Source organism: Ruditapes philippinarum, unplaced genomic scaffold, assembly GCF_026571515.1.
Source record: "Ruditapes philippinarum isolate M1 unplaced genomic scaffold, ASM2657151v2 ctg2034_1_1_1_1, whole genome shotgun sequence".
Lineage (NCBI taxonomy): Eukaryota > Metazoa > Mollusca > Bivalvia > Venerida > Veneridae > Ruditapes > Ruditapes philippinarum.
Genome location: NW_026857441.1, coordinates 47,794 through 113,856, shown reverse-complemented (window position 1 = coordinate 113,856; position 66,063 = coordinate 47,794). Strand labels below are relative to the sequence as shown.

Here is a 66,063-nt window from a genome sequence, read left to right as displayed (position 1 = left end):
ATAGATCGTAAGGAATATAAAATTACTCAATTAGCAGATGATACATCTCTTTTGTTAGATAGATCAAAAAAGTCACTTAGTACTGCATTAAAGTTATTTAACAAGTTTAATTACAGAGTTTTCAGGTTTTAAAGATAAATTTCGACGACAAAGTTATTTAGACGTATGTTCTGTTAAATATAGTAGTAGCACATTTAATACACGATGGAAACTTACATGATAGGCAAAATAAACTGTTAGGTCTTGATGTTTAAATGGAGAAAATAATAGATTTAAATTTTCATGAAAAGTGATCGTTTACTCCAATAGGAAAGTAACTGTTATAAAGTTATATTTTTTACCTTTACCTTTTTTATTCAATGTTTAAAAAGGTTACAGTCTCCAAGATCTTTATTCTAAGAAAATAACAATTTATTTAGTTGGTTCAAGGAAAGGCAAAAATTAAACCATTGGTAGCTGTTAAAACATTTAAAGAAGGCGATTAAAATATGATTGGTATCTATAGTTAGTTTAAAAATAAAAAGGTTTCTAAATATTTATTTGTCTAAAAAAACAACAACATTTTACCTACACACACAGGTTTAAAGAAGTCTAAAGTCAAAATGAAATATCTACAAAAGGACATATTTTAAAGAGATGAAAAAAATGATATATGGGTAATTGTGAGGTATTTGATTGTTTAGACTTAACTTGATAAGGAAAATAATTTTCACCCTATAACAGAAAAATTGTGAGTTTTTTAATTATGTATGTACGTCTTTTGTGTTTTTTCTTGTTTTTGCTTTTGTGTTCGTTTTTTCTCTTTTCATTTTACATAAAAATGACAGTATTTCCTTTATTGTAAAGCACGACACAAAATATTTCAATAACTTGATTATATTATTGATAGATAAATTAGTATAGTCATCATTTTATGTATACATACAGGTTAGGTATGAGGATGACAACCCTGACCTGTTACTTATTACGGGGAAATAAATGAGGCTACCCTGTTGAAGCCTCACAAAAAACACTTGTTTCTTTGCCATAATATTCAATGTTCAGTTTTACATCTGAAACTGTGCACAGAGTTCACATAGCTGTACATCACCGGACAAGTAAAAAGGTCGCTTCGTCAAACTCTCTCGGTAAGCTGATACATTACACACTGAGTAATGCTCTTCATAACACGTACATGTTTAAGAGTGTGAATTAATAGTTTTATAGTATCATATTCACTGGTTGAATTGGATTTTCCCAGTCTAAAAATAGATTGAGACTCATATTAAGTGACCGTAAATCGTAAACTGTTATTAAAGAAACAATATATCCCAAACTGTGATTTTATCGCTCAATAACATCACTGTTTGAAATTCGGATGCGAGGAATTATATCACGAGGGCGTATAGCCCGAGTGACATAATGATGCGCACAATGATGTTATCCAGCGATAAAATCACCGATTTGGATATATTATATCGATTCTAACACGACATCAACAAATAAATGCTGCCGTACCTGTTATTAAGCAAACTTGCGCCTGATTTGTTTCCGTACTTATTGTCAGCGCGTCGGATTTTATAGTGGTTACGTCACATGTATAATGATTACGTTACATGTCTAAATATAGAAGGCCAAACAGTGATTTTAAAGCATAATAACACACACTTCCGGTTCTTCTATGTTCAATAGGAATAAATGCGGGTCGTGTTAGAACAGGTACGTATATTAACATACGTACCTGGTTAGAATAAAGAATAATTGTTGCGTTCTGTTCTTTACAGCATATTTATCGATTAAAATATAATTTCTTTACTATTATAGTTAAAGGTTTTACCACAATTATGAGTATAAATTTGAATAAATTTTGGCCTAGTTTTTGCACGCCTTGCACGTGCGTCTTTTTTTCTGCCCTTCAACGAAACAGGCAAAAGTTGTAAGGCTAGCGCCTCGATATGTGATCTGCCGGTCAATATCACATTTTATTCAAAGGCACATTATTCAATAATTGTATAATAATTTATATCAATTCAGCTCAACTTGACAGCAAATAATGAGCACAATAAAGAGTATAGCCGAAATGCAATTACAAACATTGTCAAATCTAAGTCAAGTCAAGTAAGTGTTTTAGAAAATAATTATTCTTACCATAATAAATCATTATAAAATTGCTGAATTTAGAACCTTTCAAAATCGCCCAACAGGAAAGAAAAGCTTAAAACTGTCAGGGACATTTATAAGATCTTGACTTTTAGTATGGTAGATTATAACGTATAAAATAGGAAAATACGTCACAAAATCTCAGGTTTCACATAATCATGGTATGTTAAATTACACAAAGTTTTATTTAACATACCCGATATCTTTTGTTATTGTATTTAAAAGTCACATACTTAAACCAAAACGAAATGGTGTATTTTGATGTAAGATATCATACCATTTCAAATGTTTGTTATTATGGCCGCTTTATGAAGTTTAACGAGTATTTATTTCATGCTTTCCAGTGTTTTACTGTAATATATGAGATGATTATATTCTGATAAACCACTAGTGAAATTCATAAAAAGTAATTTTCACTGTGCAGAGCCGGACTAGATAAAATCTGTAGACCTTGATACGGATGAAAAGAATACCACAACTTAATGTAATAACAGGTAAAAATAAATGCCGTCATATGTAAATTTTGCCTCTTTAAGAAAAGCATGTCGATGTTAAAAACACTTAAAAAGCATGAAATAAAAAGAAAATATATTTGTTTTACATATAAGATTGAAATATATCTCATTCATGAACACCAGCTATTCTATTTTCACTCGTGGCTACGCTACTTGTGAAAATATTGCACCTGGTGCTCATTATTTTTGTCTTAATATCATATGCCTGTGCGCACGTGCGTGCGTGTATGTGTGTATGAATTATATTCCTAATGTTACTGATTTTATTATGAACACATTTCTCTGAAACACGAATACTGTTATATACTCTTTATTATATAGATTCGGTGTTTGTTTTAAGAAATATTTTCTTGAATATTTTCCGATGAAAAATTTACTATTGATGACGTAAAAGATTATTAGGCCATTTCATTAAACATTTACTTTATGTTTGTATATCTACAAATTCATTTTCCATATTATGTATTAGGGTTTCAAGGTAGCAAATTCGTAATTAACAAATGAATACAGAAGATTGTTTACATAATAAGAAGCATTCCATATTGGGCACTTTGATTTGATAAGTACATTTGTGATCAACAGCTTTTCCATATTGGAATTTTGTTATTGTCGTTTTGATATTATTTAGGTTAAAAGTATCATTTAGGCAAAAAAAAAAAAGTGTTTGTTTAGGGTAACCTTCCCAAAATTGCTAGGTAGGGTAGGTAGGGATTTTTTTTTATTTTATTTTATTTTTTTTCAAAATCTGTCGTAAGTTCAGAGTGTTTTCTTGCACATGGCAGTATTTCCTACACTACTGACATTGCCTGACTATGTATTATCATATTTTATCATATAAACAATAATTCTGATTAAAATCTGCATAGCTTTAATGCCATTTAATGTTATTTCAATATTGAATAAAGACAATATACCCAAACATGTGTTAATTTTGATGTTTGTTTGCTACAGGCACTACTTTAAAGTTTGACTCTTATCTGAACAGCAAACAGTGCAGATTCTCATTAGCTTGCATGGTTGCAATTCTGCTGATCTGAGTCTACATTGGTTGCATGGTAGGAGTTAAGCACAATAAAAGAGCTGTGATCTGGCTTTCAAAGTTTTAGTTAAAAAATCTAGACTTATTCTGTTTTTCACTATTTGATATTCGTGCATTAAATACTGCACATTTCATTGAATTAACAATTGTAGAGCCGACATCTTGAAGCTCTTACAGTATAACAAAGTTTATATTTTGACACTATGGTACAATTTAACAAAATCTATAATTTTGAATTGCACTTTTGATACACTGGTTCACATAAAAAGTGCAAACACTTCTATTTGTAAAATGACACCCTTGTCAATCAAATACTGTTTATTTTCTATCAGATACATGTATGTGAACATATCAAAGACAATAGCCAAGCTTTTTGTTGAATTGGCATTTTGTAGATGTCATTCAAAGTGTCGTCTAATAGTATCCATGGCCCATCTGAAAAAAAGCAAAGACTAGATCTCAATAACACATGGAAAATGGGATACATTTGTGACGGTATGAAACAAAATGATGCACAGTACAGAGTCAGACTCCAAGTCTGGCTAAAAATTTGTTTCAGTATGCAAAAGAGGATGAAAAATATACTGGAAAAGCTTTGCAGGTCTCCAGAATAGCTATGTACATATGACCTGTGGCTATACTTTATACTCAAGTGCACTTGATTTTCAGTGGGACTAGGGTCTCATTTGCCTCTAACTACTGTCTGAACTTGAACTGGTTTACTAAATTGTAACACTTTCAATTTTCCAATCAAGCTGAAATGTGTAACTTCAGTGTTTTGTTTCACCCTTTTCATTTTAATGTTACTGTTTTAATATTCATTTTGAAGTGTGGCACAGGACATATCAAAACAGCTTTTCAATTTTTTAAATATTAAAAGCAATAAAAAATAGTGGCATTGATTTTTCCTAAAATGTGTTTAACCTTGTTATTTATGCAATAAAATATCAATATAGACTACTAGAAAAAAAAATTCACTGACAGGTTCCAACATCCGAGTACGAAAATTATGGGTATGTTCGTTCTCGGTGTCAAAATTTTCAACCGGCAGGAATTATCGTCGGGTTTTCGCATGAATTAATACACTTGTTACTATATATAGTAACAAAATTGCCTATGATTTCAACTGATTATGAGTGCCACGTGACCTATTATGAGTTTGCGGCCCGGGGCCGAGAACTAGTTATCAGCCCGCAGAACATGTGCACGTTCACAAACTGAAACAATGACGTCATATTTTACGTCATCAAACAGTTAACTGTAAAAGTGAAAGTAGGTTGTCAGCACGAATCGCTTTATTTTAATTATGAGTTAGTACAAACACATTTTTGTTACTATTGAAATTTGAAGAAATAATACGACAAATTCGTTCCGAAAAAAAAGAGAAAATAAAACTTGCTTCTAGATTCTACTGCTTTGAACACACAAACAGTAGACTCTAAACATCTCTGTACAGAACAGTAGAAGAGTAGATTCTACTGTAGACAAGAATTTCAACGAAAGAACTTCACATATTTGTTGTTTTTTCTTTTTTAAAAAAATGCTACTATTATATCTACCAAGTGTATTAAAGACATTAATACACGTCAGAGTAGGGCCGGAAGGTGATAATCGGCCCTGAATGAATAATGGCCCTCGGCTCGGGCTAAAGCCCTCGGGTCCATTATTCATTTTGCGGGCCGGTTATCACCTTCCGGCCCTCTCCTGCCGTGTATTAACCTCTTAATCAATGCAATATTTTTCTATCAAAACTGTCTATGAACAGATCCTTATTTTCACGTAAATTACCACAGTAAAGCCAGAAAGTCAGAAATCACCCAGGTCCGAAAGATGAGACCGTCATGACATGTACATTGTAGCACGGATTTACATTACATTGTAATATAAATCCGTGATTGTAGCCTGGTATTTACGCATGAAATACTACATCAACAAAGAGATCAAGCGGGTCGAACACACATGCAAACAACTGGATTTTACATACTTTTAAATGATTTTATCCTCCACGAGTGGCACTAAGTCCTATGTGCCTGTATTCTAAGAAAAATTCTACATGTATAAGAAATTCCTAAATCGCTCCCGCAACACGTGCGTGGTTCCCCGATCCGCTCTATGTCAATGTATGTAAAACGGAAGCCGGAGAATACTTCCGGTAGGAATTCCCTTCTAAAAATATCGTCTACATGTAGAATTTTTGTTTCCGATAGCGTGATATTCATTGGACCGCAATACAGCACGAGCCAACCAAAACACGTATAACTTAAAAATGACCGTCAGATCTAAATTGTCTGACAGTTTTACGACAGCGTCTCAAGCTTTCAATTCTCATTTATCCACCCTTTGAAACTCTTTATTCGCTAACGAATTTTTTTTTGTTCAGAAACGGAAAAAAATAGTTAGGGTCGGCGCATTTTATAGGTAGGGTCGGGTTACCCGAAACAGACATATTTTTTTTTTTTAGGCCTTATTTCAGCTGTCTCAAAAAAGAAACTTTACCTATAATCCTTTTTTATTGAAACGATAACAAAGCCTGACAATATGACAGAATCAATGTGTGTTGTGGATAAAGTTGAGTTTTAGCTTTGAAAGTTAAGAAGTCTAAAGGCTATTATGGATAAAAATAATAATATAGAAAATAATAAATGTATATTCTAATGTTGATAGAACTTTATCATGTAATAAAGTCATAACAACATATTTAACGTATTGAGAGCGTATTTGATTTAGACTCTTTACTGATACAACATGATAATTGTAAATATTGTTCTCTTATGATAAAACGCATGTAAAAAGGCGTTTTATACAATGTTAAGTGTTTGAAATTATTGTTGTCCAATAGGATTGCAGTAATTCAAATGAATCGTAACACATTCACTTTGGTAAATCGGCAAACTGTTTATCAGTTTAGTAAATCGATTATTTATAAAAAAAAAATAATTTAAAACACTAACCTGTTTAAAGTTTATTAGTACGTATTTACAAAATTAAATTGGTCGTGCGGCTTTGACACGCCTTTCCACTCTCTATATACCCTTGGATGGGCATAATGTCACATTAAAGAGTTTTATAAATGGAATTGTATCATAGTTTGGAGACCTTTCTGTTGAAAATGTGTCAGGGTTAAATCGTTTACATATACATGCACAGTGCGTTAACTGGAGTGCGGGTATTAGTTACCCGCACTCCAGAACATGCCCATTGATTGGCTCATTTTTGCTGGGGTTTACATATTGTGACGGCAGTGAAAGTGAAATCGACAGAAATGTCATATTTAGATGCTCGTTCATTGGTTCATTTTTGCCGGGGTTTCATATTGTAACAACAGGGAACGTGTTTTTATGTTTGACTATGATACAAAAGAGAAAGAACACCAAAACACTCGGTAATCTGATTAATACTCGGGGGGGCTACGCCCCCTCGTACAAATCAGATAACCTCGTGTTTCGGTGCTCTTTCTATTACTAGGACTTATCGTTATTGCTGTTACAATAATACTGTCTAATATTTTGTTTGTTATTTGTTATTTATGTGTCATTAAAAATCATCTGTTGGACTCTTCTGAGGTTTTTTATACGCATTATTTTAATTTTTTACATAGTTGGATTGAATTATTTTTTAGATTTTTGAGACATTTTGTGCAAAATTTCAGATATCTTTTTCCATTTCATTCCATGGTCATAACAAGATAAGCGTTTTAAAACTGTAAACTGAAACCGTGCTAGAATTTACTAAAATAATTGATTTTCAATTAAATTCAGAGATCATGTTTTAATTTTTTTGTATATTTTACCGTTTGTACCCGAGTTGCTAGATGGAAGAATTTGAAACTTTATGTTTTAGGCTTTTGGACCTCAGTGGAGTTCCCTTAATTTTGAATTGTTATGAATATTTAGAAAGATATGTGTATTACGTATATTAACTTTGGATACTTATCCTTTGTTGTTGTTTTTTTTTTAAATATGGATATGATTTTGGTTGTTAAATCAAAAACATGTGAGATGTTAATTGTATATCAATAATAAATGTTTGTATTCCGTTTTGATTGTCATTTCTGTGTTTCTTGTGGCCAAAATGCGTGTACTTTAAAAGCCGCCCATTCATTATGTTGCGCTTCTACTTAAGTACCCGTTGTACCCTGAAACAATGCACACAGAGTGACATCTGAGGTAAAGCTGAAAAGTCCATATGACATTCTCATTGTTGGTGCGACGTAAAACACATTCAAACAAGTATCCTTCCATGAAATGTAGGTTTGTTTGTTTGTTTGTTTGTTTGTTTGTTTGTTTGTTTGGGTTTTACATCACACCTTAAAAGTAAAAATCCAAAGTCCTTGTCGGGATTCGAACCATCAGCGGTGAGGGGTGGTCTGAAGTCAACGACCATAACCATTCGACAGAGGACCCCGTGCAATGTAGGAATATTATTCTATTTACCTCCCAAAGCCTACACTCACTAAGAACTAAGACAGAACCATAAAACTTAATTTAATTTTTAAGTTGTAAAGTAAGTAATCATGAATGCGAGAAAAGTTCTACATGGAGCAAATAGTTTGTGATAAACGAACTTGCAAATAACACCCGAGTGCACAGCGTTTATTTTTTTGCGTGTGTCATTCATATAATTGTAAGGTGTTTACTTGCATGCACAATAATAATGCAAGACACAAGAAACCATATGGAAACAAAACTATAACTGTATTCATTGGATGTTGCCTTTCCTTTTAATCTGTGTAAGCATTACTAAACTGGTGGTGAAAGAAACACACGTGACTCTTCTTCAATGAATTCCAACACGTGTAGCACCCGAGATCATTCACCGATCTAAACCTGAATATGTATAGCATCCGAATAGAACCACAACCTTTCCTAATGGTAGATGATATCGTGAAAACCCTAAACGTCATTGGCGAGATTCGGACAAATATAGCAATAACTGATCGAAAGTCAAGTCATCTTCCGAACCGCTTGATAGAATATACCTTTGAAATGAAAATGCAAGACATAATACAGTCCAACCCCGTTTATTCCACAACCCTTTATTCGAATAACCGGCATTATCAGAAGTACATCGGCGGTCCCGTTTTCATCTCTAAATAGATTAATATATATATGAACGTATTATTCGAAGTGCATAATCCGAATACCTCCTATTTTCGCAGTAAAGTTTCGGTCTTGATTATACAATTATGAAAGAATTCAACACCTATTATTCGATATAAATTTTCAGTCCCCGGGCAATTCAAATAACCGAGGTTGAACTTTGTATAAAATGAATACACTTACTACCGTTTTGTAATAACAACAAATACCGGTATCAAGATAGATATGAAACAAACGAATCTATCATTTGTTTTTTACCGTATTATCAAAATCTGAGGGATAAAGAAACGATGTCCTTAACAGGATTCGGTAATCTGCCGTGAAAAATAAATTGCATACGTGCAAAGGCAATTCAAAAATGACACAACAAATGTCATGCTATCTTTTATTATTTTGGAGGAGTTCAATGTTCATGAAGCGATCTAATTTTTGGCTTGATAACAAGCAATGTTCTAGTTCGTATTAATGCAATTTTATCTAACCCGTTATCTTATCAAACTCTTACGGTGGACCAATTTCTTTTTTCCGTGCATAGCTCTGAATCTGATCATGTCAGTGTTACAAAATGTGTAAGTAAATCTGAACGGATATAATCCTGTAATAAGGGAATCGTGATGTTTGGATATGCAAAGAGCAACAACTATGCTAATATCATTCAAATTCATAAGTCGCATCACGTACTGCCTGACCACAAATATAGCGGCACAAATTTCATTTCTCTCTTACTCAAAATGAAATTACTGACATACATGTCGGATGAGATGTGAAAAACAGAGCTCCCATCCGATATGATGCTCTATACCTTGAAAACCAGTTTTGTCTCCTGTAATGAATTGTTTACTGAATCCACTGCAACATCGATCATCTCATGGGTTGCAAAGGTCTCTAAAATAAAATCACGAATCTGGTGTAATACCCCGGTCACATATTCACGGAAAACGCCCACGGAAGAGCCACGGATTAATTCCGGCATCGTCCGTAGCTACCCGTACTGGTCAGTAGCTCTCCGTATTGTAACCGTAATCAATCGTAGTAGTCCTGCTATATCCGTAGCGATCCTTGACAATTTTTGAACATGCACAAAAATTTGCTACGGAAAAATCGACCGTAGCGTATCCCTACTAGTCCGTATTAAACCGTACTGATACGTACTGGTCCGTAAGAAAACCGTAGTTAGTCCGTACTGATTCGTAGCCCCCAACTTGTCAAGGATTTCCACGGTTTGGTACGGATAACTACGTATTTGTACGGTAACCCTACGTATAAGCTACGGTTTTAATACGGATTAATACGGCATTGTCACGGAAAGCCACGATTGTAATACGATGTACTACGGAGAGGCAAGGATAAGCACGGTCTTAAACGGTTTATTGCGTTGCAAAACGAAATGGTACGGAATGGTACGGTCCAACACTGTTTAGTACGGATAAATTAAGTATCATGTATTTTTTAAAGGGTATAAATACCACCTTCTTGTTAAAAACAGACATATTTGCGTGAATATTCAATAAATGATAATTGCCATTAACTGGCTGCAATTGTATTTTGATATGGCTCAGAACGCGGATGCAGTGGTTGAGCTTCTTGATGACATGCATAGAGGTAAAAAAAATATATTAGTATTGTACTACAATTAAAAAGTAATAGAATAACATTTAATGTTACATAGTTTACAAAACATTGGATCGTGAAATTTGAGTAAATATGTACATAAAACGAAGTGTCTCATAAGCCTCTGACGCTGGCCCTTGAGTGATAATAAGATTAATTAACAAGCTTTTCACATATTCTTAAAACATAAACATCCACGATAATTAATGTAATTGTAAAATAAACAGCAAATTTTCAAATCAAAAGAGAAGCAGTATTGATCAACATTTTTCATTAATGATTACTAGTCCATATATAATCAGGTAAGAAAAGGTGAACTAGAGATGGGCTTTTACGAAGACCCCTTAATGTTTAGTATGAAGCTCTCATGGTCTAACTTGTTGAGTATCCGGTGTCGTTCAAGAAATTCACTTTAACCGGACCTGATATGTCTCGGGGATCATACGCGATGAGGCCGAATCCTCTCCGCCAAAATCATTGAACTCTGCAATTCGTTTTCTATGTGTTCTTTTCTTGTGAGGCATTTTATAAAAATGAGCATGCAAGAGGTTGTGGACAGATATAATAGGTCCGTATAGATCCGTGGCTATTCGTTCGTCTCCGTATCAATTCGTTCTTCTCCGTATCAGACCGTACTTACTCGTACTAACCCGTGCTTATACCGTAGCAGACCGTAGTGTATCCGTAGTGCGTCCGTCCTGATTCGTGTCGGTCCGTATCAAACCGTGTCAGTCCGTAACAATCCGTGTCTATCCCGGGGCTTTCGGTGGTAAATCCGTCAAACTCCGTACTCATACCGTTGTGTGTCCGTACTGGAACCGTAGCGGACTACGGAATTTCATATTTCCGTAGTAATCCGTGAACAATTAGACCGTAGCTCTTCCGTGGCATAATCCGTGAATATGTGACCGGGGCTTAAGTCGCCCATATGGTTTACGAAAGGCATACCAGATACAAGCCATTGCGACGGATTTGTACCTGGTAAATTGTGGTGTCGATCTTTTTGGTATATTGCATAATTCCGGTGACTTCATACAGTCAATGGCAAGTATTTGTCAACGATAAATAAAAAGGTTAACCTATTCAGGTTATTGCTATTGCATATGGCTATGGAAAGGGGAACAATAAAAAGACATTATAATTGCTTTATGAAAATCACAGACATGATCTTCACATGCTTCAAAACTAAGAATCATTGCAACGGTTAAGCCTAAAATACTCACCAAGGTAAGCATATGCTTTAGTCAATGTACTACAATAGTTCAAGACCAAAACTAAAAACTGATAGAGAAGATCACCTGACACTCTGTCAATGGGAGGTTACTACAATCAAAATATTTAGACTTGGGTTTACAGAATGGCATTCTTTGTTATCACATATTTGAATGTAAAAAAAGTTAATAGCAAATTATAAATGTCTTCCAAGTGTTCCAATTAAAGATTTTACCAACGTTTAGGTCAACATGAACATTAACTTAATATCTGTTAAGGCCAAAACTTATGTTGTCTTTAGCAATATGTTTTACAAATTGACCACTGAGAGCTGAAATACATGAATAAATTATACCATACTTGCCATATATCTCTACCACAGAATTTACAGCCCAGACCTATCGACAAATGACCAATTTAATATTTAAATAAAAAACTTGAAAAAGATGATATCTCAAGAGCAAGAACAACCAAAGAAAAAAGGTAAAAACTGTAAACACGGTTTCATTTACGTTGTTTATTGGAGACAATGAAAGGTGCAACAACTGTCATGCACCCTACCATCGTTTTAAAAGATATTCAAAACGACACTAAAAATATTAAAAATCTTGCTATAATCCCAAAGAAATCAGAAATATATAACAACACTGAGATTTGAAAAAATCCCAGTGAGATAAGTGTACCTTTACATAACTTTATATTCAATGTAAAAATTATGTATCATTCCCATTAAATGCAGACTTATTTAAGGTTCAATGTTTTACCAGTATGATGTTGCACTTATTCTTGAAGTTTAAAAACAGGAGTCATCGAGAACAATTGAAAGAACGATAAATAAAATTAATATATAAATTCATGGGCATGCATACAATGCATTACAACGGAGCAAAACGTACACAAGAAATGTACAGCTATTGGTGACAATGGTCAAAGGGAGGTAATTGCAATAGATATATATTTCAGCTATATACAAAATGTATATATATATAATACAATATAAAAATGATGCATAGTCATTTATATTGAAAGAATGTATGATTGCACAATAATACAAACTAAAGTAGAACTAAACAGTAATTGTATTTAATTTGTACACAAAAGTGCATCATCATACAATAAACACATACATGCATTCATATTATATAATTTATAAATCTGAAGAATGTTTGTGTTTGTAATTAAATATTTTTATATCAAATAAGATTAAACAGTATATAGATAGGATGATCAGTGTAAAACAGAATACTAAGGATTAACAATGTTCGTGAATATTTGGTTACTTATTAGTGAAAATCTTGAACATGTAGCGGCTTTAATATACTTTGCTAGAATTGTTATTACCGTATAATTTGTATTTGTTAGCCAAAATTTGTCTAAAAATAGACTGCAAACTTTTTGCAGACGACAATAAAATTGAATGATATCCTGTCATAAACGGGCACATGATAAAATCTGAGTCCAGGGCATAATTTTTTGACGCGTGCGATTTGTTAAGGAAATGGCAAGTGATTTAGAATACCAAAAAGAATGCACATTAGGCAAAATATACCCTGTATTGTTTTTTACGAAAGACTCAAGCGATAAACTCTGTAAAATACAACTGGTAAATGAAGTAAAAAAACCTGGGCGTGATCTACCTATACCTACCTACCTACCTATTTGTCTATCTATCTGGGTGCTGATCTATTTGTCTTTGCAATATACTCCTCCACTCTAGGGAATAAAGCAAGGCCGATGGCCAAGACACTTAAAGATCCTATAACTACATTTTTTATGATGTTTTATCATTAATATAATGCTCAAATGAGGATTTATCAATATTGTAAGTTACAAAAAGCATCATTTGTAAAAAAAAAAGATATTACCGAATTTACATTTTCATGGTAATAAAGGGAGGTAATTAGAAATTTATTTTGTTTTAAAAGCATAATTATATGCATATATATAATTTCACTCAAGTGTAGTAACAATTTAGCCTTAAATACAACATACAGGATCTTTAATTGATGTACAAGCTAGCGGGCAGCACGACACACTGCACGGGCTCAATCTGCTAAATGAGAGCTCCTTTGTATGCTGACCAGACACTGGGTATCTTGTATGCTGTACCTTCATTTTCATAATTATATGCATATATATAATTTCACTCAAATGTAGTAACAATTTAGCCTTAATTACAACATACTGGATCTTTAATTGATGTACAAGCTAGCGGGCAGCACGGCACTGCACGGGCTCAATCTGCTAAATGAGAGCTCCTTTGTATGCTGACCAGACACTGGGCATCTTGTATGCTGTACCTTTAAGTGGTTCAGAGTGGACCTTGGTGTTTCGTCGCAGAAACGCTAGTGTTTGATGTGTTTTTAAGCTCACATGAGCTTGCTCAGGGTGAGTTTTTAGGATCGTTGACTGTCCGTTGTCCGTCCACATAATTTTTTTCGTTAACACTCTAGGGTCCGATTTTTGCCTCAATCATCATCAAACTTTGTCAGGATGCTTGTCCAGGTAATTGTTCCGATGAGTTCGATCATGGGTTATCTCGGATGAAAAAACTAGGTCACAGGAACTAAAAATATAAAAATCTTCTTAACACTCTAGTGGCTACTATTTTGATCCAAATATCATGGAAATTGGTCTGAAAGTTTGTTTCAATAACTCCAAGGTCAAGTTTGAATATGGGTCACCTGGGGTGAAAAACTAGGTGACACCGCCCAAATAAGGAAATACCTTAATAATACTCTAGTGGTCACATTTTTGACTCCATTGTTATCAAACTTGGTCAGAATGCTTGTCTAGGTAATTGCACGGGAAAGTTCGAACATGGGTCAACTGGTCAGATGAAAAACTGGGTCACAGGAGCTAAAAATAGAGAAATCTTGTTAACACTCTATTAAGTGGCTATTGTTTTGATCCAAATATCCTGGAAATTGGTCTGAAAGTTGTTTTGATGATTTCTAAATCAAGTTCTAATATGGGTCACCTGGGTCAAAAACTAGGTCACACTTCCCCAAATATATAGCGAAGCGAAGGGAGACAACTGCGTCGGTTTCGGAGTTTGGGGCTTTAAATCAAGTTGTGGTGTTCAACCTTTAAATAAAATGGCGACCTCCATTGCAAAATCCATAGCGATTCGGTTCCAAACCGTTAAGCGAGCTAGGAAAACGTTTAAGCTCGTTGAGACAGTTACAAGAGGCTATGCACAAGTATCAGTAAGTGTACTATACTTTATGCAATGACAGATTGCATGATTACACAATTAATTGACGTGAATCCCAATTAAGATCATTCGTACACAAGCAGGATCGACCCTTTACAGAAATATTTTTGGATGACGTTTTATTTTTTTTTGTACTATGCAAAGGTAGTTGAAATAATTGTTATGATTGTCATATTTTTTTAATTCTGTTTTGAATACAGCATTTGTCTATCTTTAGCAAAACCCGATTAATTTCACCATCGAAACTTGATAAAAACTTATTAGATCTATCCAACTTCAAGTTATAACTGTCATATTTTTATGAGCACATGTCTAGAAAAGTCAATTGCCTTTAAACAAATAACTTCAAGTCTTCAATTTTGCTTTGTCCGAAAGGGGACACAGTGCCTTCTCAATCAGTCAGTGCTTTGAGATAGGGGACCATGTTCTATTAAGTTAGGGGCATACACGGATTGACAGTTTCTGAACTAGTAGATGAAAGGCTATCCTTATCAATATAATTGCAAGTAAAGGTAACCAGTTGCGCATCTCTCTGTATAAAATGTATGTAAAATGGGCTGACTTGTGGTAGGTTTAACCGTAAATAATCAAGTAAGTTTAAATACCTTTTAGTGACAATGTGTTGAAATATATTCTGAGATGAAGCTAACTGGCGGCTAAGATTACCAGCTTTTAATTGATGTAATAATTTTTAAAATCGGACATTAAATCGCCCCAAATTGGCAGTTTAAAAACGCCTAAATTTGCATTGTTTTAGCATTAGAGATATCGTTTTTATTTGAAGATAAGGGAAACAACTCGTATTTTTTCACTCGATATACCTCGGTTATTTACATAGTTTATATAGAGACTGTCAGTGGGTGTATTGACATAGCCTTCTTTTCCTCCAATTGGAAAATTGATGAAGCTGAAGACAAGTGGCAAAGAACATCTAAAAGGAAAACTAGAAATAAAGCTGATACCATCTAGGCCATGTTTAAAAGGCTCTGGGCTCCCTGTTAAAAAGTGTTGATTTAATGAATGACTCACAGGCTTATTCTTTACATATAATGCCATTGTCATTATCAGATTATTTTGAAATAATATAAAGAATTGATCATTTTTTCATAAATTCATGTAAAAACTAATATGAAATTAGGCAAAGCCTATGAACGGGGAAGTCGTTAAAAAATTCCTTTCATTCTTTCCGTTTTAAAATTGTCATTCGGTATTACATGCACCGCTTCCGTTTTCACTCGGAACACTCGACGTTTATTATTTATCCGAAAAGTTGAGATTTGTTCCGTTATCGGAATACCACGCCTTTTATCATTGAGTTACATTGTAAATGGCAGCGCCCGAGTAGAACTGACACTGAAAATTTCATTGATAGGTATAGAATTCTATATATTTTTGAACTGTTTTTTATTTGATTTTCTTTTAAATATACACGTGTAGTCTATAGCCGGGCAAGCCAAAGCCCAGACCCGCTTCGCGGGCCCGGTCTTTGACTTCCCCGTATTATATATAGTAAGGGAGGTTAAAAAATCTTACACCATTTAGCATATATATATGTATATCTCTTATTTACACTGTTTACCTTTTTGCAATGATTATTCAAACTAAATGGCAGCTCTTGCACCTGATAAGATGAAAAGTAAGGCAAATATTTATATATATCTGTAGTCACTTTGGCTGTTTTGTGAAAACACACTTTTTAATTCTTAAAAGTTTTAAAAATCTTTGTAACTTTAATCTGCAGAAAAATATGTTCTACCTTACACAGATTGCAGGTTTGCCATCATTTGTGAAAGTTGTGGAAGTTGGTCCAAGGGATGGTTTACAAAATGAGAAAGAGATGGTGCCAACTGCCGCAAAGATAGAATTGGTCAATAGGTTATCCCAAGCTGGACTACCCAGTATTGAAGTAACAAGCTTTGTTTCTCCAAAATGGATACCTCAGGTTTGTAGATGTTAATGGTTACTTTTAGACAGCTTTGATGGTACATATTCATTTAGGCCCAATTGTTTTGCTTGATAAAATTTAAAAAAGCAATGGACTCGTTTTTAGATATCTTAAGAATTGCATATAAATAGGCTCCCATTGTGCTGTACCTTCTTAGATGAAATTCTGAATATTAAAATAAAGAAATTGTTATGTTAATACTCTATGAAAATTATTTGGGGAGCACAAATAGTGCCTACATGTAACTGCCAGTATTATAGTTTGTTGTGCTGTCATACTTTTTGCATAGCATCTTTATTTATTGACAGATAACAATGTTTTTTCCACATTGCTTTGCAATGTATTGTTACATGAAGCTGGCCACTTCAGCATTGAGAAAAACTCACTTATGTCACCGATACTTTTGTTTACTATAATGTTACTGCCATGCCTAATTTAAATGTATAACAGGTGGCTACAAAATGTCATATGATAAGAGTTAATGTTGAATAGTTTTATGCTTAGTGACTTGAAATTTAACTTACCTTAGAGATATACTATGCTCAAATTTGATATTTGAAACTATATTTAATTGCTACACAGTCTCTTTTTATGTATAAAACTAACAATCATGTTTTGACTTCACATAAAGTAAAGAAATGTTTTAAACTCTACACACTATAGGTAAATGCAATATAATATATAGTGTCATTAACAAAACTGGCAGTTTTTTTTTTAAACAAGGACCAACTTTACTTGACCCCTTATAGGGAATCCTGTGCATTATTTGTACATTCTTTTATACAAAATATTCAGTGAGTATTTCATAGATTTTAATAAGTTTCTGCGATTAAAGAATTTTACTCAGAGGTCAGCCTAGTATATATCTTAAACTTATTTTAACTTATCTTGAACTAATTGTAACTTATATTTGACTTATCTTAACTTATCTGCAACTTTTCTTTTACTATCTTAACTTATTTGAACTTATCTTTGACTTATCTTTACTTATCTTAGCTTATCTTAATCTTATCTTTAACTTATCTTTAACTTATCTTCATGTAGATGGCAGATCATGGTGATGTTATGAGAGGCATAGAAAGGCATAAAGACATTGTTTACTCAGCGTTAACACCAAACCTGAAGGGATTTGAAGCTGCGGTAGGTTGTTTGTATTTTGTACTTTTATTCCCAATTTGTTTCTGTGTCACTATTATCAGGGATATATTCACATTATCTGTTACGATGCATCAAACTTGTGTATTCCTTATCATGATTGCATAATGAATTTGAATATGTGTATTGTTTATAATTTCCTTGTCAGATTGTAGGAAATCACTTATATATTTATGCTTGTACATGTATAGTATTTTGCATTACCTATGTGTGTACGAATACCTTGAAGGACAAAAGTTAAGCGTTTAGGTTGGAGACATAAACCCATGCGGTACTGTTAACACAATTGGTGCTTATATTTCAGTTAGAGGCAGGTGTTAATGAGGTAGCTATATTTGGCGCTGCTTCTGAAAGCTTCAGCAAGTGAGTAGCTTATACAACATTCTTTCAATGTTTGGTTTATACAGATTTTATTTTAGTTTGATTGTGTAGGAAGCTATAAGCTTATAGAAACACTTTCTAATCCGTTCCTGGAATCAACCAGTACAGTGAGCAATGTGTGAAAAGTTCCTTGCTCAAGGAAGCAGTGACTTGTTCCTGACTGGGTTTGAACCCATGCAGCTTACGATCATTAGGTTTCTAGACTCACATGTTAATTAACCACTCGGCCATGCTGCCACTTAACATTTGAGAGATGGCATGGTTTAATTCTAACACTGTTTATGTAATATGATGACTTCCAAACTTCACCAGTGTAGAAAGACCTTGAATATTTCTCACAGTGAATACCCCTCTCAGTGTTGTATCAGGCACAAACAAATTCACCAAATTGCCTGAAACCAAAATGAATAGCTTTCTAACATCAACAACAATGTCCCTAATGAAATTCTAGCCATGTTGTGAGGGGCATGTAATTCTAAGTCAGAACTTTTAATCAATCTAGCTACTAATACACTATGTACTTGCAGTATTCGACTAACTTGAGAGCTATAAGTCTATTTTTACAGAAACGGAAGAAAATACCTTATTCCCTTCTGTTTATTACAGATATCTAGCTGTCTTGAATCTAGAGTTTTCTGTTTAGGCATTTCTCTATTCAGAGAAAAACTCCATTTGATATTTTCATCTTTTTACTTGTATAATTGTATATATCAAGGGTTTGACCGCAAAATTACAGTAACTTATATGAAATAAAGAAGGACTTACAACAGTAATGCCATCAACCCTCGATAAATATGTTGTACACTGAACCTATTTATAACATAGGTATGAGAGAACTAATATATCATTCACATTTCAGGAAAAATATAAACTGTAGTATTGAGGAAAGTTTGAACAGATTTGATGCTGTAATGAATGCAGCAAAGTCAGCAAATTTACCTGTAAGAGGGTGAGAGTCTGTATTGTTCTTTACTTATTTATTTTCTCTGATCATTTTATTACCTTGTTTCAAAGTAATACTAAAGCTATTTTGATAGCAGCATTGCCATGGTCGTCATAGTGCAAAAACTGTGTTTTTCTAGAACTTGCCATAAGGTTATGATAACAATTTAATTTTACTGTTTTTTGAATTTTTTAAAAAAATTTCATAAGATAAACACAATACACTTTATACCGTTTAATGAGGGTACATAACTAAGTTGAAAGTATATCTAGATAAAATCTTGAACATTCACAATCACGCAGTTATTCATCAAAACAAAATGTGAATTCTTTTACAGCCATAACACCATGAAATTGAATTTCATATTTATTATGCCCCCACAATGTGGGAGCATATAGCATTGCACTTGTCCGTCCGTCCGTCCCGAAATCTTGTGAACGCAACTCCTCTTAAACCGGATGGCAGATTTTGCTTAAACTTAAAGGGATGAACAACCTTAATGTGTAGATGGTAGTAAAGGAAGGAATTTTCGCTGCGACCAAATTTAACAGAATTATGGCCCTTTGTTGATTTTTTCACTAGATACTATGTAGAAATTTTGTGAACGCAACTCCTCTTAAACCGGATGGCAGATTTTGCTTAAACTTACAGGGATAAACAACCTTAATGTGTAGATGGTAGTAAAGAAAGGAATTTTTGCCGCGACCAAATTTAAAAGAATTATGGCCCTTTGTTGATTTTTTCACTATATACTATGTAGAAATTTTGTGAACGCAACTCCTCTTAAACCGGATGGCAGATTTTGCTTAAACTTACAGGGATGAACAACCTTAATGTGTAGATGGTAGTAAAGGAAGGAATTTTTGCCGCGACCAAATTTAACAGAATTATGGCCCTTTGTTGATTTTTTCACTATATACTATGTAGAAATTTTGTGAACGCAACTCCTCTTAAACCGGATGGCAGATTTTGCTTAAACTTACAGGGATGAACAACCTTCAGGTGTAGATTGTAGTAAAGGAAGGAATTTTCGCTGCGACCAAATTTTACAGAATTATGGCCCTTTGTTGATTTTTTCACTATATACTATGTAGAAATTTTGTGAATGCAACTCCTCTTAAACCGGATGGCAGATTTTGCTTAAACTTCCAGGGATGAACAACCTTAATGTGTAGATGGTAGTTAAGAAAGGAATTTTTGCTGCAACCAAATTTTACAGAATTATGGCCCTTTTTTTATTTTTTCATTATATACTATGTAGAAATTTTGTGAACGCAACTCTTAAACCAGATGGCAGATTTTGCTTAAACTTCCAGGGATTAACAACCTTAATGTGTAGATGGTAGTAAAGGAAGGAATTTTTGCTGCGACCAAATTTAACAGAATTATGGCCCTTTGTTGATTTTTAGTTTTCAACTTGTGGCACATGTAGTCCAAAAAATATTTGACCTAGAGTCATAAGATTGACAGAACAGTGGCGTGTGGGGGCATCCGTGTCCTATGGACACATTTCTAGTTCTTTTAGTCTCTGCCCTCAACAGACAAATGTTATCACCGCATTCTCATCTTTTATCAAACTCGTATCATAAAACAAACTAACTAGACTTTTCCACCTGATATGTTAAATGTTTTGTCTATGTTTCTTTTCTTTTCAGGTATGTATCATGTGTATTAGGCTGTCCTTATGAGGGAGATATTGCAGTAGATAAAGTTGCACAGGTGATATTAAAGTTCTGTTTGTTCTTAATGTGAATTGATTGATTACCAAATCCAGATTACATGTTATCTAAATTGTAAAAAATATAATTTTGTGAATATGTACAATCTGCAGATATATTCACACCAACAATTTTGTTTGCATTTATAAATAATTTTTTATTATTTATTCAGACCATAAAATCAAAGAACATACTGTATATATATATAATATATCAATAGAAAGGAGCAAAACATGATGAAAGGGAAGTAACTGTGTCTTTTAGGAAGACAGAGTTACACATCCTGTTATAATTTCAGCTAATATTTAAAAAATTATTTCATCAAAGTGCTTACAATTGGAAATTGTTCATCTGGTGTTCAAGATGGAATAAGATTTGATTATGAAAAGGATCAATCTGATTTAAATCCACTCATTAATAACACTATGCTTAAAACATAAAGTCTGAATTTCAACTTAATGAAAATTTTACATTATCTAGGCTCTTGTTTTACTATCAAGCACTGAGAATAGTCCTACCGACAGCTTGTGTTACTTTTAAACTGGTCGTATTTGAAAACAAAAAAAAACAGACCGCAACAAACAGTAGCAAAAATGTGTTGTTATGACAACAAATTAATGTTATTTTTCATTCTATAATGCTGCTGTACAATACTATTTGCAGCATGTTCAAGAAAATTTCTACATTTTTGTTATTGACAGTGAGGTACAACTTATATTCTCACTGATGAATTTCAATATTTTACTTAATCACATGAGTTGAAAGGTATATTTATTTTCATAGGAGGGTTATATTTCAATGTTAAATTTGTTGTAGGTATGTAAGTCACTGTATGATATGGGATGTTACGAGATATCTTTAGGAGATACTATAGGTGTTGGCACCCCAGGGGCGATGAAAAATTTGATCTCGGAAGTCTCGAAAGTGGTACCAGTACAGAAACTAGCTGTACATTGTCACGATACGTATGGTCAGGCTCTAGCAAACATTTTAGCAGCTTTACAGGTATATTATTATAATAGACTTACTCTGGATTAAAATTGTTTGGGTTTTCCCAGCAAATCCGGGGGTGCAAACAAACTTTTAAAGTTACAGCTTCGAATAGGGGCGTCCGTGGCCAAGTGGTTAAGGTCGTTGACTTCAAACCACTTGCCCCTCACCGCTGTGGGTTCGAATCCCGACAGGGACTTTGGATTATTTCATGTGAGGAAGCTATCCAGCTAGCTTATGGAACGCCGGTGGTTCTACTCAGGTGCCCGTTCGTGCCTGAAAAAATGCATGGAAGGGCACCTGAGGTCTTCCTCCACCAGTAAAGCTGGAACGTCGCGATATGACCTATACTGTGTCGATGTGACGTAAAACCCAAAACAAACAGCTTCGAATGTGCAATATAGATTTTTCCTGCGTGAGTGACATAGAAAACTTAATGTCAAAATATTGGTTAATACTTATAAAATCTTCTTATTTAATGAAATCATGAATTCATTTTCTGTTTTTCCTTTACTAAGGCAAATATTAGCCACCTGACCTACCCTGACCTAATCCTGTTCTCCCCTTGTGGGGCAAAGGACATCCACAACAGCTCTCCATCTGGGTCGGTTCATCGCCTGCCCAGGTGGTGTTGCAAGTTTTCAGCTCAGCGTCTATGGTTTGTCTCCAGGTGGTTGTTGGTCACATTAGCCACACAGTATGGTAATTTTATAGTGAATATGGTATCATATTAGTAAAGGTTTCACACTGTATAACTGTCATAACTGATGTCAGGATATTGTTTTATTGTAGATGGGGATAAGTGTGGTGGATAGCTCTGTAGCGGGACTTGGAGGGTGCCCCTATGCCAAGGGTGCTAGTGGCAATGTGTCTACAGAAGATGTGGTTTATATGTTACATGGTCTAAATATTAAAACAGTAAGGACACTTGAAAATATAAAAAAATAAATAGATATTTTATTAAATCATGACTGATATAATAAGAGTAATGATACCTCAGTACATTGTACTTTCTGCAAGCCATTGTGGTCAATGAAAAATACTGGCGCAGAATTAACTGCTAACTAATTTTGTTAAACCATTCTACTCAAAAATTCTTTAAAATCAGTTGTGGGTGATTTACTGTTGCATACTTTAAAATCTTAAATGTCCATGATGATTGATGGAGAACACTATTGTACTTTATTACAGTTAAGTTAATTATTCCTCCACAAACAAAGTTGACAGGGGGGTATATAGGAGTCAGCTTGTCTGTCAGTCGGTCCTCATCATGGTTTTTCGGACAATAACTAGAGTTTGGAGTGAGGTATTGTAATCAAACTAGGTATATAGCAACCTTATGTGGAGACCCTGGTTGGTATTGCATTTGGACCCTCTGGGGTCAAGGTCACCATTACTAAAAATAGAAAAATGGTTTCCGGACAATAACTAGAGTTAGAAATGAGATATTGTTATCAAACTTGGTGTATAGCAAGCTTATATGAAGACCCCAGTTGAGATTGCAATTAATTAAATTAATTCTTTGTATACAGTTGATGCTTCATTTACTATTGATTGAGTTCAATTTTTTCTTCAGACCACTTGCTGTGATAGGTCTAGTTTGATTTGTTTCTATATTGTTGGAAATAGAGCTAGGCTCAGGCTCTATACTGATGGCAAGGGCTGATCACTTTTGGTTCCTGCAGAATAAGAGTGAAATATCAAGTTTAAAGCTGCATGCCTCCAGATGAACACAATTTTTCAAGATAATCAAACTTGAGAAAAAGTACTGAGATTAAAGAAAATATTCATATATTAAAATATTCAAAAATTTCCAAGTTATGAGTGATTTATGACCCATTTGCAGTGATTTTTTGCCATATTACTACTGTGTTACTAATGCAGGATGGGATTAAACTTAAGGCATAGGAGCAAACTTTTGCATATATTTATGCATTAAAAGTATATTCAATTCATTTAAATGATTGCACCAAATGGTTATTTCTCTTATTATTTCAGGGTATAAATATACAGAAGTTGATAGAAGCTGGACAATTTATATCTCGAACTCTGGGTCGACCAACACATTCCAAGGTTGCCCAGGCAACCAAATCATCTCTTTGAACAGCTGGACTTTTCATAATAGGAATAGTGTGTTATAAGAGTAGAAACAATGAGGTTTTAACTTGTATGTTAAATACGATCAGGACAAGTTAATGAAATCTTGCCTGCTTAGGTTTATACATGCAATAAATTATAAGGTATTAACAAACGGTGGTATTATTGTATTTTATTTCATGCTTTTAGGTGTTTTACTGTAATATATCAGATGATTTTATTCTCATAAACCACTTGTGAATTGTATGAAATATAATTTTCACTGTAGCCGAACTATATCTGAATGCGGATGAAAAGAATATCATGACTAAATGGAATAGAATAGACAGAAATAAATGCATAAATTTTGCTTCTTTGGAAAAGAAATCCGATGTCATCATATATCATGTTAAAAATGTAACAAAAATATAGAAATTTAACAGAGCTATGTTTCAATATTGATGATGTGATGTCAGGATGTGATGACATCACAAAGGAGAATGCGCGACGTTACATTAAAAGATACTTTAAATCACTTAAAAAGTATGAAATAAAAAGAAAATGTATTTGTTTTACATATAAGATTGAAAATATATTTCATATGTGAACACAAGCTTCTGGACTTTCACTTGTGGCCACGCCACTCATGAAAATATTGCATCTGGTGTTCACTCAGTTAAACATATTTCAGTCTTACATGCAAAACAAACAAATATCCTCTATAAAAAGTTTTGAAACAGATTTTCAAAATTTTCGGGTAATAAGCTGGTTAAAACTTGTGTATCAAACATATTTGTTGGTTGTTACTTCTTTGGTATAGACTATAGAACAAAAGGTATTGTAAATATTGCTTGTGTCCATTAGATTTTAGGAGTACATTTACAAACTAGTTAAAACTTGTGTTTCAATCATAATTGTTGATTGTTACTCCTTAAAATTAGACAATAGAACAAAATGTATCATAAATAGAGGATATTGACTGAGTGTAAGTTCAGTACTGAATTTATTGAACGAGTTGTATAAAGTTATATTGTGTGAGCCTCTGGCAAACATGATATTATTTTATTCAACAATTTCAGTATTGAACTTACACGATTATAATATTCTATTTATCACATACCCAAAATAAAATGTGTTTTCGGTAAAAAAGAATCATTTTTCAATGACATACCTATAGTGTAACGCCAACATATAGTGCGTCTTTACACTATGTTTGTATAATGAAATTGACGTTACGTCAAAATATATGCACGGCTGTGCAATACCGTTTTTACGGAGTAGCAAAATCGGCATGGGAGTGTGATAAAAATTGTGTCTATTATATTTTAGCACAAATTTGAAAGAATGTCTGCAAGGAATGATTGTTTATAAATGTAAAAAAATTTTGATTTTGAAATTTCTTTTGATGAATCACCATAAAAACAGAGACTAGAATGTCACTTTTCTTATGATATAATATCATGAATTTGACTAATGTGTGAACTAGTCATATTTTAATTCAGTACATAATTTTCTAGCTAATACCCCGAGACCCTTTATCATAACTAGAATAGAATAAAATGTATACTTATTTTTTTTTTTAATTGTTGAAATTTTTATAACTGTGAAAGGTATAAATGATAATGAGGACATTGTTCCCAGCACATAACTTTCAGCCACCAATGTATTAATTTGTTATTGTTTTGAAATGAAACAAAATTTTCTACAGATTGTTAATTATTTTTGCACTTGGATTATTTTTCTGGTAAGAAGGGAAACTCAAGTCTGTTTGTTCTTTTCTTTAAGCTAACACATATCTTCTTGACTTTGATATCATTTTTTTAGACTTTGCTTTCGAAAGAGTATGATTTTAGTTGGGTAGAATTAATATTAATAATAGTATTATTAAAGTGACATTATACGCATATTTTCACTGTTATGTTGACTTGAATCAGCCATACAATTAAAAAGATTGACTATAGATTATATAATGGTGACTGACCAATAAATGATTATTATAAATATTCAGGATGAAATATAAAGTTGCCCGAAATATAAAAAGGCTGCCCCGCTCTTTTTATCAACTGAACATCACCAATAATTTCTAAATAATATGTATAGAAATATCTGAGAGTCATGTTAGTTATTGAGTATTCATGCAAATTATAAAATTATGTCAAGAAGTTATTTTGACTTTTAACTGTTAACTGACCATTTCCATTGGAAATGTATATCCAAATAGATTGATAAAGTATTTATTGTATATATGTATATTTTTTGTGTTTATTTTGAAGGATGTGTTTTTTAAGGGGGATTAACTCCGAATTTGATTTATCAATTCTTGGTATACATTGTTTTCTTTTTAAGAACAATTTTTATGAAACTGTGCTGTTAGATTTTAGTGGCATTTATTTACTGTGATATATATTTTGTTAAGAGATTGAATCATTTAAATTACTGGAATTGAATTGTAAAGTGGTAAATTATTAAAAGTGAGTAAATATTTCAATTTTTTGTATCATTTCTATGTTGCCTGCTACAAAGTAGGTAAAACATTCAGGGATCACTTTTCCGTCATCTGTCTGTCTGAGCTTACATTTGGATACTTATGGGATAGGTAATTGTACTTTCTCTTTCATGTCATTCATTCCGTGGCAAATTCTGTGGCTGTTTCCTTTATGTGGCTAAAAAGAACAATTGAGAGAGAACAATACAGTAGCCACATAAGAACTGTTGCGTTAAAGCGTCTGTCCGTCACAAAACTTGTCCGTACTACTCCTCAAAAACTATTGATGCATTTTCATGTTTACTTTGCTGTTACAGGAATGATCAGTAGTAAGTCTAGTTGTGCAAATCGTCAGTATTTGCCAGTTCATTGATTTTTGTCAGAGTAATTGCCCTTTAATGGTTTTTATTTTTTTAAGTTTTGTCTAGGCTACTTCTCTTATACTACTGCAATTCAAATGAAACTACTGGAATGATTGGTACCTCAAGTACTAAATGGGTTTACTGGTTTAATGATTTTTGTCTGAGTTATGGCCCTTGAATAAACATGTTTTGGCCTGTAATGTCCTGCTATACATTAACTGCTACATGCAATTGGCTATCATCAGGCAACAAGTGATCAATGATTGCTCTTGTTAAGCTTATAGCTTCCTACACAATCATATTAACATATTTTATATAAACAAAGAGCCAGCAAACGGCAAGTGATATTTAATTTTCAGGAATACCAGTAAGTAATTAAGCTATTCATGTGATTCTTAGAACAGGTTTTAAACTTTCCACAATATGTCCAGAAATTCTATAAATCCGCAATGGATTAATTTTGAATATTTCCAAATCTGTGGAACCTTTGATTGTACATGTATATTAGTTATAACTATTTTTTTCACAATTACATTACACTACTTATCATATTGTCATACACTGTAATAAAATAGTGAGTGACCAATGAAGTTGACACAACTACATTGCATTTTTATACAGTTCCAAGAATAAACTACACAGAAATTTTAAGTAAAAGGTGGTATTGGAAATCATGAAGTAAGATAAACAAACTTGTTTGTCGCAAAATGAATTTAATAATATGGAATGTTATTTATGCATAATAAGATATATAAATTCTTGCAACAAAGAATTTCAATAACAAAGTTTAAGTGTCTGTTACCTAACTTCCTAGATATTACAGGAAATATTTATTGAGAAATCGTACCACCTTTGTAGAAATATTTTAATAAAAATCTTATATCTGGAAACTAAACAAGAATACTACAGTATTGGAGGGCTTGCATACTTCGTTTAACTGAGATATTATGATTATTATCATGTACAGTGTGTAAAATACATATTCATAATATATAAAGATTTTTTATGTACAAAAATATCAAAATAACAAATGCATCGTGTAACACATGAACAGAATATAATAATATCCAGCAGTATTGTTATTGACATAACATTGCTCACTGAGAAATAAAGACACAGATTTTCTGTAAAAAAATTTAAGTTCCTTATACAGGCGCATCCCTATGTCAGTCTTTAAGCTTATAAATAAAAGAAATGTCTTGTACTACTCACATAGTTATTCATTAATCTTTGATCTTCTTACACATCAAAATACAAATGAAATATACTTGGCTCGGATTAAACACAATAAAAACATTGTAAAATGTTAAACAAACATTATTTTTATTGTCAATTTTTATTTCAGCAGTTATAAATACTTATTGCTGTGGAATGTCACAAAGTTTATTATCACAGTATAAAAAAGATGAACAGTTCTGATTGTTTTTATATCACTGTATTTATTTCTTGGGGGCGATAATTCCTTCAAGTTGTGTCTGAAATAAAGAAAAAAAGAAACCATGTTAGATAATAACAGCAATAAATTCAAGCATCTTATAAGTGTTTGAAATGCAAGAGATGATTTTTTTGTATTGATATTTGATTCATATGCAGTTTTTTTCAACTTACTGTCTTACATGCATTATGCTAAACCTTTTTATTGTTGTACTTAGCTACCTCGGGTACCTTAACCACTTGGTCATAGAAGTCCCTTAATGCTAAATCAGACAAGATTTTTCAGATTTTTTCTCTTTTCACATCTTGAGAAAAGCGTAAACCATAATTTTTTTCAAAAACATGCATGAACCCTTGCAAGTGTCTAATAAGCAAATTATACCAGATGTGGTGAAATATCTGCGGAAATTCAACCAAGTGTGAAAACAATTTGATAATGAATCAAACTTAGTTTTTTTAAAATAATAATTAAGCCATTCATCTGGAATGTTTCCCTCTTCTGCCAGTAAATGATGCATGTTGAAGGGATTTGTGTGATACCAGTGAACACCTTAATAACTTGAACATGTGATTGTGAAAGTCTTTAGTTTTAAGGTAGTTTTACTGTAATGCTTTCTCGCCAAAACATTTCTAACATTGGTTAATATCGTATAAATTGGTCATTTCCAGAATGTTATTTTTTTACAATCTTCGATATTCAATAACTTTTAACCGTTTATACCGAATTAAGTACAAAGCAATAAAAGAGTGTTTGTAAATAATTTAATGCCCAATATTTAAAAAAAAATAACTTTCCGGAATTACCGTTTTGCTACGATATTGGTCGATGTTAGAATTTTTTGGCGGGAAAGCATTACAGTAAGAGTACCTTGATAACCTTATACAAAGTTTGAAACTGTCAAATTTTAATTCCGAATAAATATGATTACTTTTCAATAATATTACAAAAGGAAATCCCATTATAACAAATAATATGATTACCAAACTTATTTCAATTGGTGAGGGAAATAAGTTCGACAAGTTTGATGTCCTGGTTTTGTATAGTTTTGCAAGTTTAAAACAAGAACAACATTTTTACATGTTTGGATTTGTACAACAGATTTTAACCACAAGTAACCTTACCGTGGACAAAATTTCAGTCTAAATGAAAATATTTATTGAACTTAATTGGTGCAAATTAAAGATTCAAAGTTAACAGTAAATATTTGTATCATTTATCTATAATTTATCTTTATTTTATTTGTTTGGGAGTGGGGGGATTGTCTTAATATGTCAGTATGTTGGTGTTAAATGGTTTAAGTGCATTGAACCACTGTAGGTTCTAGCTTTGTTGACAGATAATCATATGCTTGTATTATAGTATGGTAAATGTAACAAATGTAAACTCAAACCCACAAGTTGCATCCTGATCAACCATGCACTATTAATGCACAAAATTTTCCTTAAACTTGCCCAAATGTTCATTTCAGTCAATAGAAAGAGTTTACAGAAATACTGTCTCTGTACCAAGATATATCAAATCAACATAGTTTATAACAACAATTGTTACAGATCATACTGATATAAAACAATACCTTCAATTGTTGATTAGTTCTCTTCAAGAACTGGATTTCTTCTGTATGTTTTTTCTCCTCTACCTGTCTTTGTTCCTGGTTCCTCTTCTCTATTTGTTCGCATTTTGCTTTAAGCTCGTTAACATTCTTCTCAAGCTCACGTTTCTCATCCTCAAGCTCAGCAATCTATCAATCATAGCAAATATAATGATACTATTGTCAGTCATAGCAAATATAATGATAATATTGTCAATCATAGCTAATATTATGATTATTGTCAATCATAGCAAATATAATGATAATATTGTCAATCATAGCTAATATAATGATAAATGAGAATCAAAGCTGATATTGATTGTGAATCAAAGCAAATATAATCATAATTTTCAATCATAGCCAATTTACCTATAATTGTCAATTATATGTGTATATAATATAATAATAATTGTCAATCATAGTTATTTTAATCTTAAATGTCAATCATAGTAAATAAGATAATATAATCACAATTGACAATCATAGCAAATAAAATGATAATCATAGCAAATAATATGATAATCATAACAAATATAATAATTTATAGTTTCAATTATAGCTGATATAATTTTTGATCATAGCTATTGTAAAAAATAAATTTTCAATTACAGCTTGTTAATCATAGGTAATATAATGATAATATTCATTTAGTCTCTAAAATATTTTTATCCTGGTAAAAGTTTGCATAATTATTGCACCATACATGTAGGTAAAATTAGATTTAAATATTGTTGCTTAATTGTAGCAAATAATGAATGAAACACCAGTACTAAAAGATGCAGTAAAAATGTGTAGAATAATCGTAATTTGTTTGGTATTTGCTAATGTTTGACAAAATTGTTACAGAAATGCTAGGCATGCTCAGCATTCCCTATCAGTCTTTAGTGCAAAATAAATGCAAATTGATATACCAAAGTTCATTTTCAGCTTGATTGATCTGGATTATCAATCAATAAAAAGAAGCATTTCTGACCTTAATATATTCAATACATCAAGGGATTTTGTTTTATATAAAAAAAAAATTTGGTTAATTCCAAAGGGTATTTTTCAAAAAAATCACCTGGCTTTTATATGTATTGATGACTCATTTTTGTATTCCACTATGCTAAAGATTTTAATTTCCTGTAAGACACACAGTAAACCCCCATACAATGTTACAAACACCTTATTCTGATAGCTTATATAATACTTTTTAAAGTAAGCACAGTAATTACAGAAATTTCAACTTTGCTTAATATCTACAGAGAAATTTGTTTATTGTTTTTATACAAAAGTAATAATCAGTATTGAAACAACATACATAGTACTAATTAAGGCGTAGATTAAATTTTGATTGATTAAATTTTGCTTGAAAAAAAAACTCTTAATGTTTTGTTTTTTCTTGTTAAAGTTATTTATACTACTACTGCAAAAAATAAACATGTAATGAAAGATTGTCCACTATTTATTATTCACTGTTTATTGCGTTCATTTCTTTTAACAAAAATTCCTGCTTCAGAAATTCATCAAAGTCCCACATATAAGCATACAGAAACAAAACCGGTCACTACATCAAATAACAAGTGTACAATAAATAGTATCCAAGTCTAATTGAAACAATTAAGTGAACCAATTGTTTTGCAATAATTCTTTTCTATGAAAGAAACTCGTGGATAAATAATTAATCAAATGTCTTAATTGTAGCTTGTGAAAATAGTATTTAAACTTGAATCACTTACCCTTATCCATAATAGATAATGTACTAAAAGATTTCTTAGGTTTCACTATTTTATTTGATTGAGTTGACCAGTATTTATATATAATATTTCCTATGTGAAAAGTGGATTTTAGAATACAGTGAAGTCACCAAACTAAAAATATTTTGTTTTCTATTACATTGTGTATTTGAAAACTCCTAATATTAATTACAATATAGTTTTCATGAAATAATATCATTAGCCAAACTGAATTAGTTAATGCAATTAAGTTATACATTTTGTATGGCAATTCCTTGACATTTCATTTAATGAAACATAAAAATGCAGATTATGTTTTAAACAAATTGAGATATTTCCCTGCACAGTGTTGAGTGTGTTACTGTGAGATAAATTGATAAGCAGTTACTATTACAACTAAAAACAAATGACTTGGTGCAAAGTATTTGTCATAATGAATTTGTATAATTGTTGTCTACATTTGCCCTAATTTTATAGAAATAAATCTTATCATACACAAATATGACAATAATATAATTCAATACATTGATTACTTTTTCTCTGTTATTTGATATTACTGAATATTCTGTATACAAAAAGAACATGTATATAGTAATAAAGAAGTGGTCAACTGTGAATTTCAAAAATTCCCATTAATATACAAACATTTAGGCTAAACAGCCTTCCTCAAGGTACATAAAAGAATAAAGTATAAAACAATACATTTTAAAATTGAAACTGAAGTTGATTTTTATATTCAAACCTACATTAAAGTGTTGTATGCAACATTAACTTTACAACAATGACCTAGCTTTTTTGTTTTAAACAATATACCTGGACTAAAATTTTACCTGAAAGCTGTGTGAATAATTTACAATACAAGACTTTTTTGTTGTTTTTTTTTACCTTCAAGTCAATGACATTCTGAAGATGGGTTACAATATGAATAAATTAACAGCTCATTTGTGTAAATAGTAATGTGTCACCCAAAGTCGGTAACAAATAGTGATAATATTTTGGAATTTCAACAACAGATGTATTATAAAAATACCAGAAATATGTATACATTTAAAGGAGAGGGTAAAGGTGTTTCAAGATAAGCAGTCATGTAAGTTTCCTTTGTCTTATCATACTTACAAAAGATTTTTAGCTAAAATGCGTACAATTTTACAGAAACAAATTTGCCAAATTTAACTTAGATTTATATTTTTCTCACTGCTTATCTACACTTATTGGTTTATGGTTTGATTTTTCTTGTACATAACAATAATAATGAAAACAGATTTTACACGCAGCTCCGAGTTTGCTCTAATTTCCTGTCAAATAATTAAAACAGGTAAAAGATTAGATAGAAGTTAAAACAACTAAAAATAAGAATATAGCCAGACAATCTCTGATTGTCCTGAGAGATTGTCCTGTGTGCTTTAGTCAACAATAAACTTCAATCTATTCAGTTCAATGGTAAGAGAATTTAACAGGCTTTCTACTTTCTTAAACATATCTTAAAAAATGATAATCATGTTAGTAAAGTTTTAACAAGAATGTATTATGAAATAAAGAAAACACAGGCAATTACTGGAAAAAAAAGCATATAAAGAAAACATTTAAATTAAGATTATATATAGCATGCCAATGTGTTAATTAAGGATAGTAGAGATCTAAGAATGGTGTTATGATAAATCAACATAGCAAAGTTTGTTCTATCTTACTCTTTTTTCCATATCAGCTTTTCCCTGTTCAGCTTGCAGAGCTTTTCTCATACCAAAAGCTACACTGCTTTCGTACAAAGTTTGGTAAGCAGCTATCGTCATTCTGATCTCGTCTCTAACACGAAGTAATAACAATCCTCTCTCTGCACAATTTATTGTCACTTGACGAATAAGCTCATCTATGATGAAAAAAGTTGATATTTTATATCTAATTATTCCATCTAGAATACCGTTTTAATTAAAAGAATTTATTTGCATGCTTTGAACAATGGTATTAACGGATTCTTGTTCTGCTGTAACTTTAATCAAACTAATCAAAATTTTATATATATGATAGATGTACAATCACACTGATAATTGAGGAATAACTATAAAAAGAAAATGTTTGAATTGATAGATCTATACAAAAAGCTTACCAAAACATTGTGAGTAAAGTTCTCTGCGTACTGGGCAGATTCCAGTTTCTCTGGCCTGGCGCTGTTGTAGTCGTCTATCAAGCTCTTCTTGAAGGTTTACAACATCTAATCTTGTTGCAGGTGTGCTTGAAACTTGCTGGACCCACAACTGTCCACTTTCTGTCCATTCTCTAAAGAAGTAATCATTCAAATCAAACTTCAATATAATATTATGTTTGAAATCCATTAATGGCCTCTTGATGAATTATACAACTTATTAAAACACATTCTGGTTTATAAAATTAAATTTAATTAAACTGGCCTACAATTCATTTAAATAAACTAATTGTTAAAAATAAGAGACACAGCTTAAGTTTTGCATACCTGTAAAATTCTTGTGTTAATATATACAAACAACACTCACCTAGGGGGAAGAATAGAGTTCAGAATTTCATCTGTCTGCTGAGCAGCTTTTGCATCAACAGGAGCAAGTTTCTGTTTTGCTGGAGGGTTTGGTACAGGGCCAGTTCCTGTTGGTGGAACTGGACTAGCTTTCAAAGCACGAGCCTGAAAAGATATTAATTTGATCACAAAGTGAGCTTTATGATAATGTGAGTACCTGCTAGAAAGTGATGCATATTGAAAACTTTCGTCCGAAGTAGCAAATTGACACATTGCAACTTTTCGAATTACAAGATAACGATAAAAGCCGAGGTATTCTAATTGAAAACAGAAGATTAGACTGGTGTCCTGCGCATTTATATGGGAACCATAATAGGACAGGGAACCAGAATAAACAAAAGCAGTGTATAAAATACCTAATGACAATTTTAAAATGGAAAATAAAAATGAACGATTATTTTATACCATTTCACCGTAAAAGTAAATGCTCGCTTTGAGGCTTTGCCTTTTTCATATTATGTCTGTAAAAACACATATAATTTTAAATTTTGAACATGTTTAATGGTTGCTTCACAGTATTGTATTATCTGATAAGTGAATGATCTGTTCTAACAGAAATCAATTTGAATAGCTTCAGTCTAAAATAGTATCTTTGTGCAATAAATGAACATATATGTAAGCTCACATTTCGTATTTTGACAGACTAGCCTAAGATTAAACAAAAAATATTATCAATCAAAGTAAGATTGATCAATACAACTTTAAAAATGACCACCATGATACCCATTCATCAGTTCATATCAAATTAAATATTGTTATCTGAATGATTTAAAGATAATTTCCATACCTTTGGAGTCTTCTTGTCTGTATTTCGACTAACAAGTACCGGATTGTCATATTTGACAAGTGATGCGTTTGGAGGAATCATTTTTATTTCTTACGTTAGAAAAAAATCAGTAAACTGCAACTTTCTACGAGATGATTTACACTTGTGTCCTTGGAAACGGCGTTCTACGCATGCGTTATGAAATCTCGCTTCAAGTCTCGTTTCCGGTGTTATTTCGGCACAGAAATGTCACGACAAATAAATTGGGAAGGTAATCTCAATTTTACTCGCAAATATGCGAGTAAATAACTATTGATCGAAATGCAAATAAGCCCTATCCAAATTACATTTTAGAAATGCTCAGAATTATAAAATAAAAATCATATTTAACCTGTGAGAGGACTTTCAGTGTCAAAACATACATTTCGTCCTCAAATATACTCGACCCATAAATAATCACAATTTGCATTATCCCGGATTTTAAACCTAGCCAAGCATACTTGTCAGGAGTTTAATTATATGGGAGTACAGAAGTAGGGGATCCAGTAGTTCTGGCTCACAACAGGCTGGTGAAATGCGAATAGGGGTCAACTTACCGCTAAATGTACTCTGGCCTGGAGTCAGCTCGGCCCTATTTCAACTCTGCACGGGTCAACTTGGCCCACTTTTCATTTTAATAATATATTGGTTTGTTTCATCACTCTCAATTGTTGGAACAGCATAATTAATATATGGACTTATTCACAAACAGGGAAAGATGTTTTCTTAAAAGTTAAATTATTATTACAGTTTTTGTTATTGAAATTGGAAAAGGACTGCTTTTATCACCAATCAGTTATTTCGTGTATGACTGTATGTTAAGGGTACCGATTAATCAGGTGTATCTCTTATTAGCTTGACTATTCGCAGAATAATCAAGCTTATGCAGTCACCCATTTGTCGCCGTCAGCGTCTCTGTGGTGGTATCTTGGTAACTACTAAAGGATTTGTGCCTTTAATTGTCGCAATTTTATGCATTCATAATAATCAAGCAATGAAGTGATTTACTTGATAAAACATTTTAATAACAAGCCTTCTTACTTTTTTGGACAATTTTATGTATTTATATAGGTATGCATTACTATACTCAATGAAACACTCTTGTGACAACTTTTTCAAATATTTGAGCATTGCTGTCCTCTGACAGCTCTTGTTTTTTATTTATAACAGCTTGCTGTGATAACATAATCCGAAAAAGTTAAATATGTTTTTTTTTTTTTTTAAAGTTGGCAGAGTTGACTCGTGCCAAGTTGGTATAGGGCAGATTGAAAATGCTTGATTGGGCTTATGACATAAAAACTCTTATCTCTAGAAAAATAATAAAGATATTTCTTTTAAACTTTGTTTGTTTATGTAGCATAATATATGACATGAACATAAAGGAAAATATTTGGTTGGTTACTGGCAGTTCTGTGTGAATTTTCCTGTTGCCAAAACATGTTAATAGAGTCTGGATATTAAAAAAGAAAACAACAACTTTAAAATAACTCTCAAGTTATTTATCACTTTCTACTTTCAAACTTTTGCCAAACTTTATAGAAATTATTAAGAGCATTAATTATGACTGTAAGTATAAACTTAATTTACAGAGGCTAGAGATGCTTTGAGGAAGATAAGGGAGGAGCAGATTAGAGATGGTGCTAGAGTTATACGACTGTGGAAACAGGTGCTGGCTAATTGTGCTCATAAACTTGGAGATGAAGGTCAGTAAAGATTACATCACCATAGTGCAGAAACAGGTTAACTCCTTTAATATCTAATAGGATTTAACTAGTTACTGCACTAAGGTGACTAATTGTTTGTGAATTTATGTAAGTGTGACTGTGAGGCGTAAACAACATTAGATGTGAAACACAAAATCTCCTTAGATTTAACATAATTATTCTATTTTAGTTTAATAAAGTAAACAAGCTTACCATTGTTTCTGTTTATTAATGAATGGTTAGTGGATGTTTGGGGTCATTTACTCCTTGATCTTGGCTTGTGACTTCCAAAACTTAATACTTTTTCTTCTTTACCTATATAATGTGACTTCCAAAATCAGAGATTTTGCAGTCTCTGACTTCCAAATTTTGAAACTTAATGGAAGCCCTGCTTATTAGTTACTGGTTTGTCTTCCAGGAAAGCCAGATAGGTGGATCAAACGCTGAGATATGACAAAAACATGTTAAAATAGGCATTAAAAATCAAAAAGAACTGACAATTTGAAACAAGTCTTCTTTTTTTGGGAAAAAAATATATCAAGTTTGCATAGTTCATGTTTCTGAAATTTCAGTATTGTTTAGTTCTAAGAACTGATAATTTTGTTTAGACTTCACTTGTAGTATGATGTAATTAACTATATTATTTTGTTTGTAGTTTGGACAGTTCAAGAACAAGTTACTGTAGCAGCTTTGGATTGTCAAAACTTTGATTTAGCAAATGTAAGTAGAATTCAAGTTTATTTGATTTATATCATTTCGCAAATTATGTTAAATTATGGTATAATTCATTTAATCCCCCTTGATTCCCCATCACAGGTTCCACCAATGAACCTTGATTGGATTCCATTTCAGCTCCCAAGCCTTAAACAAAATATTTCAGAAATCTTTACATCCTCATCCCAGATTTTCAAACATTTTTTTTTTCATTTGGTTTATTTATACTGGCTACAAGAATTGACCAATGGACAAGAGTAGCTGCTCCTTGATGGTCTTTTTCAGCAAACCTTTGGTCAACCTCCAGGGGCGGCAAAATCAAATGTCTGTAATGCCCAGGTTGTCCATCAGCTTGTGCAGACAAGTGGAAATTGTCAAGAATTTACTAAAATATCATACGGATAAGTTTTGGATACAATAATAAATGCTTAAGGTAAAACAGGCAAGTAATTCAGAATCAGATTTTGCCAGCCCTGCCCTTGAAATACAGGTGAAATGACTGCGTCCTGTAGTGTGCCTTATTTGTGAGGTGTGAGTCTTAGAGAGGGATTGGTGTAAAAACGACGGATTTGTCAGTTGTATTTGTAGGCAAGGCATGATTATTTAGGCATAAAAAATTGCTTACATTTATATTTCATATACATTTTATATTTGTATATATTTATTTCAATTTTGTGAATAATTGTGTAAATTTGTTTTATAATGATATATTTACAGGAATGTATAACGTCATTAAACAGAAAATTTCCAAACTCGATGAGAGTGAGACGTTTATTTGGAATGTACTTTGAAGCTTCAGGAAGGTAAGTGATGCGATGTATTTTTATAATTAACATTCCATTAACTTGTGGCCAAATGGTTAGTGCGTCCGACTAATAATCTGAGGATTGCTGGATGCATGGTTTCGAACCCCCTCGGGCAAGTCGTTGTTTCTGTGAGCAAGAAACTTTACACTCATTACTTTGTACTGGTTGGTTCCAGGAATGGAAGTGAGAGTGTTTCAAGAAACTTATAGCTTCCTTCACAATTGAACTAAAATAAATTGGTATAAACTAACTATTCCAACTTACTTCACAAACAAACTGAGCACTCAAGTGTATTACTTCACAGAATAAGAAAATGTGTGTTAACCCACATATCACCTTAGAAGCTTGAAAAATTGATAAAACAATGCAAGTTCACCACCGTATTTGGGGCGTTTTGACGTCATATTAACAGTCATTATTTACAAAGTAATGCAGAGAAAGTAAAGCATATATATCTACATGTTTGCATTACAAAAATCTGCAAGATCTGAGATTTTTGTCAAATTTTGGGGAGAAAGTAGTTAAATAGCCGCTAGCATAACAGAGCAAAAATGATGTTTCACTATTGTTTAAATAAATAAGGTGTTGTGGGTTATTTAAACCCACACCTAAGGTTTTCGTCCACCAGATTTCGAGTGACCTACAGAAATAATAGGTTTATAATTTAATGGTGATGCCATTTATGGAAATAGCAGTTTTATAATGTTCACAAGATAAAGTATATAAAAACAACATTAAAACAACATTTAACGATTAAATTATTTATGTTATTATGACCTGCTGTTTTTCAGGTATGAGAAAGCGACAGAACAGTATGAGAAAATATTGGAAGAAGATGGCACAAATATGGTATAATGTTTATTATTAATTGGAAATCTGTAGTTAAAACATGGTCAAAATAAAGAAAAACTTAGTCTTTGAATTGTATAGATATGAGCTATTATTTATTGAAATAAGGAGATTCTGCCTTCTGTCTGTGAGATGGAGAGGGCGTTCTTAAATTCATTGAATGTTTAACAACTACTTACAGTTGGTGTGGCAGTGATTTTGCTCATGTTTCAATCTATTAAATGTAAGATTATAATTTTAATTTATTTTACTTTTGTGTGTTCTTTGATCAAGCCATAATGGGCTTATTATAACAGAGAATCTTGATCTTAAATTTGTTTTATTTGGATTTTATTTTTACTAGACCAGGGCAGCATCTCTCAAAAGCACAAAAGTGTCAAGTATGGTCCATTTTAGTAAAATCCTTAATAGCAAAAATAAACATTCCAGGTCAAGATACCCTTAAGATACTCCTTTTGTTTTATAATTTCATGTATTCAAACTACATATTCATTATTATGGTACTGTGTTGTCAGCAACCGTATATGGGATGAATTTTAATTCTTTTAATGTGCATAAAATACATGCAGTGAATATGGCAGTTAATGAACAGGTATATAATACAGCCCATGGGCTAGCTCTGGCAATTTTTTCCTTCGAGCCAATTAACCTTATTCTTCAGTCACCATGGATGACTCATTCTCTTTAATAAAGAGCATTGATATTTGTAACCAGTGCTATATTTCTTCAGACAATTAAATTTTATATGTGCCAATGAATATAGTGATCGGCTCCTGTAGCCTAATATAGTCTTATACTCTTTTTAAATTAGGAAGAGAACACAGTGTTTAAATAAGCCATTTAATGTTACAGAGTTTTTCATTATAATTACACAGATAAATTTTATCATAAATGTTTGTAGTTTGCCAGAAAGAGACAGATAGCTATATTAAAAGAGAAGAACGATATACCTGGGGCCATTGATGCTCTTAATAAATATCTAGAAATGTAAGTATAGTCCTGTATTTCCATTGCAAATATTTTTTTTAATGCCCACCTACAAAGCTTAATAGGGAGAGCGTCTGATTTGTAATACAGGAATTGCTGCTTGTTCTTTGGTCGAGGCAAAATTTCTTTGTGACAACTGATCTAAGACATCTTGCCTTATAGTCATTTCTTTCTCACCACTGATTTTGAAATCATGCTGGATTAGCGGTCTGTCACTTATTAAGAAATTGGTAATTACTGGTTAGTTATCCAGGAAAGCTGGTTAGGTTGATTAAATGCCGAGATATGACAAAAAAAATAACTCACCAATATATTACTGAAAATGTTGTAAAATCTGGGTCAAAACAAAGAGTCAGTCAATTATAAAAAAGTTGAATGAGTATTAAACCTGTAATATGATGATTGCACTCCATATATACAAGGGGGAATAACTTAACTATAAGCTGTGCTTTCCTTTAGTGTCTGAAGGTTAATGTGTTGTAAAATTTCTTTTAAAATACTTGGGGAGTCAATTGTAATAGCAGTTGATCATGTTATAGTTTACAATATATATTATATATATAGTTTTTTTCTTGCCCCCACCCCACCCCACTTTTCTGCATTTTCAAAAACAAAAACAAAAAAACCATGACACTAATTGAAAAATTAATTAATGATTATTCACAATTAATGATAATCCACTACTTATTTGTGCAGGTTTATGACAGATTTTGATGCATGGATGGAGTTATGTGATATATATTTATTGTACCAGGATTACAACAAGGCTGGCTTCTGCATGGAGGAGCTCATCATGTCCAACCCACATAATCATCTATATCATCAAAAATTTGCAGAGGTAAATATTGATTAGATCTTACATGTGTTTAATAATGGTTTGAGAGCAAGTTCAATGTTTAACAGTTATAATATACAAGCCTTAGAATTTAAATGAAATATGTTTGCCTTGATTTTATGCGAGAAAGCTATCTAGCTAGTTTAAAGAAAGTCAGTGGTTTTACTCAGGTGCTTATTTGTGATTGAAATAAAACACAAAGGGGCACCTGAGGTCTTCCTCCGCCAGTGAAGCTGGAAATTTTCTATAATTATGACATATATTGTGTTGGTGTGACCTAATGCCCAATACAAAAGTTTCCCTTATACATGTTACGATGTATATGATTGCATTTATGTTGCTATGGTGTACATGACTGTGTTTGTATCACAAGTTAGTAAGCCTGACACCACCATGGTTTGTTTACTGAACACATGAAGTTGAACGTTTTACATGCCTCAATACACCCATAATTACACCATGATGCTTTTTAAATGACTCCAGATTATAAAGAACCAATTAACAAGTATTGTTTTCAAAATCACATGTAGTAAAGTTACCATTTTAAGTAACATTTTGTAGTAACGTACAGTTTCAATTTTTACAATTTATAAAATCTGTGCATTACTTTCCACTTACAAATCTTCAAGATTAATCAATAAAACAAAATGAACTTAAAAAATGTAAAGTTGATTTTTTATAAGGTGCATACTGTACCACCTTTACCATGGAAGTACAGTACATGTGTTTGTAAGTTTTCTAACCTGTAATTTGTTGTTGGTTTTAGATAAAGTACACACAAGGAGGGTCAGACAATCTCGAGACAGCTAGGTCGTACTTTGCTCAAGCGTGTAAACTCAACCCTAACAACATGCGGGCACAGTTTGGTCTACTTTTAGTAAGTATTAGATGAAGTATATTTGTTGAAACATTCAGATTGGTTTAAACAAATAAAACTCTAAGAATCTGAAAGGAATCTCAGTAAGATTTAGTCAATGATATCACCAATTGGTCACCTATTGAATTTGCCATTCATAGCTGACAGGGACTTTGGATTCTTTCATGTGAGGAAGCTATCCAGCTAGCTTACGGTATGATGTTGGTTCTACTCGGGTGCCTGTGCCGTTTGTGCCTGAAATAATGTACAGAAGGGCATATCAGGTCTTCCTCAACCAGTAAAGCTGGAACATCGCCATATGACCTATACTGTGTCGGTGTGACGTAAAACCCAATCAAACAAACAAACACCTATTGAATTATTCTTCATTGCTTAAATGTGCATTAACATTCTGAAATCTCCAGTTTTCTATTTAAGGCTAAAGATACATTTTTCATTTTCAATCGTTCATACATTGCTGGTTTGGTAGATTAGTGCTGGGAATTGTTTTAACTTAAAATGGCTATGCCACCAGTGCAGAGCTGAACCAGCTTGCACATCTTTTAGTCTGATCACACTTCTAAGATTTTGGCTGCTGATTTTTAGCTTGAGTATTCAAAGAATAGGAAGAGATATTGTACTCATCCAGGCGTCAGTGTCGCACTTTTGTTAAGTTTTTGTGGGTAAAATACTATCTCCAAAACTACGGAAGGGAATGAGCTGAAACTTTTTTGAAAGCATTTTAGAGGTATCTGCCCAAGCCCCATAACTTTAATTTAGATTTTTAGCTCACCTGTCACAAAGTGACAGGGTGAGCTTTTGTGATCGCTTTTCGTCCGGCGTCTGTCCGTCCATAAACTTTTACTTTAAATGACATCTCCTCATAAACCACTAAGCCAATTTCATCCAAACTTCACAGGAATGTTCCTTTGGTGGTCACCTTTAAAAATTGTTCAAAGAATTTAATTCCATGCAAAACTCTGGTTGCCATGGCAACCGAAAGAAAAAACTTTAAATATCTTCTTTTAAAAAACCATAAGAGCTAGAGCTTAGATATTTGGCATGAAACATCTTCTAGTGAGTGTCTACCAAGTTTGTTCAAATAAAAGCCCTGGGGTCAAAATTGGCCCCGCCCAGGGGGTCATTGACTTTCCCTATATGCATATAGTAAAAACTTAAAAAATCTTCTTTTAAAGAACCCAAAGAGCTAGAGCTAAGATATTTAGCATGAAACATGTTCTAATGGGTGTCTACCAAGTTTGTTCAAATAAAAGCCCTAGGGTGAAAATTGGCCCCGCCCCGGGGGTCATTGATTTTCCCTATATGCATATAGTAAAAACTTAAAAAATCTTCTTTTAAAGAACTCAAAGAGCTAGAGCTTAGATATTTGTCATGAAACATCTTCTAGTGAGTGTCTACCAAGTTTGTTCAAATAAAAGCCCTGGGGGTCAAAATTGGCCCCGTCCCGGGGGGTCATTGATTTTCCCTATATATGCATATAGTAAAAACTTAAAAAATCTTCTTTTAAAGAACCCAAAGAGCTAGAGCTAAGATATTTAGCATGAAACATGTTCTAATGGGTGTCTACCAAGTTTGTTCAAATAAAAGCCCTGGGATGAAAATTGGCCCCGCCCCGGGGGTCATTGATTTTCCCTATATGCATATAGTAAAAACTTAAAAATCTTCTTTTAAAGAACTCAAAGAGCTAGAGCTTAGATATTTGGCATGAAACATCTTCTAGTGTGTGTTTACCAAGTTTGTTCAAATAAAAGCCCTGGGGTCAAAATTGGCCCCGCCCCGGGGGGTCATTGATTTTCCCTATATGCATATAGTAAAAACTTAAAAAATCTTCTTTTAAAGAACCAAAAGAGCTAGAGCTAAGATATTTAGCATGAAACATGTTCTAATGGGTGTCTACCAAATTTGTTCAAATAAAAGCCCTGGGGTGAAAATTGGCCCCGCCCCGGGGGGTCATTGATTTTCCCTATATGCATATAGTAAAAACTTAAAAAATCTTCTTTTAAAGAACTCAAAGAGCTATGGCTAAGATATTGAGCATCAAACATGTTCTAATAGGTGTCTACCAAGTTTGTTCAAATACAAGCCCAGGGGTCAAAATTGGCCCCGCCCCGGGGGTCATTGATTTTTCTTTATATGTGTTTAGCAAAACTTTAAATCTTCTTTGAAAAAACCCAAATAGCTAGAGTTTAGATATTAAGCATGAAACATCTTCTAGTAAGTGTCTACAAAGTTTGTTCAAATAAAAGCCCTGGGGTCAAAACTGGCCCGGCCCCAGGGGGTGTCATTGTTTTTAACTATATGTGTATAGTAAAAACTTTAAAAAAAATCTTCTTTTAAAAAGCCCAATGAGCTAGAGCTTAAATGTTTAGCATGAAACATCTTCTTATGGGTGTCTACCAAGTTTGTGCAAATAAAAGCCCTTGGGTTAAATTGGCTCTGCAACGTTGGGGTGGGGGTTGGGGGGGGCCTATATACAGGTGAGCGACCTAAGGGCCATCATGGCCCTCTTGTTAAAAAAAATTATGGCCCTTTTTGAACTCTCTAAAGTTCTTCATTATCAAGGCTCTTGTTTCACTATCCAGCACATTGAGAATTGTTGAGCCCACTGTCCTACCAACTGCTCTTGTTTATTATTTTGGTACAAAATCCCATTAAATGGCAGTTTACATTTCTAAGTTCAAAAGAAAAGTTGGATAGTTAATGATGAAAGTTCAGGAAAAAAACAGGATATGTTTTGATATATGTTTAGTGTAGAGCAAATGCTTTTTGGTTTAAACATATTTATATAACATAACATTTAAAATATGAACAATATTTACAAAATACATTTTGGGATTTGGCAAAAAGCTATAAATGCTTTTTCGAAGAACTTAAGTCCTCAAATAATGATACAACTATGGATTACCAAATACTTATTTATGTACACAAACTTAGCTCACAAGCTCATTTTATGTATATATGTATATTACAGACTGCCAGTAACCTAGCAACAGGGTATTCCAAAAGTCAGAAAGAAAAGAATAGTAACAGTAAATATGCTGTTTGGGCAGCAGAACAAATTATAGATAAATACCAGGTGAGATTTTTGTTTTGTATTACTGTATTTTAAGGCCACTGCCACAACATATATTTAACCTTAGCTGAGGGGTTGCCTTTTAAGTTGGAGGCACCATTTATCATTGCATGATTGTAAGAGGCGATAAAATGGGTTCGAATTACTGGAGTCTCTGCATCTTTTAGCTCAAGCAGGTGAAGTGGTTTTGATTCATGGTGTTGCTAAAATTATCCAAGGTTAGCCAAACTCATCTTTCCTGTTGCGACACCATATGACCAAAATGGTATTGATGCGCCAAACAAAACCAAGAAACAAAATGTAACCCTTAGTCTGCCGGTGGTAATAGAATTTACTCCAGCAACCAGTGCAATCATCAGGCTGGGTACTGTTTCCTATTCATTTGGTACATACATATTTTGAAAAACTCCACGAAAAGTACATATTTACGGTAGATAAAATCCTTAAAAAGTACATGTTTTTATAAAAAAAAATCCTAGACTGTACATATTTGAATATTTCCCTAAAAAGTACATATGAAAATTTCCCAAAAGAGTACATGTTTTGAAAATTTCCCTAAAAAATGAAAACTGATTTTGACTAGATAGAAAGATGGACAAGTCCATTTAAGATATTTAGCGTGGTTAAAGTATACAGTATGTAGTTTTCGTACCATATTGCTAAGCATGTTTGTTTGTGTTTAAAATCTTTTAAAACAGACAAGATATAAAATGTAGGTGTTTTTTCATCTTCTTTCAGACTACAGCAACAGAGGAACAATTAAAAGATACCAAAGTCTTGGACTTGATTAAAAAGATGCAAGAAAATTTAGTACCACAGTCAGAGACTTGATGTAGTATAAACAAACACGTGTAGGGTCATCATTCTAGAGAATTGTGTTCATTTTATAAGTGCAGGAACGTTCTGATTAATTTATAAAATGTTAAAGTATGATGGGAATATTTCTAACAGTGCAATTATTTTTTACTTTTATTGGATTTTTTTTTTTTTACTTGAGTTTATTGTAAGGGAACGGAATATGAGGTGTTGCGGAAACAACATTGTGATTTACTATCTTGTGCATAAAAGAAGGACAACAAAATGAAGCAGTGTTCCTACTAGATCTTGAAACATTTTTTTGGAGTGAAAAATGCAGTTTTATGTTGGATTTTTTTCCCCTAATTTAAGATATATTGCAAAAGTCTTAAAACCTTGCTGTATATAAGGTTCTTTCATTATGAGTCATATAAAGTTATTCGGAAACACTGTTCAGAGGAACTTTTACGATGAATTTTCTGCAATATATTCAACTCTAACCAAGCAGGACATGGGAAGGAATATTGTACGGAAAAGAAACATTTTGGGGAAAAAATGTAAATAATAATGAATGAAAATATACAGTGTAATGATGGAAGTTTTAGTGACCGGGCATTGTGAAGAGGAGAGATATTTTACATTTGTTTACAACATGATTGTGTTCACTTTTCTCATAGTGCCAGCTTGTTACTGTTACATATACATGTTAACCTATGTGTATGTTATGTTTGTTGTCGTTGTTGTTGTTGTTTAAATATTGGCAAATAATTACAAGAAATGAGTTGAATATAGGATATTTAGTTGTCTATAAAGATGGATTATTTTCAAGTTGAGGTCAATGTTTAATACAAAAATAGGCAGTATTTTTTTTTTCTCTGTGGACTTTTGTGGTCCACTTATATTGTCCAACAAAAAAGTGTGGGTTAAACTTTTAGATTGAGAAATGCTTAAGAAAATTAGTATTAGTATGATAAGATTAAGTGACACAAAAGACTTTTTAAATACACTAATTAGTTCATTTTGTGTTTTCCTTTTTTGAGTTCACATTGACCAATTTATTCTAATTGTGAATTCAATATAATGTATACCATAAAACTTGAGTGCACATGTGTTCTTAACTCGGCCTGTATGCATTTGTTTGTCCACATGTGTGCTACTTAATATGATATTTCTCATGGCAGGGTTTGTAAGCCCTTGGAATGATAACAGTTACAATGCCATGGCTGCGCCCGAGTTACAGCGTAGGTTCAGCTTTACTCATAATTTTGTGCAATTTGGCCGTTCTCTACTTTTGATTCCTTATGTTTAGTATTTCGATATTTCAAATTAGATAGACAGATGGCTATCTTAAATGTCCAATGTTATAATAAGGTCAGAGGTCGACACTATGGGTAACAACTGTCATACTTTAAACCATATGATCATGAAAACCAAAGTCAAAGTGGTACTTTGTTTGTATCTACAAAATAAGAAATAAACAGATTTTTATTCTATAATGTAATTATGTATACGTTTATTAACTTAAAAAGAAAATAAAAAAGTAAAATTTTAATCTCGGGAGTTGAGTCATCTATAAAATAAAAGGTAGCAAAACATGGAGTCAAGAAGCTGTATTAAATGATAGAAGCCACATGATCAGCATTAAGGAAAAGCCACATGATCAGCATTAAGGAAATGTAACTCTTGCATGTACTGTTCATCTAGCTGTAGGGTTTACCTCCCCTGAACTGAACGACAGGCAATCGCAACCACTGACTTTCCTTAGCAATTATTGACTTCCATAGCAACTATTGACTTTCCCTAGCAACCTTGAATACTTGTTTACTATCTAGGCCAGGTAAGTCTGCTTAAAAATTTAGCAAATTTACAGAACTCATATTGCCCCCTTTTCTATGTTATTTCATTGAACTCACCGGCACTGAGAAAAGTGGAGTGAACTGTCCACGGACAGGTCTTGTTTATGAAAAAACAATCACTGGCAACATGAGAGCATAAATTCTGCAAATTAGCCAATACAATAAATAATTATACATGTAGTATTTTGTTTTTTTAACAAACAAGAAAATTAAACAGAATTGATGCCATCCATAGATGTGCAAATCATGGCTAAGACTGAAACTAGTGTATGTATGAGGTTGTTATTTTTTCCAGTTGAAAGCTAATTGATAGTTACAAAGCCATCTAAGGTTTTAGTTAAAGACAACAAGTAAGAATGCAACAAATAATAGTCGGATAGTGCAGCATATTGCATATGCTGCAATAATGCATAAAAAATGACATATACATGTAAATTTAATGAAAAAAAAGACTAGCAGCAATAACGACTATTTCAGAACTGATTTAAATACAAGTTTTAAACTGTGTACGTATTCATCTACAATATTTTATTTTGACAAAAAAGGGATGGAGCGAAAATTACGAGTACGAATAAAAGAAATTGTGCATGCTGGGTCGAAGCCGGGTACAAGTAAAGGTGAAACTGTGAAAGATGTTGATAAACAAACTGACTGTTTTCAGGCCGGTTTTTGGAGCAATAAGAGCGATGACAGCATCATCAAATGATGGCAGCAGTATGAAATTATTATAAGTTTTCTATTTTATACTGAAATGTTATTGTATTCCCGGCATTTTTCGAGAAATCGAACATTTAATTTACAATAGTTGTAAAGTGAAAGTAGAAATATTAAAAGTTGGTTGATTTAGAACAATTCTGAGGGTGTCACAGTTATAAATATATTTCATTGTTTGTATGTTCACTTAAATTGTTGTAATAAAAAGGGTGTCGTGACTGTAAATATAGACGAGTTCTATTCTATCTGTTGAGGATGTCTGAAAACTATCCTTCTTCAACGATTTCCCTAATTTTGGTCAGACTAATCTATATTAATTACACACTGTAACATTAGTCATTTGAGCCGTGCCATGACAAAAACCAACATAATGGGTTTTCGACCATGGATCCAGACCAGCCTGTGCATCCGGGCAGTCTGATCAGGATCCATGCTGTTCGCTATAAGTTTCTTTACGTGTTATAGGGTTTGTAAGCGAATAGTCCAACTAATTGTACTGCGCGACGAGATATTGTGCTATTTTCGTGTCTGGGCAATATCTCGCCTCTAAAGCGAGATTCTGCCCTAGAACGAAAATATCTCAGAATCAAGCTTTGGCACGTCAATATATTTTGACTAGTAAGCGAACAGCATGTACAGATCCTGATCAGACTGCGGGGAGGCGCAGGCTGGTCTGGATCCATGCTGGTCGCAAAACCACTATGTTGGTTTTGTCATGGCGCGGCTCAGTTGCCTTTCCTTTAGTAAGTTTCTTTTTTTCTTTTACATAGCTGGCACATTGTTGAAAGAAATGCTGAGATGAGTGTAAAAGGCATTGTCAAATTGAACACCAGAAAATCTGTCCTTATTTTCCTTTAAATCTATATCAACATGTTGTCCATATCAAGTTGAAAATGGATCAAGCTAAATAATGGACAGATCTCAAGCGTTACGACCACACCAGACCTCAAATTTCCATAGACTAGAACTCAGAACTATAGATACTATATAGGTCATCCATTTTCGAAAAGATTCAACATGGTCTAGTTGGTATCCTAATCAAAGAATACCTGACAACCAATGGCCAATGCATCACGCAGTGTCCATTCACAGAGCTAGCTTAAGATTATTTACAGACTCTTCAGACTGTTGTAAAATTTCTTTACCAGGACAGTATACAATTGAAAGTAAATTGGAACCCATTTTCTTTCCCTCTGTAGGCTGTCAAAACAGAGTAATGTAGGGACTGTTACTGTTATCCATTGTTCTATGTTTAAACTCAAAATTGATCAGCAATAAAGGAATGAATGTATACATGCTCATTTTTTATTCTTCAGACAACATTTTGATACAAAAATGTGAAAGAATTATGAGAATTACTATAAATCGACCAGAGAAGAGAAATGCTGTTAATCCTGAAACTGCTACAGAATTGTTTCAGGCTTTCAAAAACTTTGAGGAAGACGAAGATTCCCTGGTAGCAATTTTACATGGAACAGGTAAATGAATGTTTAACAGCCTTCAAGGCAATTTTACATGGAATAGATTGAAAGAATCCTTAGTGGTGATATAAGGTAAGGATGAATTCATAAAGAATCTCCAATGGTAATTTTTTTATGAAACAGGTGTGAAAGGGATGAATTCATAAAGAATCTCCAATGGTAATTTTTTTATGAAACAGGTGTGAAAAAACTAAGTAGCAATTTGAAATGGAGTAGATAAATACATAAAGAATTTTTGGTGGTCATTTTAACCTGCTTCTGTCTATATCATCAGCTGGCTTACATTTCATAATAAACAAAGCCTGGTCATATTATCTGTAAATAAGCTTCATACCAAACTTCTAAAACTGTGATTAGTTTATTTAAGGGAAATTCTAACACGACCCGCATTTTTCCCTATTGAACATAGAAGAACAGAAAGTGTGTGTTATTATGCAACAGATGCACAGTTTGACGTTCTATATTTAGAGATGTGACGTAATCATTATACACATGACGTAACCACTAAAAATCCGACGCGCTGAAAATAAGTACGGAACAAATCAGGCGCAATTTTGCTTAACTATCAAGTACGGCAACATTTATTTGTTGATGTCGTGTTAGAATCGAAATAATATATCCAAATCAGTGATTTTATCGCTTGATAACATCACTGTTTGTCGTTCGGATGCGCATCATTTTATCACTCTGGCTACGCCCTCGTGATATAATTCCTCGCATCAGAACTCCAAACAGTGATGTTATTGAGCGATAAAATCACTGTTTGGGATATATTATTTCTTAAATAAAGTTTATAGAAGCTGTGTAGATAGATAGTGAAAAATTAAAATTCGTGATTAGCCAATGAAAATCAATGTTACAAACACAGTATTCCATCAATATTTGTATTGTATCATTGTATTGCAGGTGGCAATTTCTGTGCAGGATATGACTTGACATCTCTAGCAAATACTGAAACAGTGCCATCATTTGAAGAACCATTAGTTAATAGTCAGGGTCCAATGGTTTGTACCATTCAATATTAAAATTGTAAAAGTAAGCTTATAAAGCTGTTTGTCATGTACAGCATTGATCATTATTATCAGCAAAGCTCAAGTGGTTTGTTATACAAGTATTTAATAGTATTAACAGCCATGTTCAATTTCTTTATGTTCAATATTGTTAACAAACCAGGCTTCAAAGGTATTGTCGACAGTCAGGTTTATGTCTAATATTGTAAACAACCTGGCTCCAATGGTATTCTATATTTAACATTTTTAACAGCCAGACTCTAATGGTTAATGATTAATATTGTAAATAACCTGGTTCCAATGGTTTGTCATGTTTAACATTTTTAACAGCCAGACTCCAATGGTTTGTTGTATTTAATGGTTTGTTACAGTGATGTACACATGTAGTATTCAAAGCCATCATTAATGCCTGGCATTTAATACTAAAGAAAGTTCAACCAAACTATGCTCTTGTAAGAGGTTTTTTTGTATATTTTTCAGGGACCATCAAGGATGTGTTTTAGCAAGCCAGTTATTGCATGTATTGAAGGTTATGCTGTAGCGGGTGGCCTTGAACTTGCCTTAATGTGTGACCTTCGTGTTGTGGACGAGTCAGCAGTACTAGGGGTATTCTGTAGACGGTTTGGTATGTGGATCTATTTGATGTACTTTTTCTTAGTCTTGTTATCATCAACGCTTGTTAGTTGTGTAAAGTTGAAGGTCATCAGCTTGACCTTTGACTGGTTCCTGTCAGTTTTAGTGGTGTATGGTTATAGGTCATCAGCTTGACCTTTGACTGGTACCTATCAAATCCTCTTCACAATGATACCAGATGGGTTTGAATGACATCAATGTCTATGATGTACTAGTAAAGTATCTCTTTAAAATTTGGCATTTGTTCGAAATTAAAGAAGCTGAAGTCCAATACACATATATTCAACCATGCACATGACAAATATTATTTAATCAACACAAAATTTTTACTGAAGTTACAAACATTACATAATATTTGAAATGTATGGTCAGCCTTGTTCAGCCAAGGTAGCAGGCTGTCAATTGAAATCAGAACACCATCTTTGTTATAGTTATTATATGATGTTGTTGACTTGTCACATTTACAGTTACATGGGCATCATACAAACATAGTGTTATGAACAAAATTAGGAGATGGTGCCAGAGTGATTAATGATGCTTCGTTACTTAAGATCACACACCATTTACACACCTTTTACATTATTTGGTTTGAATTCCAGTAGGAATACTGGAAAATATACTCGTGTATATGGGGGCAACTGATGTCTTCCTTCACCAGAAAGTCAACAAATGGCCTTGACAATGTCAATGTGACAAAAAAACATTTATGAAAAACAAGAATAATGAAAAGAAAATAATGACAGTTTTAGTATTTTAATGTCTTTACATTTTTTTACTATAGAGAAAAATCAATTTGACATATTGTTATTAAGGTGGTCTGACTGCAATGATTTCTCGCCAAAACATTTCTAACATCGGCCAATATTGTAATAAATCAGTCATTTCCAGAACGTTATTTCTCTTTGGTATTCAATAATTTTTAACCATAAGTAACTGGAATTTAGAACATAGTGATAAAGGATGAGTGATTGTAAATACATTTAATGCCCAAGATTTTGAAAAAATAACTAATTTGCTACGGTATTGGCCGATGTATGAACTTTTAACATAATTTCAGGTGTACCGTTGTTGGATGGTGGTACTGTGAGATTACAGAAGTTAATTGGTCTCTCTAGAGCTATGGATCTTATATTGACAGGTAAAATTCTCAACTCTTACATTATTAATGGATATAAGTATTCATTCCCTTCTCTTATACCATCTTAGGAAATATATTACCACACCTTTTCATTCCTATTGCTATATATAGATATGTTTCCCTATTTAAAAAAATATAGCTAAATAGATAATATGTCTTCAATTTTGTTTATCCTCAATATCAAATTTTGTGTGTGTAATCTTTGGTATAGATTAATTATAGATAAATCTATGGTTTTAATTGATTATAATTATGTAGTCAATTTTGTGTAATCTATGGTATTATATATTGATTATATGTCATTAATTTTGTGTAATCTATGGTAAATATTGATAATATGTCATTAATTTTGTGTAATCTATGGTATATATTGATTATATGTCATTAATTTTGTGTAATCTATGGTATAAATTAATTATATGTCATCAATTTTGTGTAATGTATGGTATCAATTGACTATATGTCATCAATTTTGTGTAATGTATGGTATCAATTGACTATATGTCATCAATTTTGTGTAATGTATGGTATCAATTGACTATATGTCATCAATTTTGTATAATGTATGGTATCAATTGACTATATGTCATCAATTTTGTGTCACTTAAGTGTAAATTGATTATATGTCAACAAACTTGTGTAATTTATTGCATCAATTGCTAGCATATCAGCAGCATTTCATGTATTCACATTAGTTTTGTTGGCTCTCTTTGAATTTTGTATTACTATCATGATATTCAGTCTATTTATTGTATAATTATATATTCAATCAGTCAAAATAAGTGTATACTGATGGATACAGGAGAAGTATGATTGAAAAATTATTAAAATATCGATCTATTTATAGGTAGAAGTGTGTCTGCACAGGAGGCAGGTGAAATGGGTCTAGCCAATGTGGTAGCAAAGACTGGATCAGGTTACATAAACAATTTTTTTCTCCAAACTTTATCTTTCTTAAATCATTTTTATTGAACAATTTAATTACCAAACAATCTTCATGTAGTATTATTTAAAACAATTTGATAATGTTGAAATGTATGATCTCACTCCATGCTGATTAAATCATTGAGAGATTTTTTGTTTAAAAATATAAGATTTAAAAAATATTATCAGAAATGTTTAATATGTAGCATGGAAACATGATTTGTAGGCGTAAGCTCAAACGACTGTTCCAAGACAAAAAGGTATTGCAAAACGTTTAATTCTAGAAAACACTATTTCGCATTTGCAAAAAAGGTTTATCATTGGAAATGACTTAAGCAAGGTCATTGATCTGAGGTTTATCAGTGGCTATGACTTTAGCCAGGTCATTATGTTTAGGTTTATCAGTGTCAATGACTTAAACAGGTTCTTTGTATAGGGTTTATCAGTGGCAATGACTTTAGCAGGGTCAGTATGTTAAGGTTTATCAATGGCAATGACTTTAGTGTATTGATTGTTTTTTAGTTTTATCAGTGGCAATGACTTAAGCAGATTCATTGTTTTTAATTGTTCATCTATGGTAACAAAGTAAGCATATTCATTTGTTTTAGGTTTATCACTGGCAATGAATTACTAGTAAGCATGTTTATTTCTTTTAGGTTTATCAGTGGCTGTTACTTTATCAGACTCATTATGTTTAGGTTTATCAGTGGCAACAAATTAAGTACAATGTATGTTCATTTCTTTTAGGTTTATCAGTGGCAATGAATTTAGCAGGTTCATTGTTGAAGTATCCTCAGCGCTGCATGAATGCAGATAGACAATCAGCATATTATGCTGCCTACAACGCAAGTTCACAACAAGATGCTCTAAAATATGAATTTGAAAATGGAGTAAAAGTGCTTGCTGAAGAATCTATACCAGGTATGATAGGTTATAGTGTAAATGTTTTAAATGATTAAGAATTGTTATTATGTTCCCTTCATTTTGTAAAAGCAATGAAAACTGACAAACTGTGATTACCCACCCAAGAAGAAAAAAATCGTGTTCCCTTCATTTAGAAAGTATGTCATTATCTTTAAAATAACATAAACGTAATTTCTTCCTTAAGTTATGTTTGAGCCTTAAATATCTGAGGCAAAATTTTGAAAGTCAATTCCATATTTGTATGGGTTGTAGTAGGGAATTGGACAACCTTGCACTGGTAGGGGACTGCTGCATTGTCAGTGACAAGCTGGTGTATTTTGTTATATAATATATTTAGCAGAGATTTAGATTACAGGGGGATAAGAAGATCTAAAAATAGAAAAAAATTCCCATCCAGACCCATAATCCCTTGTGCTAGATTCATTGGCCCGTGGAGTTGATCATTTTCTGCCATTTTGTTTTATGTAAAAATCCCTAATGCAGATTTATATTTAAGTGTATGATGTCATAGCGTCCTCTCCATTTGAATACATGTACATGTATGGATCTGTAGATTTAGATACTTGTACATGTATTGATACGTGTATGTGTATGAATTAGATTTAAATAGATTCCGAAATTTAGGGACCGTTCAATTATTTTGATTAGATTTTGTCAGTATTTTAGTTAAAGGCAAATAATTTCTTAGAAATCCATCAATTGTTAATTCTTTAGAAATGTCAAACATTTGTTACATAATATTTTAATAATGGATTTAGAGCATATTAGATGTTTAATAACTGAAGAAATTTGCGTTGAATGTGCAGTAATGTGTCGGAAAGGTAGCAAAATGTAAACAAAGTAGTATTTTGACTTCCATACAAAATACTCATACAATATGCTTATATCTATTGTCAACAGAGCGAAAAAAGTAAATGATAATTCATCTATGTGGCAAATGAGTATTCTTTTGGAAACTGTAACAAAATATTAAATATATAAAGTCTTTCGAGAATTAAAAATGATAGCATTTCTCTGGCATAATGGGCCTTTAATTAAGTTTATATTTGATTGTTTTATTTTTATTTTCAGGTGCCAAAAGGTTCACAGAAGGGATAGGAAAACACGGGTCTTTCAAATTGTATAAACCAACTAAACCTAAGTTGTGATATCAAGTATAATAAGATATCTAAGCTTATTTTTAAAATGTCATGCTTTTAATGTTCAAATAAAATTAATAAATTTTATTCATGCTTTGTAACTGATTTTGATTCTTTTCAAAATGGGCCAGTGGTATATATATATAGAGTTGTTTATTGTCCCTCCTTCATTCCTTCCTGTCAACCTTCACTCCATCCAAGAATGACCGTTAGTTTCTTGTAGTACCTCCATTTATTGACTGCTTATCTCACATGTCTGGACACATGGAGTATTTCACTGTATTTGGATATTCTACAACCGGTTCATCGGGTCAATACTTGGGTGAAAAAGACTCCAGGTAACAAAGGCTTAAAAATAAGGTTTTTATGTTTAATATCCTGTTTGTAAAGTTAGTAAGGCTACAATGTATGTATTTAAGGTAGACCATGGGTAATGCATTACCTCCACTTTGAAGAGTATTCAAATAGGCTAGAATCGCTTGTAAACTACATTGAAATTGAGGGGCGTGGGTTCAAACCCCAGAAGGGGCAACTTTTTTTTCTTTCTTTTTAGCTCGACTTTTTTTTTTTTTGAAAAAAAAAGTAGAGGTATTGTTATAGTCAGGTCGGCGTTGCCGTTGCCGTTGCCGTCTCCGTTGCCATTGCCGTTGCCGTTGCCGTCCGAAAACTTGTACCTGGATCATAACTTTTTTATTTCTTGGTGTATTGTCTTCATACTTGGCCACAACAACCCTTGGGACAAGACCTTTCAGTAGACCACACTAACCTTGACCTTCATCCATAAATGACCTTGACCTTCAAGGTTAAAAGTCCAATGTTTGCTTGTTCATGCTGTTATTGGCTGTTACTTTGTTATTTTTGAATGGATTGTCTTCAAACTTGAACATAATAATCTTCAAGGATATCCCTTAAAAATAACCAGTCAGACCTTGACATTCACTCATCAATGACCTTGACTTTGAAGGTCAAATTAGTGAAATTTTCATTTTTTTGGCTATTATTGGCTGTAACTTTGTTATTTTTGAATGGATTGTCTTCAAACTTGAACATAATAATCTTCAAAGATAACTGTTAAAAATATACCGAAAGACCTTGACCTTCACTCATTAATGACATTGCCTTTGAAGGTCAAATTATTGAAATTTTCATTGTTTTGGCAGTAACTGACTGTAACTTTGCTATTTTTGAAGGGATAAACTTCATATTATAACAGAACATTCTTAAGGACCAGACCTTGTTGTTTATCAAACCCAAATTTTCTTGGGCTCTTTAATGACCTTGACCTTGAAGGTTATATTACTGAATTTTCTCAGATTGTGCATTTATCGGTGTGTGTGTATGTATAGTATATGTATTATATATAAATATATATATAAATGTGTGTGTGTATATATATACATATATGCAGGTATATATATATATATATATATATATATTATATATATATATATATATATATATATAGATATATATATATATATCAAATATATATATATAATATATATATATATATATATATACATGTATATAATTGCGTCATGTTTTTCTATTTTTAGAAATTGCGTCATTTTTTCTATTTTTAGAAATTGCGTCATTGTTGCTATTTTTAGAATTTGCGTCATTTTTTTTCTATTTTTAGAAATTGCGTCATTGTTGCTATTTTTAGAAATTGCGTCATTTTTTTCTATTTTTAGAAATTTCGTCATTTTTGTTCTATTTTTAGAAATTGCGTCATTGTTTCTATTTTTAGAAATTGCGTCATTTTTTTCTATTTTTAGAAATTGCGTCATGTTTTTCTATTTTTAGAAATTGCGTCATTTTTTTCTATTTTAAGAAATTGCTTCATTTTTTTTCTATTTTTAGAAATTGCGTCATGTTTTTCTATTTTTAGAAATTGCGTCATTTTTTCTATTTTTAGAAATTGCGTCATGTTTTTCTATTTTTAGAAATTGCGTCATTTTTTCTATTTTTAGAAATTGCGTCATGTTTTTCTATTTTTAGAAATTGCGTCATTTTTTTCTATTTTTAGAAATTTCGTCATTGTTGCTATTTTTTAGAAATTGCGTCATTTTTGTTCTATTTTAAGAAATTGCATCATTTTTTCTATTTTTAGTAATTGCGTCATTTTTGTTCTATTTTTAGAAATTGCGTCATTTTTGTTCTATTTTTAGTAATTGCGTCATTTTTTTCTATTTTTAGAAATTGCGTCATTTTTTTTCTATTTTTAGAAATTGCGTCATTTTTTTCTATTTTAAGAAATTGCTTCATTTTTTTTCTATTTTTAGAAATTGCGTCATTTTTGTTCTATTTTTAGAAATTGCGTCATTTTTTCTATTTTTAGTAATTGCGTCATTTTTTTCTATTTTTAGAAATTGCGTCATTTTTTTCTATTTTTAGAAATTGCTTCATTTTTTTTCTATTTTTAGAAATTGCGTCATGTTTTTCTATTTTTAGAAATTGCGTCATTTTTTTCTATTTTTAGAAATTGCGTCATGTTTTTCTATTTTTAGAAATTGCGTCATTGTTGCTATTTTTAGAATTTGCGTCATTTTTTCCTATTTTTAGAAATTGCGTCATTTTTTCTATTTTTAGAAATTGTGTCATTGTTGCTATTTTTAGAAATTGCGTCATTTTTGTTCTATTTTTAGAAATTGCGTCATTTTTTCTATTTTTAGAAATTGCGTCATTGTTGCTATTTTTAGAATTTGCGTCATTTTTTCCTATTTTTAGAAATTGCGTCATTTTTTCTATTTTTAGAAATTGTGTCATTGTTGCTATTTTTAGAAATTGCGTCATTTTTGTTCTATTTTTAGAAATTGCGTCATTTTTTCTATTTTTAGTAATTGCGTCATTTTTTTCTATTTTTAGAAATTGCGTCATTTTTTTCTATTTTTAGAAATTGCTTCATTTTTTTTCTATTTTTAGAAATTGCGTCATGTTTTTCTATTTTTAGAAATTGCGTCATTTTTTTCTATTTTTAGAAATTGCGTCATGTTTTCCTAATTTTAGAAATTGCGTCATTGTTGCTATTTTTAGAATTTGCGTCATTTTTTCCTATTTTTAGAAATTGCGTCATTTTTTCTATTTTTAGAAATTGTGTCATTGTTGCTAATTTTAGAAATTGCGTCATTTTTGTTCTATTTTTAGAAATTGCGTCATTTTTTCTATTTTTAGAAATTGCGTCATTGTTGCTATTTTTAGTAATTGCGTCATTTTTTTCTATTTTTAGAAATTGTGTCATTTTTTTCTATTTTTAGAAATTGCGTCATTGTTGCTATTTTTAGTAATTGCGTCATTTTTTTCTATTTTTAGAAATTGCGTCATTGTTTCTATTTTTAGAAATTGCATCATTTTTTTCTATTTTTAGAAATTGCATCATTGTTTCTATTTTTAGAAATTGCGTCATTTTTTTCTATTTTTAGAAATTGCGTCATTGTTGCTATTTTTAGAAATTGCGTCATTGTTGCTATTTTTAGAAATTGCGTACTGTTGCTATTTTTAGAAATATGCTTAATGTTTCTATTCATATATATACAAAATATATAAACAAAACTAATGTGACAAGACAGACCAACTAAATTTATAAAAAGGAAACATCAATATATGTTCAAACCTTTTTATGTTTGCGTTTAGAAAAAGTAAAAAGTCGAGCGTTGCCCCCGCCCGGCGGTGGCTCTTGTTTCCTTTTTAACATTATTTATGTATCTCTCTGATCCCTTATGGAAGAAAAAAAGTTTGATTTAAATTATATAATTATTTTAGGTTTTTTTTTTTGCTAAATAATGCCAAAATTTATAGCAAATATGATACCAGATATTTTCAAAGTTCGATAAAATAAAAACTACACGGTAAAAGTATTTTATATTTCGCATGATCAACTAATATACCTTTGAGAAAATTTAGGCAAACTTTGAAAACAGACCCTCATTTCGATAAATTTTAGGGATATTTTGAATAAGGCATTTTAGATAGGGAAATGGTAAAATTAGTGTTAAAAGTGGGTGGGGTAGGGTAACATTTTTATACGTATTAAGAACATTTTGTTAAGAAACAAATATTTTGCTTGTGTAATGTGTTACCTGAATGTTATTATTTGTTTCTTAACAATGAGCAATAGAAAAACATTTTTTATAATGATGATATTACAGATTATTTACAGTTTCCTCATTTCTGAAAATAAGCCCTTCTAATGGCAAAGTCTTAGTTCAGAAATATATCCATAACTCATAAACCACACGGTAAATTTTATTTAAATTTTGCATACAGGTGACCTTGAAGACATCATGTTTCATTTGTAATTGGTCCGGTTTAACTGGATCGAGGCAACAAAATGTTTAGCCGTCTGTCCGTAAATATTGGATCACGTGATAACTGAAACTAGTTTTACGAAACTTGAAATATGGATTGATGGCAAAATGAAGATATCATGCACTTCCATATCTGAAGGACGGTAAGTCAGTTTTCTCTGGAAATTCGAATCACATTGAAGGCGAAACAATAAAAAAGCGCAAGGGATTATGAGTAAAAAGTAAAAACGCTATTTTGTCATCTCATTTTCCATGTACTCAGGGACGTTTTTTTTTTCTTTTTTTTTTTCTTCTCCAATATGCTTGATATTGATATTAAAGAAAACATTAATTATTTGAGAGGTCATTCGCAGCTCAAAATAAGATGGCATGTTTTTCATCAACTATTTTCGTGTTTGCTTGATTACAGTTTAGCTTTACTGCTGCGATTGAAAAAGAGATGAATAGTTCAAATGAAGGATCGTCATCTTAACCACGCCCTTGTTATTTATGGAAAACTGATCATGGTATAAGGTTAAAAGTTTATGAACTGGTGAATTCAAGTTAAAATTTATATAACAATGAGTGTCAAAATTTGTGCAGTGGAACCTTTCAATCTGAACTCGTGCGGACCAGAAGAAAGTTCGGATTAGAAGGGTTTCCAGAAGGACTGAGACGTAATTCTTTGTAGAAATAAAAAAGACAAAGTGATTTCGAATGAATCCAAAGTTTCTGCCGGGATTTGAACTCAATCGCAACTTTCGGCCTTTTCATACAGGCAGTCTTCGGATAGGTATTATTGGTAATTGCCTAGATGTTCTAATTGCGGTGAAGGGCAAGCGGCTTGAAGTCAAAGACCTTAACCACGAAGCCACGGACACCCCTCGATCACACTGTAGTAAAATTATCTTTACAATATGGTTTATAGTTTTGAATACAAGTATAGTGCAATGATATCGGTCTGTAAATTGAGTCCTTTAAACAAACCGACAGTTGGTGGCATTAATTTAGGAACTCCACTGAGGTCAAAACCCTTATAAACACAAAAAAATGAAATTCCTAAATAGAACAACTAAGGCAAAAACGAAAAAAAAAGATATGCAAAATATAATTAAGAAAGGTATTCAGAAATAATTGAAAAATGTAATTTTGCGCTTTTCTTAGCCCGATTTGAGTGAAAAGCGTTGCAACGCTTTTCAGTTTTGGGTCAATTTTCACAATGGAAAAAAACGGAGTGAGCGAATGATCTGAAATTTTGCACACAAGTTATTGGTCAATATCTACGACAAATGGAACATTTATCTCAAAAAAGCATTGCCGGTCCAGTCATGTCACAAAACCTCAGCGTACGTAGTCCCTTTAATGTGTGTTTGTTTGTTTGTTTTGTTTATATATATATATATATATATATATATATATATATATATATATATATATATATATATTATATAATATATATATATATATATATATATATATATATATATATACTGTGTTTTTTTTTATATATATATATATATATATATATATATATATATATATATATATTATATTAGTTCTGCAGTGCTACTATTGTTTGAATTTGTTTTCTTTACCCTAAAGAATACAACTATAATCAAAAATTGGAAGAATGTAGGCTTTGTAAAATAAATACAATGTATAGCACCAGTAAGAAAAAGAAACATTCAAATGTGGTGGAAAAAGATATTTAAATGTTTCATTTTCTTAAAATACGATTCTGAGAGTGCCAATTTAATGCATTGTCTAAACAGATTCGTAATTAATACCTTCTTCACTTTAACATTTTCTAAAGTGTCGTGTGTACTTTCAATGGTTCGTGGCCTAAAATCATAAAATGAACGCGCAATATCTGGACAATAACTTATCAAGCATATGAAATCAAAGAAAAGAAAACTTTTTCATGGGTGATTATGTTTTCACCTGGGGAGCGTGATACTTTAATTTGTCGGCTTCTATAAACGTAGAAACAAACAAAGATATATTTATTATAGTATTAATAAAGCTGATTTACGAATCAGTGTTTTTCTATACAAATATAATTAGAATCACCGTTTTCATTTATAACAGATAAAAGAGAAAAGAAATCAGTTTTCTCCATTGACGTCAATTATCATTCGGATTTAGAATATTTATATAAATTAGTATTTGATAAATGATGCGCATGTTTAAATAGCAGAGTGCCTGGGCGGCTCTTCACAGATCGGGAGAAAACGTCTTTTAACGGATGCAGATGTTCGTCTAAACGAGGTGATATGGAAAACTAAGGAAAGAAGAAGCATAACAGAAAGGTATGTTTAAGTTTTTTTCATGCATGCTCCAGGGCATATAGTAATTGAATTCGAACCGTCCGTTTGTCCGCACTGCATGGATTAATATTAACTGTCAAGTTGGAACTTAAGTTCGTCTTGTACAAATGTCTTCATATTTTTCACACTTAATATATTATCTTGGCAAGTTCAGTAACTATGTTCTTTATTTTTCAAGTTATTTCCCTTTTTAACGCTTGAAAAATTAATAGGTTAGTCTTAAGCAGCAATTGGATATTTCTGAAGTTCTACCTGTACTAATAGCTTCATAATTTATACTCACTTATACAAAGTACATGATATTGCTAAGTTATATAACTGTGCTGTCCATTTTTCCAAGTTATTCGCCTTTTTATCAACCTGGTATAGTTAACCTATTTCGGCAAGTTCAAATAAAATAAATTTCTCTTAGTTACTTCATTTATTTAACGAATTCTTCCATTTTGGGTAGATAGATATCTTTTATGGTCCTCTAGCTTTGAGTTGGAGACCATTGGTGGTATCCATAAGGTGTCTGGTGTAAAAAACATAATTGAGCCGCGTCACGACAAAACCAACATAGTGCGTTTGCGACCAGCATGGATCCAGACAAGCCTGCGAATCCGCGCAGTCTGATCAGGATCCATGCTGTTCGCTTACCAACCCTATTACAAGTAGAGAAACTGATAGCGAACAGCATGGAGCCTGATCAGACTGCGCGGATGCGCAGGCTGGTCTGGATCCATGCTGGTCGCAAACCCACTATGTTGGTTTTGTCGTGACGTGGCTCATATTTTTGTTACATGTTTACTCAGAGTCTTTTTTTATAAGCTGACATTTTTCATGTTAAATAGGACATGCCACTTTATTAATCGGACTTTCTGGCTGGCATTTCATTTTAAACATTTTAATAGTAAAATCCTTCCATTTTCAAAGTAGGAAATTTTAATTGCACACAATTAACAGTTATAGAGTTAAATCAGTTTGCTTTTATTTAAAGATCCACACATCGGTAAAGTGTTCGTACGGAATTATGTCGGATAGTTTTTCTTCTCTTATCATAGGTTTGAATTTATTTATTTTGTAATAAATTCTTTGAAAACGACATGATACATTGTAAACAAAGGTGAAAAGAAAGACAAATAGCTGAAGCTTCAGGACCTGTCATTTTTTCCAGCTCAAATATATTCTTTTCATTTGTAGCAATGTGTCCAAAAATGTTTCTGATTCTGATTTTGGCGTATTTGACAAGTGGCTATACGTGTGTAGATGTAGATGTGATATCAATGCTACCAGATCTACTTCAAGAATATTGTCCTGGTAACAACGTGTGTAGTGACTATCCGCAGACACGGACAGACAGCGAACTAAAGGGATCTTGTTGCACAGGTAAGGGTTCAGAAAAATTTAAAATTGCATGCCTCCAGATGAACCAAAATGTTTAAAGGAAAATCAACTTTTAAAAAAAATGTAGTAAATTTTTTTTCTAGTAAAATATTCACAAAAAAAAATAATTTACATTTTATATGCAATTAATGACTGATTTTGCAGAATTTATCACTATATTATTTCTACTGCGTGACCTACGCAGTAAATAAGGCCTATTTTGCGTATTAATTCTTGCCTGTTTTTTTTTAAATTTTTTTTCTTAGATTTTAAGTGCCATTTGGAATATGTCACTTACTTTCACTCGTGGCTACCGCTTCTTATGAAATATTTATTTTCATACCACTCGGTGAAAATAAATCCTGTATTTATAGGGAAAAAAACGTGAATTTTCTGTTTATTACATGTATATATATTTCTTTCTTTTTGGACAACACTCTTTGAAAAAGTTTCCCTTAAATTTTGTATTAAGAGATCTATTAATTATTTTTCAGATAAAAAAAACGGGCGGCAGAAGACTTATTTTAATAAAGTTCTATTCTCTTCCACATTAGAAACAAAAGTATTCGAAATATACATGTACTTTAATTTCAGAATGCTCATGCGGGGAAAAATGTTCTGAAAGTGGTAATTGCTGTTTTCAGGACAAAGTTTCGGAACGCTTCGGTAATGATCCGTTTAATGCAGCAAGAACGTGTCTGTATCCAACAACATCACCACCTCGTGAATGGCAACGCCAACTTTATCAGTCTTACTACATGACGTCATCGATAAACAACGCTGATCAACGCTCTACAGAATTCATGACAAATACTTCGTGCGGAGATGAAAAAGTCGCACCATGGGGTAGCTTATATCCTGTCTACTCAGCAAGAAATAATAAAATCTATAAGAATGTAAAGTGTGCAAACGATGACGGTGTTTACGATGGCCACCATTGGGATGCCATTATGTCATGCAAATATTCATACAATGCAGATCTTAGCCAATTTGTTCAAGGTTTGGACACAATGTCCTTTAATGAAAGGTGTTTTATAGACTTCATTGTTCCAGAAATGTCGAATGAACGGTCATTACAGTGTTTTGAAGATGTTATTAAAACATGTCCGGAACAAAATGAATTTGAGATTCCTAAAGCGACTAATGTTTCAAAAGAAATCATTGTTACCTTATGTGAAAGTGGTTTACTATCGCCTTACCGTTCTCAAAAAAGGTATGCCAACGTATTTTGCTATATATGCAACGGAGAGGCCTTTACGAATAAGAACTTGTGCAATGGCGATGTAAAACACAACATTTTTAGCTTAGGAAATACAGTTAGCATGAAGTACGGTAGACTTTCTTTTGTTGGACTGATCGATCAAAGCTTTATTAACAATGGGAAATCAACAGACACAAGGGAGGCGGGGAGCATTAAACAGGCCTGTGACACTGTAAGTATAATCTTACTCCATGTTGTACTCATGTTAATTAAGCTTTGGTCTAATATACAGGATAAAGTCTAAATAATTTTTTAAAATGTATTCTAAAATATACTATTAAAGTTTCAGTTCAAATAAAGTTCACATGATTCTTTGAAACATGAATTATTTATAATAATTGAGCCGTGTCATGACAAAACCAACATAATGGGTTTGCGACCAGCATGGATCCAGACCAGCCTGCGCATCCGCGCAGTCTGATCAGGATCCATGATGTTCGCTTACAAACCCTATTACAAGTAGAGAACTGATAGCGAACAGCATGGATCCTGATCAGACTGCGCGGATGCGCAGGCTGGCCTGGATCCATGCTGGTCACAAACCCATTATGTTGGTTTTGTCATGACACGGCTCATTTATTATACTTTAAAGCAGCTTGCCTCGAGATTCATGCTATTTTCATGAAAATTTTGGAATTTGCATTTAAAAATAAAAGTTTGTGAAGTAAACAAAGAAAGTAATACATGTATACACATTGCAAACGCGGCACGTACAATCCACGTAAATCACCAAAAAGAGGTCAAAATATTCAATATAGTAGCCCTTACTTTTATAGAATATCAATTTGTTGTTGTTGTTTTTCCAGGCAAACACATGTAGACCTTTGTTTTGTTCGTCGGGTAAACTACGCGATCATGCCGGAAACTGCGTATATCCAAACAAGAAATGGTTTGTAAACTTGAATACTGTCAGCGTAAATCTCACTTTGAATAAGAACATAAATGTCTCTGATGTGTTTAACATACCATTCATGGAAGTGTTACTTATATTACCAAGACTGGACACGCCCTGGTCAGACAACTGGAAAATACATAGTATATTTTATGAAATAAATGACAGTCATAATGAACTCACGTCGAAATTGATAGTTACACTATATACGACCCTGAACATGGTACAGCCGAAGCGTTTCATACAAAATATACGGAACACAATAACGCAAGACTGGGTGTTACACCATGAAAATAACGTCACTGTTATGAAAGCTGAGTTTTCCTCAATATCCTTTACCAACACGATGCGGACAAGACAGATGGTAAGATCGTATTTCAAAGATGATTCAATGAATATCCCTACTAAAGAGTTCATGCTATTATATAAACTTCTTCCACGTCCTAGCATTAATACAATGATAACAAAGCTTTATCTATGCGAACAAGTGGAGCTTCAA

General features: G+C 32.3%; 4 protein-coding genes across 4 annotated transcripts; 3 read left to right on the top strand and 1 right to left on the bottom strand.

Annotated features, from left to right (window-relative positions):
- The first annotated feature begins 14,681 nt into the window (after positions 1–14,681).
- LOC132749767 (hydroxymethylglutaryl-CoA lyase, mitochondrial-like) lies at positions 14,682–24,215 on the top strand. Its single transcript, XM_060739662.1, has 9 exons — positions 14,682–14,824; positions 16,598–16,774; positions 17,822–17,917; positions 18,237–18,295; positions 19,173–19,262; positions 20,912–20,975; positions 21,791–21,979; positions 22,757–22,882; positions 23,963–24,215. Exons 1-9 carry the CDS (start codon positions 14,714–14,716, stop codon positions 24,065–24,067), a joined length of 1,017 nt encoding a protein of 338 aa, XP_060595645.1. The 5' UTR covers positions 14,682–14,713; the 3' UTR covers positions 24,068–24,215.
- A 3,477-nt stretch (positions 24,216–27,692) lies between these two features.
- LOC132749766 (33 kDa inner dynein arm light chain, axonemal) lies at positions 27,693–35,124 on the bottom strand. Its single transcript, XM_060739661.1, has 6 exons — positions 34,958–35,124; positions 34,133–34,275; positions 33,730–33,899; positions 33,314–33,492; positions 29,896–30,060; positions 27,693–28,362 (listed from the first exon to the last, which is right to left on the bottom strand). Exons 1-6 carry the CDS (start codon positions 35,036–35,038, stop codon positions 28,327–28,329), a joined length of 774 nt encoding a protein of 257 aa, XP_060595644.1. The 5' UTR covers positions 35,039–35,124; the 3' UTR covers positions 27,693–28,326.
- On the top strand, positions 35,059–47,166 carry LOC132749765 (ER membrane protein complex subunit 2-like). The gene is made up of 10 exons (XM_060739660.1): positions 35,059–35,207; positions 36,565–36,678; positions 37,334–37,398; positions 38,110–38,195; positions 38,990–39,047; positions 39,949–40,034; positions 40,731–40,872; positions 41,636–41,746; positions 44,718–44,822; positions 45,558–47,166. The coding sequence occupies exons 1-10, from the start codon at positions 35,135–35,137 to the stop codon at positions 45,648–45,650; spliced, it is 933 nt and encodes a 310-aa protein (XP_060595643.1). The 5' UTR covers positions 35,059–35,134; the 3' UTR covers positions 45,651–47,166.
- Positions 47,167–48,026: 860 nt separating this feature from the next.
- On the top strand, positions 48,027–55,521 carry LOC132749764 (enoyl-CoA hydratase EchA19-like). Its single transcript, XM_060739659.1, has 8 exons — positions 48,027–48,184; positions 49,501–49,662; positions 50,572–50,669; positions 51,156–51,300; positions 52,366–52,446; positions 53,294–53,362; positions 54,118–54,291; positions 55,366–55,521. The coding sequence occupies exons 1-8, from the start codon at positions 48,103–48,105 to the stop codon at positions 55,440–55,442; spliced, it is 888 nt and encodes a 295-aa protein (XP_060595642.1). The 5' UTR covers positions 48,027–48,102; the 3' UTR covers positions 55,443–55,521.
- Positions 55,522–66,063: the final 10,542 nt, after the last annotated feature.

Bases quoted from the DNA above. Each gene is read 5' to 3' on its own strand.
- LOC132749767 (XM_060739662.1), top strand. From the start codon at position 14,714: ATGGCGACCTCCATTGCAAAATCCATAGCGATTCGGTTCCAAACCGTT. The intron at 19,263-20,911 runs GTGAGAGTCTGT...TTTTCTTTTCAG, and splicing joins GCAAATTTACCTGTAAGAGG to GTATGTATCATGTGTATTAG. The intron at 21,980-22,756 runs GTATATTATTAT...GTTTTATTGTAG, and splicing joins ACATTTTAGCAGCTTTACAG to ATGGGGATAAGTGTGGTGGA.
- LOC132749766 (XM_060739661.1), bottom strand. From the start codon at position 35,038: ATGATTCCTCCAAACGCATCACTTGTCAAATATGACAATCCGGTACTT. The intron at 34,276-34,957 runs GTATGGAAATTA...ATATCTTTTCAG, and splicing joins CAGACAAGAAGACTCCAAAG to GCTCGTGCTTTGAAAGCTAG. The intron at 33,900-34,132 runs GTGAGTGTTGTT...TTACTTCTTTAG, and splicing joins AACTCTATTCTTCCCCCTAG to AGAATGGACAGAAAGTGGAC.
- LOC132749765 (XM_060739660.1), top strand. From the start codon at position 35,135: ATGAAATCTCGCTTCAAGTCTCGTTTCCGGTGTTATTTCGGCACAGAA. The intron at 35,208-36,564 runs GTAATCTCAATT...CTTAATTTACAG, and splicing joins ACGACAAATAAATTGGGAAG to AGGCTAGAGATGCTTTGAGG. The intron at 37,399-38,109 runs GTAAGTAGAATT...ATATATTTACAG, and splicing joins AAAACTTTGATTTAGCAAAT to GAATGTATAACGTCATTAAA.
- LOC132749764 (XM_060739659.1), top strand. From the start codon at position 48,103: ATGTTGATAAACAAACTGACTGTTTTCAGGCCGGTTTTTGGAGCAATA. The intron at 49,663-50,571 runs GTAAATGAATGT...ATTGTATTGCAG, and splicing joins AGCAATTTTACATGGAACAG to GTGGCAATTTCTGTGCAGGA. The intron at 54,292-55,365 runs GTATGATAGGTT...TTTTATTTTCAG, and splicing joins TGCTGAAGAATCTATACCAG to GTGCCAAAAGGTTCACAGAA.